The sequence below is a fragment of the Dipodomys spectabilis genome, unplaced genomic scaffold (assembly GCF_019054845.1).
Source record: "Dipodomys spectabilis isolate Male_0828 unplaced genomic scaffold, ASM1905484v1 ptg000119l, whole genome shotgun sequence".
NCBI classification, from domain to species: Eukaryota; Metazoa; Chordata; class Mammalia; order Rodentia; family Heteromyidae; genus Dipodomys; species Dipodomys spectabilis.
In genome coordinates, this window is record NW_024870796.1 from 703390 (window position 1) to 771502 (window position 68113).

Here is a 68113-nt window from a genome sequence, read left to right on the forward strand (position 1 = left end):
GGCCTGGACAGGGGGTGGGGCCTGAAAGGGATAGGGGCGTGGCCATGGCGGACGTGGCTTGGAAGGGCGGGGCCTGACAAGGCGGGGCGGGGCCTGAGAGGAGGCGGCACTAGCGGAGCCGTGCGTGGTGCCGCTCGCCACCAGGGGGCGCCACTCTTCCCCCCACCCCCGGCCGCGCCGGCCCCGCCTCTCCCGCTGGGCTCCGTCGCAGCGACGGCGGCGGCGGCAGCGGCGGGCGCTTCCGCTTCGCGGGCCTCGGCCCCGGAGCGAGCGGCCCCGCGATGTGGCTAGGCCCGGAGGAGGTGCTGGTGGCCAACGCGCTGTGGGTGACGGAGCGGGCCAACCCCTTCTTTGTGCTGCAGCGGCGCCGTGGCCACGGCAAGGGCGGCGGCCTCACGGGTGAGAGGCGCGCGGGGCCTGGGGCCTGGGGCCGGGCGGGGGGGGGGGGGGGGCCGGGACTGACGCGCGGGCCGGGCCGGGGACACGCACGTCAGCGCGCGCGGCGGCGGGGCGTGAAGGGGGAGGGCCCGCGCGGGGGAGGGGGCGCGGGGGAGGGGGGCGCCGGGGGTCAGAGGTCATGGCGGGGATTGAGGCCGGAAGGCTTCGGCGAGACCGCGAGGTCCGGAGCACCCGGACATCCTGAGGTTCGATGTCCTGCCACCAACTGAAAAGGCTGGGTTGAAGCCCCGGCCTGCCTCAGTTTCCCCCGGGGTCACATGCACCAGTCTTCTTTCTGTCCTCTTTGGTTTTTACACAATCCTCTTCTTTATTCCCAACTCGCTGAAGAACTGCCCACCTAGGAGTATCAGAGATCTCCCCGGCTTCTGACTCCCCCCACCCCCCCCAGGCTTTTCCCAGCTACCAGGATGGGTGTTCCCCATGAGCTGGCCAAGACGCCTGACCCTTTTTTCACTCACGCAGGACATGGCAGTGAGTGTCTGGGGTGTTTTGTAGGATTTGGGTATCCAAAACCCCTCGGTTCCAGGGCCTCTCCGCCCCCCCCCCCCCCCCCCACACACACACACCCCAGCCCTGTGGGACCAGAGTTGGGTTAGTGCATGTGATTCTCTAGGTCCTGATTATTGCCCTGTAAGAATTCAGGCCTAGGTGTTGCTAGCTCTTCCATGTGATCGAGAGAATTTTCTGGGAAATGACCTGGTTTTCCAGTATTGCAGCTCTACAGTCTGGCCAGAGGCAGGTGGAGGCTCCCATGGGCGACCTCTGCCGCTAACCTCTCCTGGACCATTTAACGTGGAAGAGACCGTGCCTTTTCCAAGAAAACACAATGTTCCCTTCAGCCACTTGGTCTCCCTCTCCAAAGGGCTTGGAGAATCACAGGAGCCGGGCCCGACCTGCCTCAGGGCCAATCTGTTCAAGGAGAGTAGACCCAGCTCTCTGTTGTGTCCCCCAAGATGGAGCTTCCAGGCCTCAACCCCCTCCCAGGGAACCATCCCTTAAATTGCCCGGCCCCCCCCCCCCCAAGTAGGCTTATGCTTCTTGGCACTTCCCATAAAAAGCATGGCCAGGAGAGAGCTGTCAGTGATTCGATTTTATTCCAACTATCTTTTAAAAACCTGCCAACCTAAACTTTCTGGTGAGCCTGTTAAAACACTTTCAAGTTCTGCAGCAGGGTCACGCCAGGAGTCTAGCCACTCGGAAACACAATTTCCAAGACCAGAAAAGAAACCTCAGCATGACCAATGAAAAGAGGTTTATTCCGAAACGTGTTTAAGTTCAATTATGTCCCTTTAATTGCAGTTTAGAGACCTTTTTTTTTTTTTTTTTAGAATATTTCACTGAAACAAGTGGGAAATCAGCAAACCCCTAATTTGAATGCTTCTGAACAAGACCTGTTTTGCAGTTGTTCATTTTATTTATTAAAGACAGAATCTGAGGGGAGAGGATCATATTAAAGTGCATAGACTTAGCCTGGAACTGGTGGCTCACACCTGTCATCCTAGCTAGTCGGGAGGCTGAGATCTGAGGATTGCCCAGGCAGGAACGTCCATTATCTCCAATTAAGCACCAGAAAATCAGAAGTGGGGCTGTGGCTCAAGTGGTAGAGTGCTCGCCTTGAGCTGAAGTGTACAGGAACAGGGCTCAAGCCCAGAGTTCAAGCCCCACAACTGACACAAAATAAATAAATAAAGTGAATAGACTTGGCCTGGTGTAGTGGGGCATGCCTGCAGTCCCCTGCTCCAAGTGAGGCAGACAGGATTGCGGTTAAGGGCTCACGGGGCACAAGGTGAAAAGCCAGCTGTGGCTGTTTATGTCTGTCTGCAATCTCAGCTAAAACAGGAGCTATCCTTAGGAAAGTCTGTCTGAGGCTAGACTGGGAAAAAATGCAATATCTGAAGAGTCACTAAAGCATCGTGAGCCAGAGGCGTGGCTCAAGTGGTAGGACACTTGGTCTAGTAAGTTTAAGGCCCTGAATTCAAATCTGATTACCATACCAAAAAATAAAAGGATGTAAGAAACAGAAGTTAAAGTTGAGTAATAGAATCAGTAGGTGGACTGGAAGCCTGGCACAGGTGGTAGAGCCTCAGCCGTGAGTGAAAAGCCAAACAAGATGGAGTTCAAGCTGAGTTCCAGCACCCAAAGGATTAAGAGAAATGCCTCTGCCAGTAACAGGAAGATGGGAATAATACATTTTCAGGCTTTACCAAAATTTCTATATTGAAAAATTCCAAGCCATAGACAGGACTTTAGATTGCTTCATCATTTCATTACTAAAGAGGCGTGACTCAGACAAGCGATAGCAGAAGACACATTTCCTGCTGATTTGTTGGGAAATAATGACATCCACCAAGAATGCTATCACAGCTCATCGGGTAGGATGAGAAGAAATCTTGAAATGCCTTAAAATGTTTCCGTTTAGAGAAGAGAGAGACAGACAGACAGACAGAGAGGCAGATGGACCTGGATCAGCGTTTTACCAAACTCAACAATCCTAAAAGTGTCCCTGTCCTTTTAGGCTGACATTTTAGGCTGAAAGAAACTTCCTTCAATGTTTAAAAACAAAAGTTTGTGATCCTATGGGAGAAGAAAGACCATAGTTGTCTTCCTGTTCTTGATACAGAAGATGATGTTACAGAACCATTGTACTGTGAAAAAGCAGCCAGCATTCTCAGCCAAAAAAAATGTCAGAAGGAAGGGAGACGTGTCTCTGGGCTGAGGGGTAGCTCAGTGGCAGAGCACCTGCCTTACAAGCACAACGTCCTGGGTTTGATCCTCAGTTTCAAAAAAGAAAAAACAAAACAAAAAGTATAGTGGGGAAAAAAAAAGAGACATCTGGTGGTTACTAAAAGAGGTTAATAAGTGTAAGCTAGGTATGTTGGTCACATCTGTAATTACAGAGGCTGAGGCAGGAGGATTGAGGGTCTGAGGCCCATCTGAGCTATACAGTGAGACTACATCTTGAAATACAAAAGATTGTATTATTTTTCTGAATATGTGTGGCACTGGGTGTCATTAATTTGTATCTTCCACTTTCTCATTTGAAAGAAATACTTAGCCAGGCACCAGTGGCTCACACCTGTAATCCTAGCTACTGGTGTGGAGGTGGGGGTGGAGGAGGGAAGGGAGAGGGTCCTAAGACTTGGAAGATTTCAATTTGAAACCAGACTGAACTGAAAAGTCAGACTTACAGACTTATCCAATTAACTGGCAAAAACTGGAGGCATAGCTCCTGTAGTAAAGCACCCATTGTGAGCAAATAGAGGGCTGAGGCCCTGAATTCAAGCCCCAGTACTAGGAGGAGAAAGGAAAAAAGAAAGAGATAAAGAAGGAATTGACAGCCGGTGCAGGTGGCTCACACCTGTCATCCTAGCTACTCAGGAGGCTGAGATCTGAGGATCTCGGTTCAAAGCCAGCCCAGGCAGGAAAGTCTGTGAGACTCTTATCTCTAATAAAACACTAGAAAACCAGAAGCGGTGCTGTGGCTTAAGCGGTAGAAGCTTGCCTTGAGCTAAAAAGTGCAGGGACAGCGCCCAGGCCCAGAGTTCAAGTCCCACAACTGAAAAAAAAAAAGGAATTGACTAGGGGCATAAACTCAAGTGGTAGGGTGATTGAGTAAGGCCCGAGGTTTAATCCCTGGCGCACCCCTCCCCCCAAAAAAAGGAAAAGGAAGAGGGGAGGAGGAGGAAGAAGAAGGAACACAGGAACACATAGCTTGTTCTGGCCCGGTTGCAGTAGCTTTCCCTTGTGGTAGCTACTTGGGAAGTTAGGAAGGACTGACATTGGAATGTCAAATGAAGCCTGCTTAGGCAGGAAAGTTCTAGAGAACCCTTCTCACCCCATGGCTGGGCATATTGATGTACACCTGTCATGCCAGTGGTCCGGAAATGCTCTCAGGCAGGACTAGAGTCTGTGTCAGTGCAGAAAGGGAGAGGAGGGGGGCTGGGAAGGTGGCTCAGTGGCAGAGCGCTTGCCTTGCATGCTCGAGGCCCTAGGTTCGATTCCTCAGCGCCACATAAGCAAAAAGAAAAAAGCCGGAAGTGGCGGTGTGGCTCAAGTGGTAGAGCGCTAGCCTTGAGCTGAAGAGCTGAGGGACAGCGCCCAGGCCCAGAGTTCAGGCCCCACGACTGGACCCCAAAAAAAAAAAAAAAAGGAGGGGTGGCTTAGCGGAAAAGTGCTTGTTTTTTCTAGGGAGCATAATACTCAGTTCAAACCCCAGCACCTTTAAAAAAAAAAAAAAAGGAAAAGAAATACATGTTCAAACCTAGTTTTGTAATTTGCTAAAAGAAGGCCTCTTAGAATTGTTTAAACAAGTCCTGTCAAATCTCCCCACACCCCTGCCCAAAAGTATTTCTTTTTTATTTTTTTGTCTGCCATAGGGCCTGAACTCTGGGCCTGGGCGCTGTCCCTCAGCTCTTCAGCTCAAGAAGAATGCTCTACCGTTTGAGCTACAGCACCACTTCCAGGTTTCTAGTGGTTTATTGGAGATAAGAGTCTCACAGGCTTTCCTGCCTGGGCTGGTTTTGAACCGTGAGCCTCAGATCTCAGCCTCCTGAATAGCTAGGATTACAGGCGTGAGCCACGAATGCCTGACTCCCAAAAGTATTTCTGAGCCAGAAAAATAAATGATTGCTTTCTGGAAGGAGCTGGAAAGAGCTCTTGAGAGATCAGATTTCCAGCTGGAGGCCGCAGAGAAAGAAGAAGCAGTATGAGCTTGGGGTGCTTCAGGATGAGCGTTCTTCGGGGGCAGACTCAGCCTCTGGCGCCTCTCACCCTCCACATCTGTCTGCTTTGCCCCTAGGTCTCCTCGTGGGCACCCTGGACGTGGTGCTGGACTCCAGTGCCCGTGTGGCCCCTTACCGCATCCTGCACCAGACCCAGGACTCGCAGGTCTACTGGACGGTGGCGTGCGGTAGGTACCGGGCTCATAAGGTCGCGCTGGGAGGGGAGGGCCATGCAGCTGCATGCCCATGGGCTGGTGCTTATGGAGACCCCCTGCCCCCACCCCGTCAGACAGCACAGCCACGCCAGCTAGAGACACAGGCCAGGCAGGGCATGGCCGCATGGAGCCCCTCCTGCCTCTGAGGGCTCAGCTGGGGGCTCACAGGCGGCCGTTTTCTCCGAGTCGGGCCTCATTGTAACCTGGCACAGCTCAGTGCTGGTGGCTCACGCCTGTCATCCTAGCTACTCAGGAGGCTGAGATCTGAGGATCATGATTCAAAGCCAGGCTGGGCAGGTAAGTCCCAGTGAGACTCTTATGACCAACAAACCAGCAGAAAACCAAAGTGGCGCTGTGGCTCAAGTGGTAGAGCACTCGCCTTGAGCTGAGGAGCTGAGGGACAGCGCCCAGGCCCAGAGTTCATGCCCCATGACTGACAAAAAAACAAAAACCAAACCCTGGCACTTTCATGGTCTCAACCTTGCAAAATGGTGAAAACTTGAGTCGCCTGGAGGGTGTCCCCAGCTGAAGTGGGTCGCAGTGATGTGTCCCCTTCTTGTTACACAGTAAGCAAGTGGCCGTGGCTCCGTCTGTTTAGTGACATTGTTAGTGTTGTGCTTTTGCTTGACACAACACGGCTTAAAATGGGCCCAGGCAAAATGCATCGCTCGTCCTGAGTGCAGGCCTGTGACACGAGCCAGCCCTGCTGAGAGCGCGCTCCCGAGAGCAGGCCTGTGATGACCAGCCCTGCTGAGAGCGCGCTCCCGAGAGCAGGCCTGTGACACGAGCCAGCCCTGCTGAGAGCGCGCTCCCGAGAGCAGGCCTGTGACACGAGCCAGCCCTGCTGAGAGCGCGCTCCCGAGAGCAGGCCTGTGATGATGAGCCCTGCTGAGAGCGCGCTCCCGAGAGCAGGCCTGTGATGACCAGCCCTGCTGAGAGCGCGCTCCCGAGAGCAGGCCTGTGATGATGAGCCTGCTGAGAGCGCGCTCCCGAGAGCAGGCCTGTGACACGAGCCAGCCCTGCTGAGAGCGCGCTCCCGAGAGCAGGCCTGTGACACGAGCCAGCCCTGCTGAGAGCGCGCTCCCGAGAGCAGGCCTGTGATGACCAGCCCTGCTGAGAGCGCGCTCCCGAGAGCAGGCCTGTGATGATGAGCCTGCTGAGAGCGCGCTCCCAAGAGCAGGCCTGTGATGATGAGCCTGCTGAGAGCGCGCTCCTGAGAGCAGGCCTGTGACATGAGCCAGCCCTGCTGAGAGCGCGCTCCCGAGAGCAGGCCTGTGACATGAGCTAGCTGAGAGCGCGCTCCCGAGAGCAGGCCTGTGATGACCAGCCCTGCTGAGAGCGCGCTCCCGAGAGCAGGCCTGTGATGATGAGCCTGCTGAGAGCGCGCTCCCGAGAGCAGGCCTGTGATGACCAGCCCTGCTGAGAGCGCGCTCCCGAGAGCAGGCCTGTGATGATGAGCCTGCTGAGAGCGCGCTCCCGAGAGCAGGCCTGTGATGATGAGCCCTGCTGAGAGCGCGCTCCCGAGAGCAGGCCTGTGATGACCAGCCCTGCTGAGAGCGCGCTCCCGAGAGCAGGCCTGTGATGATGAGCCTGCTGAGAGCGCGCTCCCGAGAGCAGGCCTGTGACACGAGCCAGCCCTGCTGAGAGCGCGCTCCCGAGAGCAGGCCTGTGACACGAGCCAGCCCTGCTGAGAGCGCGCTCCCGAGAGCAGGCCTGTGATGACCAGCCCTGCTGAGAGCGCGCTCCCGAGAGCAGGCCTGTGATGATGAGCCTGCTGAGAGCGCGCTCCCAAGAGCAGGCCTGTGATGATGAGCCTGCTGAGAGCGCGCTCCTGAGAGCAGGCCTGTGACATGAGCCAGCCCTGCTGAGAGCGCGCTCCCGAGAGCAGGCCTGTGACATGAGCTAGCTGAGAGCGCGCTCCCGAGAGCAGGCCTGTGATGACCAGCCCTGCTGAGAGCGCGCTCCCGAGAGCAGGCCTGTGATGATGAGCCTGCTGAGAGCGCGCTCCCGAGAGCAGGCCTGTGATGACCAGCCCTGCTGAGAGCGCGCTCCCGAGAGCAGGCCTGTGATGATGAGCCTGCTGAGAGCGCGCTCCCGAGAGCAGGCCTGTGATGACCAGCCCTGCTGAGAGCGCGCTCCCGAGAGCAGGCCTGTGATGATGAGCCCTGCTGAGAGCGTGCTCCCGAGAGCAGGCCTATGATGATGAGCCTGCTGAGAGCGCGCTCCCGAGAGCAGGCCTGTGATGACCAGCCCTGCTGAGAGCGCGCTCCCGAGAGCAGGCCTGTGATGATGAGCCCTGCTGAGAGCGCGCTCCCGAGAGCAGGCCTGTGATGATGAGCCCTGCTGAGAGCGCGCTCCCGAGAGCAGGCCTGTGATGATGAGCCTGCTGAGAGCGCGCTCCCAAGAGCAGGCCTGTGATGACCAGCCCTGCTGAGAGCGCGCTCCCGAGAGCAGGCCTGTGACACGAGCCAGCCCTGCTGAGAACGCGCTCCCGAGAGCAGGCCTGTGACATGAGCCTGCTGAGAGCGCGCTCCCGAGAGCAGGCCTGTGATGATGAGCCCTGCTGAGAGCGCGCTCCCGAGAGCAGGCCTGTGATGACCAGCCCTGCTGAGAGCGCGCTCCCGAGAGCAGGCCTGTGATGATGAGCCAGCCCTGCTGAGAGCGCGCTCCCGAGAGCAGGCCTGTGATGATGAGCCTGCTGAGAGTGCGCTCCCGAGAGCAGGCCTGTGATGATGAGCCAGCCCTGCTGAGAGCGCGCTCCCGAGAGCAGGCCTGTGATGATGAGCCTGCTGAGAGCGCGCTCCCGAGAGCAGGCCTGTGATGATGAGCCTGCTGAGAGCGCGCTCCCGAGAGCAGGCCTGTGATGACCAGCCCTGCTGAGAGCGCGCTCCCGAGAGCAGGCCTGTGATGATGAGCCTGCTGAGAACGCGCTCCCGAGAGCAGGCCTGTGATGATGAGCCTGCTGAGAGCGCGCTCCCGAGAGCAGGCCTGTGATGACCAGCCCTGCTGAGAGCGTGCTCCTGAGAGCAGGCCTGTGACATGAGCCAGCCCTGCTGAGAGCGCGCTCCCGAGAGCAGGCCTGTGACATGAGCTAGCTGAGAGCGCGCTCCCGAGAGCAGGCCTGTGATGATGAGCCAGCCCTGCTGAGAGCGCGCTCCCGAGAGCAGGCCTGTGATGACCAGCCCTGCTGAGAGCGCGCTCCCGAGAGCAGGCCTGTGATGATGAGCCTGCTGAGAGCGTGCTCCCGAGAGCAGGCCTGTGACACGAGCCAGCCCTGCTGAGAACGCGCTCCCGAGAGCAGGCCTGTGATGATGAGCCAGCCCTGCTGAGAGTGCGCTCCCGAGAGCAGGCCTGTGATGATGAGCCAGCCCTGCTGAGAGCGCGCTCCCGAGAGCAGGCCTGTGATGATGAGCCTGCTGAGAGCGCGCTCCCGAGAGCAGGCCTGTGATGAGCAGCCCTGCTGAGAGCGCGCTCCCGAGAGCAGGCCTGTGATGACCAGCCCTGCTGAGAGCGCGCTCCCGAGAGCAGGCCTGTGATGAGCAGCCCTGCTGAGAGCGCGCTCCCGAGAGCAGGCCTGTGATGATGAGCCTGCTGAGAGCGCGCTCCCGAGAGCAGGCCTGTGATGATGAGCCTGCTGAGAACGCGCTCCTGAGAGCAGGCCTGTGATGACCAGCCCTGCTGAGAGCGCGCTCCTGAGAGCAGGCCTGTGACATGAGCCAGCCCTGCTGAGAGCGCGCTCCCGAGAGCAGGCCTGTGACATGAGCTAGCTGAGAGCGCGCTCCCGAGAGCAGGCCTGTGATGATGAGCCAGCCCTGCTGAGAGTGCGCTCCCGAGAGCAGGCCTGTGATGATGAGCCAGCCCTGCTGAGAGCGCGCTCCCGAGAGCAGGCCTGTGATGATGAGCCTGCTGAGAGCACGCTCCCGAGAGCAGGCCTGTGATGAGCAGCCCTGCTGAGAGCGCGCTCCCGAGAGCAGGCCTGTGATGACCAGCCCTGCTGAGAGCGCGCTCCCGAGAGCAGGCCTGTGATGAGCAGCCCTGCTGAGAGCGCGCTCCCGAGAGCAGGCCTGTGATGATGAGCCTGCTGAGAGCGCGCTCCCGAGAGCAGGCCTGTGATGAGCAGCCCGTGCTCCAGACCCGGTTCGCGCTGGCGAATCACCACCGATACTAAATGAAGTGTCTTAACACAGAAGCACACCTAGAAGTTCTGCACCACTGGGCTGATGGCGAATTCTGATCACAGGAACCTGGCCGTGTTTCTCCCCTGGAGTCAGGGCCGGGGGTGCTCTCTCATTCAGGGGCTGTGTGGAACATCCCCACGAGGAGAATGACAATCCACTGTGGTCCCAGGAGGAAGTGAACCCATCCCCCCAGTATGGGAGGAAGCTTCCTGTCGGTTGGCGCTGGCCAGCCCGAGGTGGTTCTGAGAAAACGGTAGTCATAGCAGCCCTGTGTGCCGGGCACTCCCCAGAGCCCCCTGCAGATCCTCCCCGCCTCGGCTGTGGGCTGGAGGCCTCAGCGCCCCGTCCTCCGTGCCTCCGCTTCAGGAGGCAGGAGAAGAACAGCACAGGACAAGTGGCCACCCAGAAACCGCCACTGTTCACCCGCGGGTGCTCTACCCCCGTGCTGACATCCTCCTCTCTGCGCCCTGAAATCGCTGGTCTGCCGCCCTCTTTACGATCACACACCATGGTTAGAAATGGAGGTTGCCCAAGGCCAGTGGAAACCCCCTGGCAGGAACCCCGATTTCCTGGATCCCGAGCCAGGGAGGCTCTGGGAGGCTGAGCGCACTCATTGCGGAAGACAAGGGCTTCCTGTAGGGTCTCCAAAGCAGAGTCCAGGAGCCTCGGCCTGTTTCTAGGCCACAAGGAAACAGGTGACTTTAAAAGGAGCCCTGGAAGCCAGCACGGTGGTTCACGCTTGTGAGCCCAGCCACTCGGGAGGTGGAGATTGGGAAGATCACGGTTCAAGGCAGCCCAAGCAGAAAATCCTTGAGGCCCTCATCTCAACCAGAAGTGGGCATGGTAGTGCACACCTGTCATCCCAACTACATGGGAAACATGGAAAGGACTGCACGTGAGCCCTGGAAATTGCCATCGCGTCTCAGCAGAGATCCTTCTCGGGAGCGGATGGAGAGGGAAGAGGACTTAGAGCAGCCCGGGGAGAGGGAGAGGAGCAGCAGTGTGGATGGGGAATCCTGGGATGGGGGGGGGGGGCGCTGAGGCTAAGGAGAGGCCCAGCCATGCTGCAGATCCCCCCTCCCATTCCCTCCTTCCCCAGGGCCGGGTAAGAGGACCAGCTCACCACAGCCAGATGCCCTGTTGGCACCTGCCAGGTGAATCTTGACCCCTTCACCAGGGTTTGAGGAACTCCCAGAATCCACCCGACCTTCCTTGTTTCTGGCCTCCTCTCCTCTAGGCACACCCTTGTCTTCAGACAGGTGAAATAGCACAGAGCCTGAAGCTCCCCACCTTACCCCTCCTACCCCTCCTGGTCCTGCTGTGATGTCCCTGCTGTGACAGCCCACCCAGACGTTCCTCACAGGAAAAGCTGTGCTGATCCCTCAGAGCCACACCGCCACCCTCCCTCTTATCCTCTCTGCACACTCACACGGAAGTCCCTCCCAGCAGAGGGGAGCTCTGAGGCTAAGGGGAGTCGGCAGCCAGGCAGCCAGGACTAGGATTCTGATTGGTGACTTCCAAGCTGTGGGGTCTCAGCTAACTTACTTAATCTCTCTGTGCCTCGGCTTCCTCCTTTAAAATGAATATAGTAATGTCTATCTCTATGATCTAGGAATGAAATAAAATCCAAAGGAAGTGTGGAAACAGGAGTGCCTTCATACTCAATTAGCTGGCACATTCCTTTTACTGCGTTGCCTACCAGCCGCAGTATAGTTTGCATAATGGCGCTGGTGCTCACTTTTCCCGCATAACTGTCTGCATTTCTTTTTTTTTTTTTTTTTTGGTCGGTCGTGGGGCTTGAACTCTGGGCCTGGGCGCTGTCCCTCAGCTCTTCAGCTCAAGGCGAGCGCACTACCACTTGAGCTACAGCGCCACTTCCGGTTTTCTGGTGGTTTATTGGAGATAGGAGTCTCACGGTCTTTCTTGCCCGGGCTGGCTTTGAACCGCGATCCTCAGATCTCAGCCTCCTGAGTAGCTAGGATTACAGGCGTGAGCCACTGGCACCCGGCCCATTTGTCACTTTGGTTATATACATGTGACATTTCAGCAGAAGATGAATGAGCAGCTGGGAGAAGGTGGTCACAGGAAGGTATCCGAGAAAAGTCGCCCATTTTAATCTCCCTAACTTGAGTTTAAGACCCGGTGATTTAATGATTTTTCTTTACCAAACTTCTAGGTTCTTCCCGCAAAGAGATCACAAAACACTGGGAATGGCTGGAAACCAACTTGCTTCAGACACTGTCCATCTTTGACAGCGAAGAGGATATTACCACGTTCGTTAAGGGCAAGATCCATGTAAGGCTGCGCCCGTTACCAACCCTCCCTCCCCACTGACCGCAGCGTGCACGCCGTGGCCTCCGCATCTGTGGGTGCAAGCAACCGTGAGGGAAAACATTTCGGGGGGAAATGGGTATCTCTCCTGAACCGTATATAGACTTTCCTCTTGTCGCCATTCTCCAAACAATGCATATAATAATGATTGCCACACATGGATACCAGAAGTATCCTAGAGATGACTGAGGTTTGCAGGAAGACAGGCTTAGGTTATCTGCAGAACGTGGTGTAGTAAGGACTCCAGCATGGGAGATTGTGGTATTGGGGGGAGGAGGAGGGCTGCTCCTGGAACCAATGGAATTTGCAGGCAAATTCCAAGTCCTGCCCGTCTTTCCTTATTTCCTCCCCCCACAGCACAGTGAAGATCTTATTCCCATTTCACAGAGATAGAAACTAAAGTGTCTGCTCGCATTCTGCTAAGATGGAGGGGCGGTTGAGCCTACTGCCCACTGCTGGAGGTTGAATTTTGAATGTTTCACCAAGGCCATGGGTTGAAGGCGAATATACCACATTTTCTTTATCCGTTCATCGGTTGAGGGTCACGTGGGCTGACTCCATAGCTTAGCTATTGTCAATAGTGCCGCCATAGACTGTTGTTCTTTGTTTTTGTCAGTCATGGGACTTGAACTCAGAGCCTGGGCGCTGTCCCTGAGCTTTTTGAGTGGTTCATTGGAGATAAGAGTCCCATGGGTACTTTTCTGCCCAGGCTGGATTCAAATAACGATCCTCAGATCTCAGCCTCGTAAGTGGCTAGGATTATAGGCATGAGCCACTGGCACCCAGCATACCTTAGACTATTGTATCCTGACTGTGTCCCTTTAACTATATGCCCAAGAGTTGGATCATTGTAGTGCTATTCCATAGATACAGTTTTTGAAGTATCTTCATATTGCTTTCCATAGTGACTGCATTAATTTATATCCTCACCAACACACACATACACACACACACACACACACACACACACACACACACACACACACACACACACACACACACACACACACACACACACACACACACACCATTTGCTGTTATTTATGTTCTCGGTGATAGCCATTCTGATTGAAGCGGGATGAAATCTCAGTGTGATTTCCATTTGCAAATCCTTTGTGGCCAGGAATGTTAAACATTTCTTCATTATTTATTGGCCATTTTTACTTTTGGGAATTGTGTGTTTATTTGCCCATTTATCAATTGGGATATTGGTTCTTTAGGAGTTTAGCTTTTTAAGCTGGGTGCTGGTGGCTCAGGCCTTGTAATCCTAGCTACTCAGGAGGCTGAGATCTGAGTTCGAAGCCAGTCAGGATAGAAAAGTCCCTGTGAGACTCTATATCTCAAATTAACCATTCGAAACCAGAAGTGGAGCTATGGTTTAAAGTGGTAGAATGCTAGCCTTGAGCAAAAGAGCTCAGGGACAGTGCCTAGGCCCTGAGTTCAAGTCCCACAGCCAGCAACAACAACAAAAAAGTTTAGTTTTATAGCAGGGAGCTGGTGGTTCGTGCCTATAATCCTAGCTACTGAGGAGGCTGTGATCCTCAGATCACAGTTCAGAGCCAGTCCAGGCACGAAAGTCCATGTGATTATCTACAATAAACTACTCAGAAAAAGCCAGAAGTGGCACTATGCTCAAGTGGGCCCCAAGTTCAAGCCGTAGGACTGACACGAAAACAAAAAAAGTTTAGCTTTTTTTTTTTTTTTTTGGTTGGTCGTGGGATTTGAACTCTCAGTTTGGGTGCTGTCCCTGCGCTCTTCAGCTCAAGGCGATCGCTCTACCACTAGAGCCACAGTGCCACTTCCGGTTTCCTAGTGGTTTATTGGAGATAAGAGTCTCACGGGTTTTCCTGCCCTGGCTTTGAACCGTGATCCTTAGATCTCAGCCTTTTGAGTAGCTAGGATTACAGGCAGGAGCCACTGGCGTGCAGCAAGTTTAGCTTTTTTTTTTTTTGGGTCCGGTCATGGGGCCTGAACTCTGGGCCTGGGCGCTGTCCCTCAGCCCTTCAGCTCAAGGCTAGCGCTCTACCACTTGAGCCACAGTGCCACTTCTGGCTTTTTTCTTTTTGCTTATGTGGTGCTGGGGAATCGAACCCAGGGCCTCATGCATGCAAGGCAAGCGCTCTACCACTGAGCCACCTTCCCAGCCCCAAGTTTAGCTTTTTTATCTCTTGGTATATTCTGGTTATTAGTCCATTGTCAGATGTATAGCAGGTGAGGCTTTCTCTGTAGGCTGTCTCCATTCTGATTCCTTTGCTATACAGAAGCTTTTAGTACACTGCAGTCCTGTCAGTCCTTATGGGCTATGCTATTGGAATCCTGGAATCCTATATCGTCCAGTGTTTTTCCTATGTTTTGTAGTGTTGACTATCGCTTTTATTATGTAGCATTATGTTTGTAGAGCCCCTTCTTGGTGTAGCCAGCCACTCAATCGAGTCCAATTGAAGCTTAGGTTAGAGTTCATTCCTTGCCAAGTGCCTTCAAACAATATGCAGCTGTGTAACTGTGTTTGTAGTGCTTGGCTAACGGAGGAAGACGGTGGAAATAATGAGGTATTCTGAGGTTTGTTTTTATAATAAGACCCATTCTACTTAAAAGGCACATACCTTTTACCCAGTGATTCCACCCTCGTGGTTTTCCTATGGTGCATTTCTGTGTGCAGAATGGCCTGTGTTCATTGCCTGTAGCACTTAGTGCAGAGGCAGTACAAGCAGTGCCTGCTGGTCCTGAGCGGAGAGATGACGCTGCCCTGGTTACTACAGCAGCGCAGCTACGCCCACACCGCCCGTACGCTTACTCTGCTAAGTGCTTACTTCCAGGGGACTTAGTCAGAGGTGGTAAACTTTCCAGAGTGCTTTACAGCCATCAAAATAATGATGATGGACATCGTGACTATCTCTAACCTCGTTTCCTCTCTGGGAGATGACAAATGTTCTCATGAGCATTAATGCGAACATATGTGTGTGTGTTCTTTCTGTTAGGTTATTAAGTTAGATTCCTGTGAAGAGTGTTGCTGGGTTTGGGCAGGGCTTTGTATAACTTTTTAGACCTGGGCAGACAGGACCAATATTCTCAGCTCGTCTGAGAATATTGGGGTTCAAAATGGGATCTGTGTTGTCTTCTGGTTTTGGGAAAAATAGGCAAAATGAGAGGGAAGACTTACTCTTCTAGCTAGCAAACGGTGATGATGATGATGATGATGATGATGATGATGATGATGATGATGATGATGACGATGGCATTATTAAATGCCTCCTCTGTGACAGGCCTCAAACAGACATCAGCAGAACTAAAGTTTTAATGACTTCTGAGCTAGAGAGGAAATGGTGTATCCGTCCGCCTTTCACTGTTGTAACAAATCCCAGAGATAATCAGCTTAGGAAGAGATAGGGTTTATTTTGCTAGCCCGAGAACTGCCGTCCGTGTTGCTGTGGGCCTGTGTCAGCCCCTGGGGGAGAGCACACATCAGAACACGTGCTCACCTCGTGGCCAGGTCAGAGAGGAAGGGGCTGGACTCCCAGGTTCCTCCCTTGGAGGCTTGTCCCTGGTGGCTGGAAGACAGCACCCTCCGGCTCATCCCACAGTGCCGTGCTGAGGACACACGCTGTGCTGGCATGACTTAACACATGGTCCTTTGGGGACACTTGAGGTCCAAACTATAGCCAGTGGGAATTAGGAAATCAAGACCCGAGTGAACACTGGAGTTCTAGTTGTTGTTTTTATTGTTGTTGTTAGTGAGTCTTGAACTCTGGGACTGGGCGCTGTCCCTGAGCTCTTCAGTTCAAGGCGAGTGCTCTACCACTTGAGCTACAGCGCCACTTCTGGTTTTCTGGTGGTAAGTTGAAGAGTCTCAGGGATGTTCCTGCCCAGGCTGGCTTTGAAATGAGATCCTCAGATCTCAGCCTCCTAAGTAGCTCAGATGACAGGCGTGAGCCACCTGCCCACCCGCACCCAGCGCCCTGCAAAGATTGCATGAAAAAGAATGAAATGACCAGCAAAGTGCCCAACTCAGGAAGTTAGAAAAAGAATTCTAGAGAAACCAGGAAATTAGACAGAAGGAAACGCCAAAAGGCCAAGGTTAATTCCTTAGAAAACAAAGGAACAATGGAGAAGAGTGACAGACTAAAAAAGAGAAGCAAACCTGTGGCCAAAGTGACCCCAGACAAAAGACAGAGAGACCTGCAGGGAACCACCTGCCAATGAGACGTGAAGAGCACTTACGTAAACGCAGGACTCCTTCCTCCTGCCTGCCTTCCTTCCTCCTGCCTGCCTTCCTCCCTTCCCTCCCTTCCCTCCCTTCTTTCCTATTTCTCTCTTCCTTCCTTCCTTCCTTCCTTCCTTCTTTTTCTTTCTTCTCTGTTTTTTTTTCTTTCTTTATTGAAGAAGGTTCTGGGATCTGAACTCAGAGCTTCATGCTTTTAATCAGCTTTATTTACCACAGCTGGTGCTTTTCCACTTGAGCCATGCCCCTGTCTAGCATTTTGCTGGTTAACTGGAGATAGAATCTCTCAGACTTTTCTGCCTAGGCTGGCTTCAAACTACAATCCTCATATCTCAGTCTACTAAATAGGATAAAGTGTTGTGGTTTTTTTTGTTGTTTTTAATGTGAGAGAGAATGCCACAGCAGCTTCTAAGCTGTGTAGTTCCGGTGGCAACTTTTTTAGACCGATGTGTGATATACTAGTTCCAGTTACTATTGCCATACACATTGGTGGCTTCAAACAATACAAATGAGGCTGGAGGTTTAGCTTGATGAGAGTGTTTGCCTAGCATGTTCACGGCCCTGGGTTTGATCCCTATTACCTCCTAGAAATTACTCTTACAGTGTCTGAGGTCAGAAGTCTAATTGGACTGAAATCAGGGTGTTGGTTGGGTTGTATTACTTCTAGAAGCTCTAAGGAGAACCTGTTTCCTTTCCCAGCTTCTTTTTTGTTGTTGTTGGTCATGGGGCTGGAACTCAGGGCCTGGGGTGCTCTCCTTGAGTTCTGCTCAAAGCTAGCGCTCTGCCACTTTGAGCCACAGCTCCACTTCCAGTTTTTGAGTGGCTAATTGGAGATGAGTTTCACAGGGATTTTTCTGCCCTGACTGGCTTCAAACCAAGATCCTTAGATCTCAGCCTTCTGAGTAGCTAGGATTACAGATGTTGGCCACGGGCACATGGCTTTTCCTAGCTTCTTAAAGGCCACTTTTCATACTTGGTTCTTAGCTCTCCTTCCTCTTCAGTGCCAACAGCAAACCCTCTTCAAGTCTGCCATTCTCTCCTGCTCCCCTCCTGTCATCTCTTGTGACTCTGTCCTCTTCCCTCCCTGTTTATAAGGACACTTGTGGTCTCATGAGGGTCACCAGATGATCCGGAGTCCTCTAACCTCACAGTCCAATCTTGTAACCACATCCGCAAAGCCCCCTTTGCTGTGTAAGGTTGCCTGTTGCTAGGTTTTGAGCATTGGGGAGGCAGTATCCTTGGCCTTCCACACAACATAACATCTTCAAATTGAGGCTGGGAAAGAAACCAAAACCGTGAATATGCACTCTGCGTATTTAAAATCAGCCATTTCAAATCGCTTTACTATCTTTATAGCTGCCTTCTGTCTTCAACCCTATGGGCTGACTAAGCCCATCCCTGAGACCAGTGCTCCCAAGAAGCAGCTGCGTGGTCTGAAGGCTGAGGCCGGGGAGTCTTGGGAGGATTGTGGGGGGGATGTGCAGCGTGGGCTGTAGTCTGCTCCTCTGCTCCCCACTCACCAGTCTCCCAGGTGCGGTGGAGGGAGTGGGGGAGGAGGAGGCGAGGGCACTGCCGCTACCCCTGGACACCCAGAAAAGTGGCCTGCGGGCAGTACTGCTCGTGACAGCCACCTGCCTTGGGCCTGGTTTTTAGCAAGGGCTGGCTCAGTGCCCGCTGCCTGGGGCCGCCGTGGCTTTCTGCAGGCAGGGCGCTGTGGGCCAGCTTTCCATTGTCTAATGAGGTGTCTATCTTGGCTCACCATTGTGGAGGTCCAGTCTAAGGGTGGATAAAGAATAAGAGATTTATTCAGCCCATAGTTCTGGAGGTCTGAAGTGAGGGCGTCCCTGCTACTCCGTGAAACGATGAGGATCTCACGAGGTGAGATCTCACGTGAGCGCTCGTCTCTCTCATAAAAGCATGGATGCCGTCGTGGGGTTGGGCGTGGCTCTGTGCACGGTGAAGCCTGTGAGTGCCCCATGGAAATACCAGCCACAGAAGGAGTGGGGTCCAGGGTGGCACAGGAGGCGGGACTCCCAGCGGAGGGCAGGGGGGCGGGGTCAGGGCAGAGCATCTTCCAAGATACAGTGAGAAAAAGAGAACAGAACAGGGCCACGGAGAACTCCATTTGGGCAGAGAAAGGAGGAAATAACAGTTTTCCCATAGACATGCACAAGTGTGCGTGCATCTGGAGGGAAATTAGGAAAGAAAACACAGAAGGCAGGAGGGAGAGCCCCTTTCCACCAAATACATAGTCCTGCTACACGTGAATATTCTTCATCCCAGAAAGCTTGAGACCAGTGTTTAGGAGTGGGGATTACCATAGGCTTTTGAATTATTTGCACATTCTTGACTTACCTTTTTTTTTTTTTGTCAGTCCTGGGTCTTGAACTCTGGGCCTGGGCGCTGTCCCTCAGCTCTTCAGCTCAAGGCAAGCACTCTGCCACTTGAGCTACAGTGCCACTTCGGTTTTCTGGTGGTTTATTGGAGATAAGAATTTCACTTATCTGCCCAGGCTGGCTTTGAACCGCGATCCTCAGATCTCAGCCTCCTGCGTAGCTAGGATTACAGGCGTGAGCCACCAGCGCCAGGCTTGAGAATGAGACAAAATCCTATGCACAGAATTCATTCATGTTTTATATATACTGAGGTCACTTTACATTTTGACTGCAGTCCATAGCGCTGGAAAAGTGTCAGATTCAGGAGAAACTGGAATTTGTGCATGTTCAAATTAGGGTGCTTAGTGTGTATTTGCATTTTTTTTTACCATTCTTATGGATTATATGTTAGAACGATTTTACCTGAAATTAAGACGTCTATTTGAAAAAGTAGCTGCCCAGAGCCAGTGGTACCAGTACCCGCAGGCATTTCAGGACCGTGCTCAGTCACAGGCAGCTCTGTCACTCATGTGTCTTGTCCGAAAACCAGCAGAGCCAGAGCGGGGCATTTCCTTTCCCAGAACCACTGCCCGGAGTTCCCCAGGCCTCTGCTCCTCCCTTTGACCCACCCAGGAACAAGCCCTGTTGAGCCTAGATCTCATGGTTCCCTCCACCCCCGCCCCCCAGGGCATCATTGCAGAAGAGAACAAGAACCTGCAACCCCAGGGAGATGAGGACCCTGGAAAGTTCAAAGAGGCAGAGCTGAAGATGAGGAAGCAGTTCGGGATGCCGGAGGGCGAGAAGCTGGTCAACTACTACTCCTGCAGCTACTGGAAGGGCCGCGTGCCCAGGCAGGGCTGGCTCTACCTGACCGTCAACCACCTGTGCTTCTACTCCTTCCTGCTGGGAAAAGAAGGTGAGCCCCCTCCACCCCCAGCTCCTCCCTTGCTCCTTCCCTTGACCCTGCCACTAGAGCAGCATTGCCTCTCCACACTGCCAGCCTTCCTGGTGGGTCCCCAGATACCACGTCCGCACTAGCTCCCAGAGGGGTCTCCCCAAAGCCCATGTGCAACCTGCACAGCCCAGGAACACCCAGGCATCTGTCTGCTCTTGAGGGACTCTTCTCATGCCCACTAGTGAGATTCAAACATAGTAGCCTTCCTTCCTGGCCTCCTGGTTTATGTCAGAGTTGGAGTTTCCCAGAGCACACATCTTTGTCAAGTGCTTCTAGTGATGCAGTGCTCCGAGCATGGGCCACTCCTGACCTCCTGCTCCTGCAGGCTGCCCTAGCACCTGCTCCCCCCACTGCAGTTCCTCCCTCGGAAAGCACTGCGGCCTCTAGCGCTTCCGGTAGTCAGACATCATCCCCCTTCCCCAAGCCGGGCTCCCTCCGCGCTCCTGTGCAGACTCCCCTCACCCTCCTGCTCAGATGTTGTCACTCGGTTCACCTATCAGAGAGCTCCCACTCAGTGGGGCACTTTGGGGCCAGGGCCCCACCTGGTTCAAACCCTGAGCATTTGTTCCCTACACCCCCAGCCATTTTGGGGGCACACAGATCCAGTAGAGTTGGTCAGGGCGGCGGCTGAGACACCAATCGCCTAGCCCCTCCTTATGAAGCACGACCCAGCATAGTCACTCAGTCACCAGGCGGGTCCATAAATGGCGTCCTAGAGGCGGGCACTCCAGGTAGGTCCTGGGTGTGGTGGAAGTCAGGACCCTCGTGCTGCCAGACTGATGGGTGGTGCATCTTTCCCCACCGGCCTCCAGTGAGCCTCGTGGTTCAGTGGGTGGACGTCATTCGGCTAGAGAAGAATGCCACTCTGCTCTTCCCTGAGAGCATCCGTGTGGACACCCGCGACCGGGAGCTCTTCTTCTCCATGTTCCTCAACATCGGCGAGACCTTCAAGCTCATGGAACAACTGGCCAACCTGGCCATGCGGCAGCTGCTAGACAGCGAGGGCTTCCTGGAGGACAAGGCCCTGCCCAGGCCCATCCGGCCACACAGGAACATCTCAGCTCTGAAGCGGTAGGTTGTCCACCTGGCAGGGGACTGGAGCCAGATCCCCTGACCCTGGCTGACACGTGGCAGGACATGTAGGCCTGGAGAATGTCTCATGTCCAGCCTTCGTAGGCCCCCACCTGAGGCAGCGGCCAGAAAACAGAGCATCGCAGTAGTGCATTGGAGGCACTAGTGATCGCTGATGTGGAGGAAGGCCTCCCTCACGGCCCTAGGGTGGAAGATACTCTGACCGTCCCTACCGCACAAGTGGTAGAGGTCCTTCTGGGTGTGAGCTCTCCGTCAGAGTGCTCCGAGGTCTCCAGGTACTGCATCTGGAAGGCTTCAGTGAATCTGGACACGGGGTGCACATCTCCATCGTACTGTGATGGACCTCTGGGGGCCCCCGGCAGCCACAGGCCACGACCTCAGGTCTGAAGCCAGCAGTAAGGAGGAGACAGGCTGTGTGCAAGCTGAGGTCATCGCCCCTCTGCTTGTGGGAGCGGTAGATGGAATTGCATGGTGGTGGCCAGTCCCTCCTGGTCACTGCTGTTTAAGCCCCAAGATGGTAGCCTCATGGGAAACCCACAAGTATAGCCAAGACCTCAGAAGTGCGCTGGGCCCCTCAACCAGGGCAGACAAGACACAGCTGTATTCATACTGTGTTCAGAGACCTTCCAGCCAGGCTGTTTCCTGGATTGCACTCACAGACCTTCCTCTGGGCCCACAGTGCACCTCTGGTCCAGAAGGCTGTCACTCCTGATGCAGTGACAATGGTCTTCAGAACCTTCCAGAAAAAAAAAAATCAGGTCTGGACCGTGGTGGTGCCCAGCACTGCCAGATGGGGGCATGGATTTTAGGCCCTGGTCAGGGCATTGGCAGCCCTAGGAGGCAGGAGTTTCTTTGGGAGAAGGGAAGCTGTTTATATGGTTGAACCATCAAGGACGCAGTGGTCACAGGTCATCTCCCACAGACATGAGACATGCATAAGTATTTTGGTTAAGCAGTGGCTACCACACGGTTCAGATTTAGCCCCGCTCATGCCTGCTGGATGTCAGGGTGGGGTTGGCAGCGTGGGAGCTGTGCACACTGGCTGCCATTCAGTACCTGAGGGCAGATCACTGCTGGTCCTCGTTTTGAATCGGTCAAGTTATCGACACGTTACATGCATCCACTTCACTGCCGGCCTTAGGAATAGCCCTCATTTTTCTTAGTCATTTAAAATTGCATCTTTTCTTGAACTGTAAAATCCCCAGATGCAGCTTGCTTGCTGGAAGTCTAAAACATGGGCTCCTAGAAGTGTGTGGACCCCTGACTCCTGTCCACCTGGTTCCCACTGTTTCCTCAGAGACCTGGATGCCCGCGCCAAGAATGAGTGCTACAGAGCCACATTCCGGCTACCCCAAGATGAGCGGTTGGACGGCCACACGGGCTGCACCCTGTGGACGCCATTCAACAAGCTGCACATCCCTGGGCAGATGTTCATCTCCAACAACTACATCTGCTTTGCCAGCAAGGAGGAGGACGCGTGCCACCTCATCATACCCCTGAGGGAGGTAAGCATCCCACTCCAGCCGCGGGGGCTCAGACAGCTCAGTGAGCAGGCCCGTGCTCTGTGGTCCAGCTCTGCAGTTGGTCAACTTGGAGGCTGATCTAGGGGCACCTGCCCCTCCTGTCCCGCCCAGGCATCCGTTCACTCAGCAGCTGAGTGAGCCTAGTGGGCCTTGGCTATCCCTTCCAGTCACATGTTCTGTGCTCCCCATGGAATTTGGGCCCTGCCATCTGCCCAGGTGGAGGCGGAGTCATCCTTGATTCCGCATCCTGACCATAGACATCCTGTCAGCCCTCTCTCCAGAGCTCGGCCTCCCTCCCCGGGCCTACCACCTAAGACAAAGCAGGCCACCTCAGGAATCCAAATCCCACCTGACCCCTTTACGACCCATCTCCACAATAGTAAGCAAGATTCTGAATGTCAGCCAGAAGCCGGACGCAGGGGGCGTATGCTTATAATTGTAGATACTCAGGAGTCTGAGGTCTGGAGGATTGCAGTTCACAGCCAACCCAGGCAGAAATGTCCACAAGACTCCTCTCCAATTAACCAGCAAGAAGGTGGCCTAGAGACATGGCTCAAGTGGTAGTGTGCCAGATAAGCAAGTGTGAGGCCCTACCACCAAAAAAAATAAAATAGAGCATAGTGTCACCCTGCGTAGTTCCTCCAGCGTCTTCTTGTGGTCAAAAGAATCCCCAAGTGCCTCCCTGTAACCTGTGAGGCTGTGGAGAGCCATGCTCACACTCACACATGCATCCTGCCGGGCACACACAGTCACACGGAGTACACACTCCATACCTACACCGTACACACACCTCCCCACACATGCACACACACATACACACGGGCTACACATAGACCTCCTTTCACACATACACACCACACAAACCTGCGTCCATCCACATGCAAATACACACATTACACACACCATACACATAGACTTCTACATGCATATGTACACACATTCACATGTGCATACCACATCACACAGTGTCATATGGAGTTGCACACGTGTATTCATGAATTCACATGTACACACCACAGTAAGTGCTGTACCTGCTCACATTACCCACACATACACACATCCCGCCCTGTGGAGGACGCTCCATCTGTCCCAGCTTCTAGAAACTTCCTCTCTCCAGCCATTCTCACTCCCAGTGGTTCGTGCCTCTGTCGCCAGCTCTCCCCCAGCTCCTCAGCAGTTTCCTCAGCTGAACCAGGTGCGGCTCAATCACTGCCTCTCCACAGGCACAGTCTAGTGGCGTGTGTATCCATTGCCTCCACTCCGCTAGGCCAGGCTCCGCAGAGCTGCCCACTTCAAACCTGTGCTGTGTCCCTCAACCTCTCCTACTCACTGACCGAGCTTCGGGACCAGCTATGAGGGAATGCCCCTGAAATGAGCTCCTTACATGAGGGACTCGGGACAGGAGTCGCTGGTGGGCCTTGGATGAGCCAGCAGGTGGCCTGCTGCACATTGTACAGCCTTAGCCTCGGCAAGGCCCTGCAAGGACCATCCAAGCTCATCCCTAGCAACAGGTGAAAAGAGACTGAGATGCACCAGCGCCTCACCCTAGGCTGCACAGAAGAGGTAGCCCCAGGATGTGGATCTAGTGGGGCCACTCTGCACTGTCAGAGGACAGCCCTAGTCCCCTCACGGTCACAAGCACCCCCAGACTTACATCCCAAGATGCAAAGGCACAGGAGACTGCTTTAACCTTCTCAGGTGACCATTGTTGAGAAAGCGGACAGCTCCAGCGTCCTGCCCAGCCCTCTGTCCATCAGCACCAAGAGCAAAATGACCTTCCTGTTTGCCAACCTGAAAGACCGTGACTTCTTAGTTCAGAGGATCTCCGACTTCCTCCAGAAAACACCATCCAAGCAGCCGGGCAGCAGCATCGGAGGGAGGAAATCCAGTGTTGTGGATCCTCCCCCAGAGGTGAGGGAGGGGAGGGAGGGCCCTGGGGAACAACTGGGGAGGGATGTGGGCCGAGCTGCTGCAGTCATTTTCCTCCCTGCCACTGTTGGTGTGCTGAATCCAAAGTGGAAGCTGGAAAGAGCTCGAGGGCGGGGTGAACTCTGAGCCCAGCCCCATGCTCCCACGCACACCACCTCCTACTCACTCCTCCCCCACTCCCGTCCCACCCACCCCTTCCCACATCCTTCTCTTTTATTTAGTTATTTTGGTGCTGGTCCCGGGGCTTGAACATAGGACCTGGGCATTGTTTCAGAGCTTTTTTGCTCCGCTTCTGACTTTCTTTGGTGGTTAATGGGAGATAAGAGTTTCATGGATTTTCCTGCCCAGATGGGCTTCAAACTGCGATCCTTAGATCTCGGCCTCCTCAATGGCCAAGATTACAGGCATGAGCCACCAGCACCAGGCCCTTCTCACTCTTTTCCAGCCCACTGCAAGGCCCATTCTCCATGAGAAACCATGGCTACACCATCCATAAAGTTCCTTGATCAACTTCTACACTGAGCAAGGGCCACAGTGTTGAGGCCTACCATTATTATAGAACAGACTTACCACTTAATATCTCCAAGTAATTGTATCGCTGTGCCTGGGTAACCTTGGGAATGACTTCTAGGAACCCCCTTTGATCCCCAAGTCCAGGACACTCAAGTCCCTCATATAAAGTGTCATAGTAGTATTTGTATATAACCTCTGCACATTCTCACACCCTCTGGTACGCGCGCGCGTGCGTGTGTGTGTGTGTGTGTGTGTGTGTGTGTGTGTGTGTGTGTAGTGCGCTTTGAATTTAGGTCCTCACATTCTTGCTTACTTTTTTAACTCAAGGCTGGCACTCTACCGCTTGAGCCATACCTCCACTTTTGTTTTATTTTTTGATGGTTAATTAGAGATAAGAGTCTCATGGAACTTTCCTGCCCAGGCTGGCTTCTGACCTCACTCCTCAGATCTCAGCCTCCTGCGTAGCAGGGATTATAGGTGTGAGTCACCAGCGCATCCCCTTACACAGCACAAGTTGTTGGGTGCATTCCCTCCCGTTTTATTTTCTAGTCTCTCCCAGCTCCTCAGGAAGTGTCAGAACTGCCCACCAGCCCGTCCTCTCCCCTCGGCAGCCAGCCAAGCGTCAGTGCTCAGGAAGTGCCAACTGCTTCCCAGGGCCTGCTGAAAGTCTTCCAGAAGAACTCACCCATGGAGGACCTTGGAGCCAAGGGGGTAAGCCAGGGGCAGAGGCTTTCAGCTGCAAGAGCACAGAGCTGAGTCCTGGAAGGAAGGCTGGAGCCGCCTCTGGGTTTGTGCCCTCCTGGGTCGCACTGGCAGCATGAGGTGGACCTGGCACTCTTGCGGGGACAGCCACTCTGCCTGACCCGGGCAGCCCCTCAGGAGGGGCTGTGGACCTCTGAAGAGAAGAGCCTGCTGCTGGTGCCAAGCTCATCTTCCGACTGTAGTAGGGTGGGCAGGTGCAGCCTGGGCTTTGCCTGTGTCTTTTTGTTGGTGGTAGTGTTTGACGTTGTTGTTGTTGTTGTTTGGTCAGTCATGGGGCTTGAACTCTGGGCCTGGGCACTATTTCTCAGCTCTTCAGCTCAAGGCTAGCACTCTACCATTTGAGCCACAGCACCACTTCCAATTTTTTTTGAGTGGTTTATTGGAGCTAAGAGTCTCACAGGGCTGGCTTTGAACTTCGATCCTCAGATCGCAGCCTGCTGAGTAGCTAGGATTACCGGCGTGAGCCACTGGAGCCCGGCTTGCCCGTGTCTCGTAATTGCTTTGACATGCAAGCTTGCTGGCAGCGCTCCAGATGATTTGCACAGGAGCCTCTCGCCTTGCACAGAGCCGGAGAGAGTTTTGTCAGTTGGCCTCAGCACTCAGGCAGTCTTCAGCCTCCCTATGTCCATGCTTTCCTTTTCCCCCAGGCCAAGGAGAAGATGAAAGAGGAATCATGGAACATCCACTTCTTCGAGTACGGGCGTGGCATGTGCATGTACCGCACGGCCAAAACGCGGGAGCTGGTCCTGAAGGGCATCCCTGAGAGTCTCCGAGGAGAGCTTTGGCTCCTCTTCTCTGGTGAGCATGGCCCATGATCCCAGCCTCGACTTTCACCCCAAGGCTGTCTGCTGAGCAGGGTGTGCAGCTGCATAGTGCACTGTGTGGTTGGCATGCCCAAGGCCTGGATCTGATCCTTGACCAGACCTAAGAAATGTTCTCATGGGCTCTTGCATCAGCTCCGAGCTACCTCCTGAAGTCACCAGAAAGGGCAGGGTGTCAGCCCCTCGCCAGAGCAGGGCACGGGGACCTCAGCTGTGTAGGGGACCCCAGTCCAAACGAGCAGGTATCAGGGAGGGCACTGTGGGTAGGAGGCACTCATCTGCCTGCAGTGGGAGGACAGAAGCTCCGCGTGATGCCTTCTTTCCTCAAGACAGGCTCTCAGTGTCAACACCGTAGCGCGTCTCTCCGCGTGTGACGGGGGCAAGTCTGCCACTGAGCTCGGATGGAATGGCCGCTCCTAGGGAGCTTCTGCCTCACCCCCATCACAGAGCCAAGTGCACCTCTCCTCTGGGGGGCGTTCCTGTCTCCCGTCTCCCCTGTTCCTGCCTCCCCTGTGGTGGGAGGAAGAAGAGAGAGAACGGCACTGTGTCTCCCTAGGGGCCTGGAACGAGATGGTGACCCATCCCGGCTACTACGCTGAGCTGGTGGAGAAGTCCACTGGGAAGTACAGCCTGGCCACGGAGGAGATCGAGCGCGACCTCCATCGCTCCATGCCCGAGCACCCTGCCTTCCAGAACGAGCTGGGCATCGCCGCCCTCCGGCGGGTTCTCACCGCCTATGCTTTCCGAAACCCCACCATCGGCTATTGCCAGGTAAAGTGGCCCAGCAGAAACCCAGGAACTCCCAGGAGCAGGGCCTGCAGCCTGGGCCTGTGTGGTGACCTCGCACAGCTGACCGCAGAAGACATCGTTTACAAACTGCATTCATTCCTCCCGTCAGCCCTGGGCTATGTATTAAGTTAGCTTCTGTGTGCATCCAGCCTGAGTCTTAGCAGCAGTTGATTTTTACCAAGTTCAGTGGCATTCACACTGTTGGACAGCCATCACACACTGTCAGCCACGGAACTTCCAGCATCTTCCCTAAGCGAGATGCTCCCATTAAACAGTAACTCTCCATTCCCGCCCACCAGCCCCTGGCAACCTCTGCCTAGGTACTTCTTAAAAGTGGAGTTGTGAGCCGGGCGCTGGTGGCTCACGCCTGTAATCCTAGCTACTCAGGAGGCTGAGATCTGAGGATCGCGGTTCAAAGCTAGTCCGGGCAGGAGAGACCGTGAGACTCCTATCTCCAATAAAACCACCAGAAAACTGGAAGTGGCGCTGTAGCTCAAGTGGTAGAGTGCTTGCCTTGAGCTGAAGAGCTGAGGGACAGCTCCCAGGCCCAGAGTTCAAGCCCCACGACCGACAAAAAAAAAAAGAGTCTCACAGACTTTTCTGCCTGGGCTGGCTTTGAACCACGATCCTCAGATCTCAGCCTCCTGAATAGCTAGGATGACAGGCGTGAGCCACCAGTGCTTGGCTTGAGTTCATTTCTTATCAAGCATTGTTGCGTCCTCTTTGTTTCCCCTTCCCATCCCTTCCCATACTCCCCCCACCATCCTTTCCACCACCACCACCACCACCACCCCGTTATGTTAGTTTTTACAGACATGCAGGTATTTCACGATGGTGCGGATCTGGCGGTAGTTTTGATCTGCAATTCTGGCAGCTTCTTCGGTCATTAAATGTAGTTGACATCTTCCCGGCCAGGTCAAATGGCTTTCTGTTGGCCTTGACTTGTATCTGGTTTTCTAGGAAACCAGGTCCCACTCACGTGTGTTACCAAGTCATGGGGGGGGAGGGGGGACACTGTGCCCACTGGAAATAGATTTTAAAAGTGGCTTGCCAACTTGGAAGCTATGAGCAGCTGAGGCCGCTCGCCGTTCCTCTGCAGCCTTGTGCAGCACCTAGCCCCACACATCCCTTTCCCAGCAGCTCTGTCACCGCTTCATTGTGCTCCACCCCACGGAAGTGTTATTCACTCACGCTAAAGGGGAGCGCTTCCCCAGCCTTCTGACCCAGGGTGAAGAGCTCTCCCACTGTTTCTGTCCAATGGATTACCTGTAATTTGTCTCTTGGTAAATTCCCACATTGGGCAGGAGTAGTTTGTCACTGCGGGATGCTGGGCCCTCCGGAAGGGCGGGCCGGCCTCTGTGTGGGGAGGAAACAGCTTGACTGGGTGGACAGCAGTGTGACCCTTTCTCCTCGCCGTGTCTGCAGGCGATGAACATCGTGACCTCAGTGCTCCTGCTCTACGGCAGTGAGGAGGAAGCCTTCTGGCTGCTGGTGGCCCTCTGCGAGCGCATGCTGCCCGACTACTACAACACCAGAGTGGTGGGTGAGTGTCCAGGCTGCTGGCTCCCTGTGGGCTAGCGCCTCTCTCTAGCCAGCCTCCGTGCCAAGCACTTCCAGCCATCCTGCAGCCTCCCGCCTTACAATTAGAAAGCTGAGAAATGATCACAGCCAGACAGTGGTGAGCCAGCCCAGGCCCCGCCCCACCCAGCCAGCGTCTGCCTCAGCCCACACTGGTGTTGGGTTTTTGTTTTTCTTTGCCAGTCCTGGGGCTTGCACTCAGGGCCTGGGCCTGAGCTGCTTTTGCTCAAGGCTAGCACTCTACCACTTGAGCCACAGCGCCACTTCTGGCCTCTTCTGTGTATGTGGTACTGAAGAATGGAACCCAGGGCTTCATGCATGCTAGGCAAGCACTCTACCACTAGGCCACCTTCCCAGCCCACTGTGATTTTACTTTTTGAGTAAATTCACAAAAGGGTTTCACTGCAGCAAGTCAGATTATGAGTGCAGTGCATCTTGATCTTTCCCCTCCCCCCTACACACCCCTTCCTTCAGCCCTCTATAAGTAGAACTGGCAAGTTGGGGCTCCCTGACCCCAGACTGTAGGGCTCCACATAGAGAGGCCTGGCTGAGGCCTCAGGGAGGGCTACATTTGGCCTCCTGTCTCCACCACAGGAGCCCTGGTGGACCAAGGCATCTTTGAAGAGCTCACCAGAGACCTCCTGCCCCGGCTGTCCGAGAAGATGCAGGATCTGGGGGTGATCTCCAGCATCTCGCTCTCCTGGTTCCTGACCCTCTTCCTCAGCGTCATGCCCTTCGAGAGCGCCGTGGTCATCGTCGACTGCTTCTTCTACGAGGGCATCAAGGTGATCCTGCAGGTGGCCTTGGCCGTGCTGGACGCCAACATGGAGCAGCTGCTGGGCTGCAGTGACGAGGGCGAGGCCATGACTGTGCTGGGCAGGTGACTGCTGGCCTTCTCACGCCGCAGGGGCTGGCGGCAGAGCCCACCCCTCGCCCGCCCTCCAGTGACCATGCCCACCCAGCACCAGCCTGGAGCTGGGCCCAGAGACACACCACGGGCGGGAGAGGGCACCTGTGGTGGGAACCCTTTGGCGGGCAAGGGCACCTGCCTCACCGGGCAGGAGCCATTGCTTAGATGTGCGATCAGATCCAGTCAGTCTGGGCAGTGCTGGCCCTCTCTTACTCCGCCAAGCTGCCCTGCTTGTCCCCTGCCAGGCTGAGCACTGCTACTCCCCCCCACACCCCCCGCCAGTGGGTGCTTGCACCAGACTCGCCAGAGCAGCAAAGTGAGCCCATAACCAGCTGCTAGTGAGGAAGGCTTGCGCTCACCCCGATCTCTGCCTCCTCCCTACAGCCCGGCTCTCATAGATTGCCCCTGAGATCCAGCCTTTGCCTTCACCCCAGCTACTTCAACAGAGGCCTGGGGAGGCCCCTCCCTGGGCTCAGGCCTCTAATGGGAGAGGGACGGAGCTCAGCTTGCCAGGGGCCCTGCCCTCCTGGAGCTCTCCCCGCCCCAGCACAGTCTCAGAGCTGCAGGTGAGATTCCTGGGTGAGTGGGTGGGGGTCTCGACTTCTGTCTGTAATCTTCACAGGTACCTGGATAATGTGGTGAATAAGCAGAGCATTTCTCCTCCTATTCCACACCTCCATGCCCTGTTGACCAGCGGAGACGACCCTCCTGCCCAAGTGGACATCTTTGACCTCCTCAAAGTGTCCTATGAGGTTGGCCTCTAGTCGTGTTGTTTTGGCCAGGCCCCTTCCTCTGATGGCCACAAGAGGGCCCCGGTGGAGGGTCTCTGACCTGGGCCCTGGGCCTCACCCATTCTTCTTTGGCCCACAGAAGTTCAGCAGCCTGAGGGCCGACGACATCGAGCAAATGCGGTTTAAGCAGAGGCTGAAAGTGATCCAGTCCTTGGAGGACACAGCCAAGAGGAGTGTGGTATGGGCACAGGCGGAGCAAGGCGGGGTCTCAGGGCTGGCTCAGCGGGGCTGCTGTGTCTCCAGCCCCTTTCTGGACGGGCACAGATCCCCATGTGCTCCCTGTCCCTTGTGCTGTCTTGGCACCTGTGTCATGGCTAGGATGCCAGGAGGGACCGGAATCAGGAGTGGGGATTTGACTAGATCGGGCAGAAGCTGGCCACTTCCTTCTGCTCATAGCTGGTTGGTAGGAAGTGTCTTTCCCACCCCATTCCCAGCCCAGCCTTGCCATACATTCCCTACCTTGGGGAGTGTCATCAGTTTTTCTGCCACCACACACCTCTACCAGAACCTCTGCTGGCCAGGCCACCCTCGCCGCCGCGTGCTGCAGGACCTGCTCACGGTCTCTGCCCCTACAAAGATGGGACAACTTGGTTTGCCTGTGTATTCCCACCCCCTCCAAGGGCGCAGCATTCACAGCAATGGGAAGTGATGAGCTAATTGAAGTGAAGAGAGCCCTGACTGGCAGATTCTAGGACTCTTCCAGAAAGCCAGTACTGGGCCTGACAGCTATCCAGATAGCAGAAGCTAAATGATCAGCCATCCCCACCCTCATCCCTGACTGGGCCTTTAAGAGAGAGTCTCCCAAAGCTGCCTCTTCCAACTCCCACCCTCCCAGGAAGGGGCTCAGGGCGTGGGAGCTAATGCAGCCAGTGGTGAGGCTGCACCCACTCTTCTGAATGGGGCCAACCCATCTCCGGGGCAGGGCCACCATGACACCGAGAAGCTCCTTGATGCCTTCCCCTTCCACTTGAGTCCTGCGGAGTCTGCGCCTGTCTCTTCCGTAGCAGGAGCCTGGGGTCTGCCCGTGCAGCTGTGTCTCTCCCTTCCAGGTCCGAGCCATACCCGGGGACATTGGTTTCTCAATTGAAGAGCTGGAGGACCTTTACATGGTGTTTAAGGTACAGCCGGGAGTGAGGGTGGGACCAGCACCCCATCCTAGTCCCCTGAACCCATTCTCACCCCCAATTTCCTTCCAAAGGAAAAATATACTTTAAAGCATGATCAATTGTAGCACATGTGGTACAGTTGAGTCTTAGAGTTTAGATGGAACTCTTTTGAGGTTGGGCTCAGGCCCAACCAGCTACTGCTAGGTGGCTCCTAGCTACTCAGGAAGAAAAGTCTGTGAGACTCTGCCTCCGATTAACCAGCTCATGTGGCAGATCCAACCATGAACAAAAAAGCAAAGTGAACGCCAGGCGCCGGTGGCTCACACCTGTCATCCTAGCTACTCACAAGGCTGAGGTCTGAGGATGACGGTTCAAAGCCAGCCTGGACAGGAAAGTCTGTGAAACTTCGTTGTTGTTGTTCTTGTTATTGTTGGTTGTGGGGCTTGAACTCTGGGCCTGGGCTCAAACTCCAGTATGGGGACCCATGCATGTGTGTGCACACGCACACGTGTGTGCGCGCACACACAGAGTAAAGAGTAGAAAATCCATTCAAAGCCAGTCGCTGGTGACTCATACCTGTATTTTTTTTATTTTTAATTTGTTGTCAGTTGTAGGGCTTGAACTTGGCCTGGGTGCTGTCCCTTGAGAGTGATCAAGGCTAGCGCTCTACCACTTTGAGCCACAGCTCCACTTCTGGTTTTCTTGTGATTAATTGGAGATAAGAATCTGGAATCTCATGGACTTTTCTGCCTGTGCTGGTTTTGAACTATGAGCCCCAGATCTCAGCCTCCTGAGCAGCTAGAATTACAGGTGTGAGCCACCAGTGCCCGGCTCACACCTGTAATCTTAACAATCTTAACTACTGAGGAGGCTGAGATCTGAAGATTGAGGTTCTAAGCCAGCCTAAGCAAGAAAATTAAAGATTATTATCTCCAATGAACCACTAAAAAGCTGGCAGTAAGGCTGGCCACCAGTGGCTAGAGTGCTAGCCTTGAGCACAAGAGCTTAGGGACAGCACCGAGGCCCTGAGTTTAAGCCCCAGTACTGATACCACCAAAAAGAAAAGAAAGTCCATTCAAGTCAACTTACACAGAAATGCATCCAGCGCTGAACTGAAAGGTGTAGGAATGCACCGCTTCCGGCCCAGCCCAAGAGGCCGTCTCACGGGCCTCTGTCCCCTGCAGGCCAAGCACCTGGCGAGCCAGTACTGGGGCAGTGGCCGCCCTGCCGCAGTCCGCCGGGACCCCAGCCTGCCCTACCTGGAGCAGTACAGGATCGACGCCAGCCAGTTCCGAGACCTCTTCGCCAGCCTGACGCCCTGGGCGTGCGGCTCCCACCTGCCCGTGCTGGCGGGCCGCATGTTCCGGCTCCTGGACCAAAACAAGGACTCGCTGATCAACTTCAAGGAGTTCGTGACAGGGATGAGTGAGTGCCTCTCCAGCCTGCCAGGAGGCTTGGCAGGCGCTAGCCAGACGCCTGTCCTGCGGCAGCCAGCACAGGGGCCGCGAGCCCTTGGCCCGTGGCGAGGAGAGAGCGGTTGACCCACGAGGGGCTGCCCTCCATCCCTCAGTCCAGGGCTGCTGCCCCCAGAGCAGGGTCCTGGGAAAGCAAGAGGCCTAAGGCTCATCAGGCAACCCAGCCGGGAAGCCTCCCACTGGAACTGGGGGGGAGGGAGTGCTGGGTTTTGGAGCCCTCTTGCCAGCGCCCCTCCGCCCTGCCCTGCCCCACAGGCGGGATGTACCACGGGGACCTCACCGAGAAGCTCAAGGTGCTCTACAAGCTGCACCTGCCCCCAGGTGAGCCTTGGCCTCCACTCCAGGGTTGGAGGTTAGCATCTAGGGGTGCGGAGGCTCAGGCCTCTGTAGGATGGTTGGGCCCTGAAGCAGCCACATGGAAGCCCCCTAGTCCGGTATGGAGGCGCAGGGAGCAAAGTTCCGGAGCCCAGGTCGAGCACTGGGCCGTGGCAGGGAAGGGATGCGGAGAGTCGCATCTGTGCAGCAGAGCCGGCCACACCCCAGACGCTGGGGCCAGGAAGGAGAACACGAGTGGAGAGGCCTGTGGGAAACGGAGTCACTGCATTCATGAGTTTCTCAAGGGCTCCTGTTTGTCCCCAGAGTGTCAGCCTGGGGCAAACCAAAGCCACCCGAGCATCCTGTCACGCGGCCTCAAGGCACCAGTCCCTCAGAGGTGCTGCAGCCTACTGGCCACTGTGGACAGAAGATTTCCTGTTGAGCCGGTGGCTCACGCCTGTAACCCTAGCTACTCAGGAGGCTGAGCTCTGAGGATCGAGGTTCAAAGCCAGCCCGGGCAGGAAAGTCCATGAGACTTTTAGCTCCAGTAAACCACTCAGAAAAAAATTGGAGGTGGTGCTGTGGCTCAAGTGGTAGAGCGCTCGCCTTGAGCTGAAGAGCTGAGGGATAGTGCCCAGGCCCAGAGTTCAAGCCCAGGCCTAGGGAGGGGTAAGGCCCGGGGAGGGGGGGGGGGAACTTCACAGACCAGAGAGACGCCCCTGCAGCCAGCTCCCGCTGGGGGTGGCCAGTGCTCAGCCTTCTAGGTGAGGATGGCCACTTGCAGAATCCACTAAGGAAGGTTCTGCCATTTCCTCGGGAGGAAACAGACGCAGGCAGGCACAGAGCGTGTAACAGCCCTGAGGAGGCCGAGGCCAGAGGCTCTCTCTGAGCAGTCCAGCCCGGCCTGTTACCAGGCATCATCATCTGTGGCGCTGGGCCTGGTGGAGACCTCTGTCGGGACTCCGGGTCTGCTCCGAGCAAGGGTCACACTGCCTTCTGTGGCGCTCACCTTTCTGCCTCTTCAAACAGCTCTCAGCCCAGAGGAGGCCGAGTCAGCGCTGGAGGCCACACATTACTTCACGGAGGACAGCTCCTCAGAGGGTGAGCCACCCTGCCACCGCACCCCCCAGCTCCCCAGGGGGCCCCGTAGGTGGCCAGCCAGGTGCTTGGGCTCAGGGAGCATGCCTCAAAGGGGTGCTCCCCAGAAGGCCCCGCCCGCGGTTCCTGGGCCGACTTGGTCCCTGCGCGTGTTCTCAATTCCTGTTTCTCTGCATCTCTGTCTCCTCGGACCTCGGCTTCTCTTCTCTCTGCCCTCTGCACCTCCTCTGCCGCCCCAGCATCTCCTCTGGCCTCAGATCTGGATCTTTTCCTGCCCTGGGAGGTTCAAGGTCAGTCCCCGCTGGGTGGGTGCTTTCCTGACCCCGGCTTCATCCTCCCAACCCTTGGAGGCCCAGAAACTATGTAGAAGGACCCTGCCACACAACTGACAAAAAAAAATCATAAAAAGGCTGGCTGGGTCCCAGTGACTCATGCCCTTCATCCTGACTACTCAGAAGACTGAGATCTGGAGGATCGTGACTCAAAACCAGACCGGGCAAAGTCTTCTCGACTCCATTTCCAATTAATTAGCCAAAAAAAAAAAAAAGCCAGGTTCAAGTGGTACAGTGCCAGCCAAGTAAGAAAGCTGGGTGATAGCAACAAGGCCCTGAATTCAATCCCTAGAACAGACAAAAGGAAAAACACAGCTCCTTGGGAACCTCTGAGCCGGGGAGGGACGCTGTAGGCCCTGGGATCCGCCAGGCTAGGTCATCACTGTGATAAACCTACAAATGTGGGGCCGGGAAGTTGGCTCAGTGGTAGAGCGCTTGCATTGCATGCCTGAAGCCCTGGGTTCGATTCCTCAGCACCACATAAGCAAAAAGAAAAAAAACAGAAGTGGCGCTGTGGCTCAAGTGGTAGAGCGCTAGCCTTGAGCTGAAGAGCTGAGGGACAGCGCCCAGGCCCAGAGTTCAGGACCCATGACCGGACCCAAAAATATATTAAAAAAAAAAAAAGAAAAAAGCAACCTACAAATGTGGCCGTGACCGTGGGGCTGGGGTGGGGTGGGGGGGGGTTAGGGTTCAGTGGTTGAATGCTTCCCTAGAGTCTACCTTAGCGTTGTTTAAAAAATAAAAAAAAGCCAGGCGCCATTGGCTCACGACTGTAATCCTGGCTACTCAGGAGGCTGAGATCTGAGGATCACAGTTCAAAGCCAGCCCGGGCAGGAAAGTCTGTGAAACTCTTTATCTTCAATAAACCACCAGAAAACAGGAAGTGGTGCTGTAGCTCAAGTGGTAGAGTGCTAGCCTTGAACTGAAGAGCTGAGGGACAGCGCTCAGGCCTAGAGTTCAAAGCCCACCACCGACCAAAAAATAAAGGTACAAATAAAATAGCCAAGCGTGTGGTGGTGCACACCTGTGTAATCCTAGCCCTCAGAAGGCTGAGGCAGGCAGGACAAGCGTTTGAGGCCACTTGGGCTGTGTAACAAAACCCTGTTTCAAAAAAAAGACAGAGTAAAAGCATTATATTTTCTCATGCACGATATACACCAAAGAACTCACCCGAAAAACAAACGAAAGACCCAGGGTGCACCAGGGTGCCCAGGACAGTCAGAAGATGTACTTGGGGTCCAGCTAGCAGCACAGGTGGGACTGATCTGCGTGACTTCTCAGCAGAAGTGACACCGTTCATTTACCCTCAGGCTATTGCCCATAATGTGCATCCTCATTCACTTAAACACTGCATGACCTAGGAGGATGGCTCACCCTGTAATCCTAGTTACTTGGAAGGTAGAAATGGAGAGGATGGTGGTTTGAGGCCAACCAGGGCAAAAAGGTCATGTGAGCCCAGCTAATGGGAGACATAAATAAGATCACAGTTTGGTGTTTGGCCTAGGGGGAAAAGCAAGAGCCTATCTTTTTTAAAAAATAATTGTTTTTATTGAGATTGACTACATAAATTTCAGAAATTTCACAGTATTGTGAGATAGTGATACTTAAAGTCACAAACACATTTTAATCTTCACAAGGCAAATTGTCATTACCATGGTCTATAATATTTGTGAGTTCTATGAGCTTTGACAGTACAACCATTTCTTCCACATTGAGTGATATGTATGTTTCTTTCCTTTTGCTTAGTGTTAGCTGTTCCCTCTCTCCCTCGCATTCCCTCCCTCCCTCCCTCTCTCCCTCTCTCCCTCGCATTCCCTCCCTCCCTCTCTCCCTCCCTCCCTCTCTCCCTCTCTCCCTCTCTCCCTCTCTCCCTCCCTCCCTCTCTCCCTCCCTCCCTCTCTCCCTCCCTCCCTCCCTCCCTCCCTCCCATCACTGCTTGCTTAGTTTTCATCGGTGTGCAGTGCAGCTGATGGCCCCTCTGTTGTATGTTTTCCCGTTTCCCTCCAATTCTGTGCCCTCCTGGCTTCCCTTAGGTGTGCACGTATATATACCACATATGTGGCCAAGAACATGGAGTCAGAGATGATAGGCAAGGGCTGGGAAGGTGGCTCAGTGGTAGAGCGCTTGCCTTGCATGCTTGAGGCCCTGGGTTCAATTCCTCAGCACCACATAAGCATTAAAAAAAAAAAAAAAGCCGGAAGTGGCGCTGTGGCTCAAGTGGTAGAGCGCTAGCCTTGAGCTGAAGAGCTGAGGGACAGCACCCAGGCCCAGAGTTCAGGCCCCACAACCGGACCCCCAAAAAAAAAATGATAGGCAAACTGAGTGGAGATCCTTTGTTTCTTGAGTCGTTTACTTTGTCCTATTGTAAGAGCCTGTCTTAAAACGTTTGTTTGTTTGTTTTTTTAATAAAAAGTGCTGGCGGTGTGTCTCAGGTGGTAGAACCCCTGGCGGTGGTCTCAGCAAGCAGGAAGTCCTGAGTCCAGCCCCTAGTCCAGTTGGTTTGAAGCAGTGTATTTTTTGTAGTGGGAAGTGATTCAGGGCATCTTGTTGCTCTGTTTCTGTGTGTGAGCTTGTCCCCTGGCAGTGAGCTTTGCTTTGAAGAAATGACTAGCTCTCCCTTACCAGGGGCAGCGGCGCAGGGGGCCGGGCGGGGTTTGTGGTGGGGGGATTTCCGCACTGGTTCTCTTGGCTTCTCTCATTGCCCAGAAGCACTATCACAGGAAGAGCAAGAAGGCTGTGCAAATGAGGACATCCAAGAAAAAAGAGGAGGTACAGGAGGGATCCCAGGGTCACCGCTGGTTCACTGCACCCCCTCCCAGACGGTGGGGGAGCCCTCGGCCACCAGCACCTGCTCTTCCCTGTCAGAGAAGGGGACCAGCCCGCCCGACTACCGCCACTACCTGCGGGTGTGGGCCAAGGAGAAGGAGGCTCAGAAGGAGACGATTAAGGATCTGCCTAAAATGAACCAGGTAGGCCGGGCCGGAGCCCGCGGGTCACCCCGGGGCCTCGGGGGCCGGGAGGGGACGGACCCGCGAGCCTCCGCCCGCCCTCCCTCCGCCCAGGAGCAGTTCATCGAGCTGTGCAAGACGCTGTACAACATGTTCAGCGAGGACCCCGCCGAGCAGGAGCTGTACCACGCCATCGCCACGGTGGCCAGCCTCCTCCTCCGCATCGGCGAGGTGGGCAAGAGGTTCTCGGGCCCGGCCAGCCGGAAGCCCCCCCGGGAGGGGCCCCGCGGCCAGGGCCTGGCGGGGGCCGGGGCCGGGGCCGGCGCGGAGGACGACGAGGAGCCGCCGCCGCCGCCGCCCGGGCCCCAGCCGGACTCCACGCCCGAGCGGCAGCCGCCCGCCGCGGGGGACCCCCAGGCCAAGGCCGGCGGGGACACCCACGGGGGCAAAGTGGCCCAGGAGAGCCAGCCGGTGGCCGAGCGGGGCCGGGGCGAGGGCCAGGGCTCGCCGTCCCAGCTCCCGTCCGACGACGAAGCCAAAGACGACCTGTCCATGTCTTCCTACTCGGTGGTCAGCGCGGGCTCCCTGCAGTGCGAGGACCTGGCGGAGGAGGACGCGGGGCCGCCGGGCGGGGAGGCCCGCAGCCCCGCCGCCGCCGCCGCCGCCGCGCCCCGGCCGCGCCCCGGGGGCGCCGTGGACGCCGACTGGTGCATCTCCTTCGAGCAGATCCTGGCGTCCGTGCTGACCGAGGCGGCGCTGGTCACCTTCTTTGAGAAGCGGGTGGACCTGGGGCTCAAGATCAAGGAGCAGAAGACGGTGGAGAGGCAGTTCAGCGCCTCCAGCGACCAGGAGCAGCCCGGGGTCTCCGTGTGAGCTCCGAGCGGTGGGGGCCTCCGGGGCCTGCGGGCCGGAGGCTGCGAGCCCGCCCGGAGCCGAGCCCAGGGCCCCGCGGGGCTGAGATCCGCCCCGCGCCCCGCGCCCCGCGCCTCCCGGGCGCCGGCCCCAGCCTGAGCCCCGACCCCGGGCACCAGGCGGCAAGATAACGTGCTTTTCGGGCCTCAGAGTGACAGAACCTTCCAGATGCTCGGGGGAGCCCGGCGCCTGGGCCTCCTGAGCAAGGAGGGCGGGAAATGTCGGCTGCAGGCAGGGCCCGCGCACCTGACCCCCAGCCACCCCCCCCCCCCCGTGACGTGGCGTGGCGTGGACGACGCGTCCCTCAGGCCCTCGTCCCCCCCCACACCCGTGTATTCCCGTCAGTTGGCTAAAAATCACACCGTGCTCGATGCCTTAATAAATCCCTGAACGAAAGAGCCAGCGCCGCCTGCTGCGCCTTCCTGCGGCCCCGCCAAGGCCTGGGGCTGTGACAGCCCCGAGCCCGGCCTGCGTTCAAGTCCAAGTCTGACTCTAGTAGATGTGAACTTGTACAACCAATCCACCGGGAAGTTTTAGACATTTCCATTTCTGTGACCCCAGAAAGACCCTGAGGCCTACTGGGAGACCTCCCCCTGCCCCCCCCTCCCAGCCCCCCACACCGCCGGCCCACCTGCCATAGGTTTAAAAAATAGAATGGGCTGAAAGTGTGGCTCAGTGGTAGAGCGCTTGCATAGCATACATGAAGCCCTGGGTTCGATTCCTCAGTGCCACATACACAGAAAAAGCCGGAAGTGGCGCTGTGGCTCAAGTGGTAGAGTGCTAGCCTTGAGCTGAAGAGTCTTAAGGCCAGTGCCCAGGCCCTGAGTTCAAGCCCCAGGACTGGCCAAAAAAAATAGCAGAGGAAGCTGGGTGCTGGTGGTTCTCACCTGTAATCCTAGCTACTCAGAAGCCTGAGATCTGAGGATTTCAGTTGAGTTCAAAATCAGCCCAAGCAGGACAGTCCCTGAAACTTATTTCCAGCCAAGCACCACAGAGCCAGAAATGGAGCTGTAGCTCAAGTGGTAGAGCACTAGCTTTGAGCACAAAAGGTCAGGGACAGCGCACAGACCCTGATTTCAAGCCTAGGACTGGTACCAACAATAAAAAAAAAAGCGGAGGACTGAGGTATGGTTCAGTGGTGGGGGGCGTTGGACAAATGTGAGGCCCTGGTTTCCTGCACCAACAGTGCAAAAAAAAAAAAAACAGTGCACCTCATGACTTTACCTTGTTCATGATGGCTCTGCCTACTATGTCACGTTCTTCATTTGCTTTTTTAAAAATAGAGTCTCACTATGTAGCTGAGGCTGACCTTGAATTTGCAGTCTTTCTGCCTCCCAGGTGCTGGGATTACAGTCATGTACCACCACTCCCAGCTTCTTATAGCACAATTTTAATAAATGCAGCCAAACAACATCAAGAAAACTAAACAAGGTTTGTCTTCTTTTTTCTCTGGCAGAACTAGGGTTTGAAATCAGAGCCTTGCACTTGCTAGGCAGGTGCACTACAATTCCAGCCACAACTCTAGCTCTTTTTTGCTTATGTTTCAGGTAGTGCCTGGTGTTTTTTGCTTGGGGTCAACCTCAGACCTTGGTCCTACTATTGACTTCCTACTATTGACATACCTGAGCTCAGGTATGTACCATCATACCTGCTTACTGATCGAGATGTGGTCTTGCTTTTTGCCCAAACTGGCCTTAAGCCACTATCCTTCCTATTTCTGCCTCATCGGTAGCCAAGATTACAGATGTGAGTCACTGAGCTTGACCTGTTTTTTATTTTCCTTCTAGTACCAGGGTTTGAACTCAGGGCCTTACATTTGCTCAGCACTTGTTTAGCTAGTACTTCGGGCCTTACATTGGCTCAGCACTTGTTTAGCTAGCACTCAATCAGTTGAACCATGCCTCCAGCTCAACTTTTTGCTGGTTACTTTGGAGGTGGAATCTCAAGGACTTTTCTCACCAGGCTGGCTTTGAACCATGATTAGGATAACAAGTGTGAGCCATGGTTGCTTGGCTATTTTTTCTTTTAAAAGCCACTTAAAAAAAGTAGGGGCTGGGAAGGTGGCTCAGTGGTAGAACGCTTGCCTTGCATGCCTGAGGCCCTGGGTTCGATTCCTCAGCACCACATAAGCAGAAAAAAACAGAAGTAACACTGTGGCTCAATTTGTAGAGCGCTAGCTGAAGAGCTGAGGGACAGTGCCCAGGCCCAGAATTCAGGCCCCATGACCGACAATAAATAAATAAAATAAAATTTTTTAAAAAAAAATAAAATAAAATCTGAGTATCTCAGTTTGAAACTAGTCTGGGCAGGAAAGTCCATGTTATTCTTATCTCCAGTTAAGCAGCAAAAAGCCAAAAGTGGAGTTGTGACTCAAGTAGTAAAGCACCAGCTTTGAGCAAAAAAGGAAGGAACAGCACTTAGCCCCTGAGTTCAAGCCCCATTACCAACATACACACACACGCACACACAAAGCCATGATAGTACTTCTTTCCATCTATTAATCATTCAATCTGGAATGATGTTTATCAGCCAGAAGAGTAACATTGAATAAAACAAAACACAATTTCAATGCATTTTTACTCTGTAATTCAACATGAATAATTGTATTTGAGGGGCTTATGTACTTCTGGAAGTGGAAGCCAGGGTCTCATACATGTGAGCCAAAGTGCTCTACCCAATAACTTGAACTCTGGGCCTGGGCGCTGTCCCTCAGCTCTTCAAGGCAAGTGCTCTACCATTGGAGCTACAGCGCCATTTCCGGTTTTCTGGTGGTTTATTGGAGATAGGAGTCTCACGGTCTCTCCTGCCCAGGCTGGCTTTGAACCGTGATCCTCAGATCTCAGCCTCCTGAGTAGCTAGGATTACAGGCGTGAGCCACCAGCACCCGGCTTTGAATTTTAAAACTTCTTATCAATACAGTTAATACGGTATTATTTTCAAGAAATTAATATATGAATTTTTAAAGGAGTACGTTTTGCAGGGATGCAGAGAGGAGGAAAAATAGAACAAGATAGAAGACTCAAACTGAAAATTACAGTAAAAAAAAAACAAAAAACTAGGCTTGAACTAAGGACCCTGCATTCCATTAGGGCGCCCCATTTGTCCCTCTGGCAGGATTAGGATTTGAACTCAGAGACTCTTGCTTCCATGGGCAGGTGCTCTACCAGTTGAGCCATGCCTCCAGATCAAAACCAGCCGTTGTTTCTTTGCCAGTGGCATAGCTTGGTCATTCCCAGTCACCACCAAGATTTTCGGGAGGTAGAGGCCAAGAGCCCTGTGGGGGTGAGGCCGGTTGGCTGGGTTGAGCCGTCCAGGGAGCAGAGCCAGGACTGGCCACAGCGTGGGGCGCTAGGGCCTAGAGAGGCAGCCGCGTGGAGCGTGGGTGCGTGTATCTGAGTGGGCGCAGGGGCCTCGAGAGCCCAACAGCGTGGAGCGCGCACGCACCTCAGTGGATGCTGGGACCGAAAGGCCGCTGCACGCGCATCCAAGTGGGCGCCGGGGCCTAGAGGGGCCGCTGCGTGGGGCCAGTGAGCATCCGAGTGGATGCTGGAGCCTAGAGAGGCCACAGCGTGGAGGGTGCATGTATACAAGTGGATGTCGGGGCCTAGAGAGGCCATAGAGTGGGGGGGGGGGGGTGCGTGCATTCGAGTGGGCACCGTCGCCTAGAGAGGCTGAAGCGCGCGAGCATGCGAGTGGGCTCCTTGGCCTAGAGAGGACGTAGCGTAGAGCGCGTGCATTCGAGTGGGCGCCGGGGCCTAGAGGGGCCGAAGCTGGTACCTAAGGCGGAGCTGGGTCGTGGAGCGCACGCGCACGCGCACGCGCACGGCGGGCGTCCGTATGGCGTCGGCCCAGCGGTCTCGGGTCCTCCGGTGCTGCAGTTGCCGTCTCTTCCAGGCTCACCAGGTGAGGCGGGCTCCGGCCTCGCTCTCCTCTCGCACGCGATGGTGGACAAGCTGCGGAGGGTTCGGGTGCCGTCTTGGGTGACTGCGCTTCCCCGACACGCCGCCCGTTTCGGGCCTTTGGTTTGAATTTGGCGCCGGGGTTGAGCGCGGGCGCGCGCGGCCTCGGAGCTCCGCCCGCCCCGCACACCGGGTTCGGCGGGTCGGCGTCGGCGTCTCTGGTTGATTTCGGCCGGCGGGTGGGGCGCCCGGGGGGAGGACGGAGCCCTCTGCGCAGAGCCTCGCCCCCGGGCACGTCCGAGGGCCCGGCGGGCTCCGGAGCCCGGCCGGCCGCGCCGCGGCGTCCCGGCCACGCGCCAGCGCGCCCCGCCCCCTGCCGCCGCGCCCCGCCCCCTGCCGCCGCGCCCCGCCCCCTGCCGCCGCGCCACGCCCCTGCCGCCGCGCCCCGCCCCCTGCCGCCGCGCCGCGCCCCGCTGGCTGGGTAGGAGCCCCGCGGGGGGGACGCCTTGCGCGTGCCAAACACGGCAGTCGATTGCCTTGTTGTTTGAAGGTGGGATCTTTTCCCGGAGCCCAGGGTCTCTCCTGCTTCGGCCTCACGAGTTCTGGGATGCCGGAGTGTACCCCACCACGTCTCTGTCGATGCTGTCGCGCCTTAGAATCTCTTTAGGCCCAAGGGTGGCGATGCAGCCCTTGAGCCACGGCTCCGCTATTTTAGAGAGTCCCATGGACTTTCCCTGCACGGGCTGGCTTCAAACCACGATCCTAAGATCCCTGCACGGGCTGGCTTCAAACCACGATCCTAAGATCCCTGCACGGGCTGGCTTCAAACCACGATCCTAAGAGCTAAGCCTTCTGAGTAGGTAGGATTCCCGGCCGGAGCCACGGACCCCCGCCAGTATTTCATAAAATCCACCATGTAGCAAAATTGTTAGTTTTATATAATTGTCTGAGTTGTAAATCTAGAGTGTGTGTGTGTGTGTGCGCGCGCGCGCGCGCACGGATACTGGGCTTGGATTTCAGGGCCTCCTCCCCCTCTTGCTTGATTTTTTATTTATTTTTTCTCTAAGGCTGGCACTTGAGTCACACTCCCTAGTTAGCTTCCAAACAGTCCTCAGCCTCCTGATTAGCCAGGACTACAGGGACGAGCCACCGGCTCCCAGCTTTATTTCTGCAATTTCATTTCAGGTGAAAAAGAGTCTGAAATGGACGTGCAAGGCTTGTGGAGAGAAACAGTCCCTCCTGCGGGTGAGTTCCCAGCAGCGCCCAGCCACAGCTCCTGCTCCCTCCGTTCCCATCCTCCCCCTTCACCAGTGGAAATGCATGGAGCAGAGCCTGCAAAGAACACTGATAGTGTTGGACACACGTGTGTTTGCACACACACACACACACACACACACACGAATATAATTTAAAAGTAGCCTCGGTACAATGAAAGGAAAATTACATCAGGTAGAAAGGTAACAGAAGCCAGGCATAGTGGGCTCAGCAGAAGGCTGTTGGATGGCAGCTGAGGGGATGGGGAGAGCAGGTGCAGAAGTGGAGCAAATGTGTAGATTGCCTGGCACACATTGGCATCTTTCTGACCCATCTCTCCTGATTCACGTGGCCCGCATCCCTTCTGCTGGGTTCTTCATTTTCCTGACCCCCGCCTTTCTCATCTGTTCCCCCATCATTCTCTTTGAAACTACTCAAGCCCACTTTCTTTTCGGGCCTCTGTAATCCCGGGGGGGGGCTCCCCCTCTTCTTGTGCTGATTAGAAGTTGCATGTGGATGTGTTGGTGTGAGCAGTCTCCATGGCAGCAGAGGCTCCGCCTAGTTTCTTTGGGGATGTTCGTTCAGCTCTTAGCACCACCTGCTTCCTAAGTGCTTGATCTTAAGTGTTAAGTGCCCAGGCCCACATCACTGGGTAGATTTGGGTCTTCACTGTGATGAACAACTGCAGCAAAGCCTTTTATGGTGGTGGTGATTGAAGCCAGGGCGTTGGGTGTGCCAGGCAGCTGCAGCACTGAAACTTTTTCAACTGCCCTTTTGTTCGCTCGACCAGCTATTTGTGTCCTTAGGACAAAGTCCTAGAAGTGGAATGGCTTTAGAGGTATTTTCCCATTAAGGTTCTGGTTGGTTGGTTGGTGGTAACTGTGCTTTGGCCTTGGGTCCTCTGCACCTGGTCTGGAGGTGTCCTCCCAATGCACCCCCACCCAGGTTCTTTTAGTTACTGTTAATAGCCAAAAACATGTCAGAACGGCTTCTGGCAAATAAAAACCAAAAGGCTGTCAACATTATAGGGTATCGGGGTCCCAGGGCAGAACTCCCCCAGCCTTGTAGTCCTAGCTACTTGGGAGATGGAGATCAGGAAATTGAGGCCAGGGCAAGGCCTCCAGTGGCTGGGCAGTGTTGCACCTGTCACTCAGCGACACAGGGAAGCACAAGTAGGAGGACTTACAACTCAGGCTGCTCTGGGCATAAAGTGAGACCTACCTGGAAAATAACCAGCTCAGAGTCGGGCTGGAGTGATAGAGTGCCTGCCTAGAAAATGTGAGGCTCAGGCTGGGAAGGTGGCTCAGTGGTAGAGCACTTGCCTTGCATGCTCGAGGCCCTGGGTTCGATTCCTCAGCACCACATAAGAAAAAAGCCAGAAGTGGCGCTGTGGCTCAAGTGGTAGAGCGCTAGCCTTGAGCTGAAGAGCTGAGGGACAGCGCCCAGGCCCAGAGTTCAGGCCCCACGACCGGACCCCAAAAAAAAAAAAAAGAAAAGAAAATGTGAGGCTCAATCCTCAGTAACACACACACCATAAAAAAAACTGAGGAGGCTGAGACAGGAGTTTGGGGCCAGCTTGGACCACATAGGGTTCCAGGATAACCTAGGCTAAAAAGTGAGATTCTGACCAATCAGACCAAAAGTCCTGATGGTAAGGAGAATGAAGGAGTTTGAATACTCTCCAAACAGGTTATTTGCAAGTATGAAAATGGAACAGTGACACCTATTTGGGGAGGTTGCTTTCATTTTTTTTTTGGGGGGGGGGAGGAGGCAGCGATACTGGTCGAAGGAGTGAGATTGATTGGAAATCAGTGTTGTATGTGAAATAATGGTAATGAAATCTCCCATATAACTAATATGTAAGCTAATTTAAAGAAAAAATAGAACACCTGAAAAACTAGCCAAGTGTGGAAAGGCATCTCTATAATACTACCTACTAGGAGGCTGAGGCAAAAGGATTATGAGTTCAAGAAAAGCCTGGGCTACCTAGCAGCCCTGTCTCAAAGAAAGAAAAAAAACAAAACAAAAAACGGCACTTGTGACTCAAACCTAGTTCGTTATTCAAGAGGCTCAGACCTGGAGGATCACAGTTCAAAGCCAGACCAGGCAGAAAAACCGTGGAAATCCATCTCTAGGTAACCAGCAGAGTACCAGACTGGAGCATGGCTCAGGTGGTAGATCACCAGCCATAAGCAAGCAAATGAAGCGAGAAAGTGCAGCCCTGAGTTCAGACCCTGGTCTCAGTCCCCCCTCCCCAAGAAAAGATGCAGACAAGCTTCATCCTTCCCCTAACCCCGTCTCTCGCTCACTTTCTCCCTGTGTCTCTCCTGCCTTTTCTTCTTCTCTGTTTCTCCTGGAGAGTTTACAGCACCATACCCTGCTCAGGACCCACAGAAACTCCTCTAAGCCTGCTGAAATGGCTGATATCCAATTGTGAACGTGGAGGAGCCACCTGGTTGGCCCCCACAGCTGCCTATCAAAACACGTTCGTGTTCGGTCCAGTCAGCTGGGACTGCCACTCAGCTGGGCAGGCACAGCACAGCCTGCTGCTTTTTTGACATGTCTCCATGAGGAAGGGAAACCAAGCTGCAGGGTCTCTTCCCAGCATAAGCGATATGGGGGAGGGGGTGGCAGTGCATATTGAAGGTGGGGGTACTGCATTCGTTTTCTCTTTGTAGTGGCAAAGTACCTGACAAACATAAAGGGGCAAAGATTGATTTTAGCCCAGTTCAGGGGTGGCCGGTCCTGGAGGCAGGAGCAGCGGAGGGAACCAGGGCAGGAAGTAACCCCACACGCGTGCCCCAGGGACCTTCCACTGCCGCCCATCACTGCCTCCCAGTAGTCCTCAGGTTTTGAATCCATCTTGGATTAAACCATGCATTAGGTCACTTTCAATTCCTGACTTGAGCAAGCCACACCCCATTAGTGAGAGCCTGTGGGGGGGGGGGGGGTAGGTCCTATCTTTAACAAGCAGGCTGCTCAAGGTTAAACATACTAGAAATGGACGGCAGTAGCTCTGCAGTAAAGCGTGTGTTTAGCATATGCAAGGCCCTGGATTTAATCCCCAGCACTGCACCCCAAAAAGCACAAAAATATAACGCTTTTCCCTGCCTTTAATGCTCTTTTGATTTTGCATCATTTTAGTGGGGAGGAGATTTAACTCAGTGCCTTACACCCCCCCCCCCCCAACCCCTTGATACTTTCTTTTTGTTGTTTGGCCAAAACGGGCAACAACTCACCAAGGGCTGGGATTACAGGCATTTACTGCCCCACAGGCTCCCTGACATCTTAAATGCCCTGTTTAATGTCTTCCTAAGAAAAGGCCAACATGGGGCTGGGAAGGTGGCTCAGTGGTAGAGCGCTTGCCTTGCATGCCTGAGGCCCTGGGTTCGATTCCTCAGTACCACATAAGCAAAAAGAAAAATGCCGGAAGTGGCGCTGTGGCTCAAGTGGTAGAGCGCTAGCCTTGAGCTGAAGAGCTGAGGGACAGCGCCCAGGCCCAGAGTTCAGGCCTCACGACCGGACCCTCCCCCCCCCCCCCCCCCCCCCAAAAAAAGGCCAACATGGGCTGGGAATGTGGCTTAGTAGTAAGAGTGTTTGCCTAGGATGTATGAAGCCCTAGGTTTGATTCCTCAGTACCACATACACATAAACAGAAAAAGCTGGAAGTGGCGCTGCAGCTCAAGGAGTGTGCTAGCCTAGAGCAAAAGAAGCTCAAGGACAGTGCCCAGGCCCTGAGTTCAAGTCCCAGGATCGGCCAAAAAAACAAAAATCTCTGGGAAAGAGGGAACCCAGCTGATGCTATGTAAAACAAAAGAAATGTACATACCACCCAATGTGGAAGAAATAACTGTGTTGCAAAGCTCACAGAACTCATAAATGTTATAGACCATGATAGACAATTTGCCCCATGAAAGTTAGAATGTGTTTGTGACTTTAACTAAGCATCACTATCCCACAATACTGTGAAACTTGGGAAATTATGTAACCACTTAATCACAATAAAGAATTTGAGCTGGGCGCTGGTGGCTCACGCCTGTAATCCTAGCTACTGAGGAGGCTGAGATCTGAGGATCATGGTTCAAAGCCAGCCCGGGCAGAAAAGTCCATGAGACTCTTTTCTCCAATAAATCATTCAAAAACTGGAAGTGGCGCTGTGGCTCAAGTGGTAGAGCGCTCGCCTTGAGCTGAAGAGCTGAGGGACAGCGCCCAAGCCCAGAGTTCAAGCCCCACAACCGACCAAAAAAAAAGAATTTGAAAAGAAAAACTGGGTTGGGAAGGTGGCTCAGTGGTAAAATGCTTGCCTTGCATGCATGAGGCCCTGGGTTCGATTCCTCAGTACCACATACACAGGGGGGGAAAAAGCCGGAAGTGGCGCTGTGGCTCAAGTGGTAGAGCGCTAGCCTTGAGCTGAAGAGCTGAGGGACAGCGCCCAGACCCAGAGTTCAGGCCCCACCACCGACAAAAAAAAGAAAAAGAAAAACCAAAAAACAAAAGACCAACATCCAATTAAGATGAATTCTGCTTTGCATGTTTATATTGTGCAGTGGCAGTTTTAAATAGAAGCACAGGAGTGTTTGGTGCAGAATCACACAGTGCACATTTCACAGCTCGTCTGCCTGCAAACCGCACTGGGAAGGCAGAACAAATTGAACGCAGCTGTTTTTAGTCCTCCCTTCCTCTCCATCCCCTCCCACCACCCCCTCTTGGTGCATACCACCCTCCCTGTCATCTTGGTCACAGCCAGTGGCTCAGGGCTGGAAGGCCCTCTGTGTTGGAGTTAACCCCCCAGCGGGCCTTCCAGGGCTTCCGGGTTGATGGTGAGGAGGGAGGGGAGGCATGGCTTCGGGCTGGTTTTCCCGTGCGCCCCTGCTGTCCACGTGGAAAGCACACACCTGACTGGCCTGGGCGCTCAGCTGCGTGCAAATGACCTGTGCAAATGACCTGGCAGGCAGAGGGGCAGGTGCAGCGTCTCCTCGGCTCACAGAGGTAGTTTGCTAGCAAAACACAAAAATGCTCAAATGATGGTACTCGTGCAGCCTTAGTTCCTGGATGCCCAGTAGACACCAAAATCATCTATGCAATGGTGTGATCCATCCGTGTCCTCCAGCGTGCTGCTCTGGGGGTGAGCGTGGAGTACAGAATGACAGAGGGCCCCCCTAGGGGCCCAGGTTGGTCTTGAACCCCCGAGTTCACACAGTCCTTCTGCCTCAGTCTCCCCTACCACCTCCAATGAGCATTACATCATCTAAACTATGAATAGATGAAGATGCATTATACTCATAGCCTAATTTGTTAGTCCCCCCCCCCCCCTTTTTTTTTTGGCCATTGTGGGCCCTGAACTCTGGGTCTGGGCGCTGTCCCTCAGCTCAAGGCTAGCACTCTACCAGTTAAGTCACAGCACCACTTCCAGCTTTTTCTGCTTATGTGGTGCTGAGGAATCGAACCCAGGGCTTCATGAATGAAAGGCAAGCACTCTACCACTGAGCTACCTTCCCAGCCCTGTTAAAGCCCCTTTTAAGGCGGGTCTTTTGTCAAGTATTTCCATTTGCAATTGGTAAGATCCCTGATGCTGAGCTGGTGAATGCAAAGAACCAGGTGCAGTGTCTCAGTTCTATACTCTACCTCCTGGGGAGGCAGAGATCAGAATCACAGCTGGAGACCAGCTCAGGTTAAATGGTTAGGAGCTAGTTGTAGGGTGGTGGTGTTCTCCCGTTAGCCCAGCTACAGAGCTATGACTGGCACAGTGGCTCACACTTGTCACTCCAAGCGATACGGGAAGCACAAGTAGAGTTGGAGTCTTGACTTGCTTCAGGCATAAAGCAAGACCTGACCTCAAAATTAACCAATGCAAAAAGGGACTGGGGGTGTGGCTTAAGTGGTAGAGAGCCTGCATAGCAAGTGTGTGGCCTTGAGTTCAATCCCCAGCACTGCCCAGAAGGGGGATTGCAATGCCAATGTGTTTGCACATAAGCCTGTCACCCTGTACTCAAGCGGCCAGGCTGGGGAGCCTGGTGATGCTCACCTCAAAAACAGAGTTGAAGGGCTGGGAAGGCGGCTGAGTGGTGGATTGCTTACTAGCATGCATGAAGCCTGGGTTCCATTCCTCAGTACCACATGAACAGAAAGCTGGAAGTGGCGCTTTAGCTCAAGTGGTAGAATGTTAGCCTTGAGCAAACAAAGCTCAGGGACAGTGCACAGGCCCTGAGTTCAAGCCTCAAGACCAGCAACACACAAAAAAAAATGAAAAAATCCATTCCCTTATAGGGAAGACTCAGCCACCAGACCAGCGGCAGCCAGCCATCTCCTGTCAGCGGCAGCCCAGGGCCAGGCCCTGTGCCTGCTGGAATGGTCTTCCTAGAGAGTGTGTGTAGGTGCACGCACAGCACACTGGTACTGCAGCTTAAACTTGGTCTGACCACTGTCAAACCAAGCTTTAGCTTTTTCACTCAAAGATAGTGCCTACCCCTTGAGCCACTACTCCATCCACGTCTGGCTTTTTGATGGTTAGTTGGAGACGGGTCTTATGGATTTTATTGCCTGGACTGACTTCAAACCGTGATCCTCAGATCTCAGCCTCCTGAGTAGCCAGGATTACAGGTGGGAGTCAAGCAGTGTCTTCCTGTTTGTGGCTGAAGTGTCACCTTGGGGGGACACAAAGTGTGTCCACCCCCCCCTTCATGTCAAGCCCTTTCACGGGCTTATGGTGTCTGGGCGTGAGCTCCATGGCGGGGGACTTCTGTCCGTTGCTGTGTGGCATCCACATGTAGAGCAGCGCGTGGCACCCGTGCCAGTAGGTGCTCAGTAAACATAGATGGAACAAAATGAGCAGCTGCCCCAAGCCATGTCATTTTGCATTCTTTCCATTGTATTCTGTGTGTGCGTTGACATCATTGGTGCTTCTCTTGTGACCTTTCTATTCATTCATGTCCACTAACCATTTTGTGTGGGGCTGTGGGTTGATATGGATTTGATAGGCAGAGTTCAAGGGCAGCCAGGTAAAGCTAAACCACAGTTTCAGAGCCCATTCATTGATAAACAGTCTAGAAATCACAGTCATACTGCTTGGGACGTGCCGGGCCTGGCAGGACTTACTCATCCTCTCTGAGGCTCAGGCATGTCGGTGATCTGTTTCATGGGTGTTTTTTCCTTCTCAGACCTACGGTGAGGGCTCTGGTGCTGACTGCAGACGCCATGTCCAAAAATTAAATCTGCTGCAGGGACAGGCTTCCGAGCTGCCATTCAGGTACAGTTTGAAAGGCATGTGTGACCGTGTGCTGTGGCCGCCACCACTGGGAGGCAGTGCTGTGGAAAGTCCCTCAGACTCCTGAGTTTGACACTGGAGTCTGCTGAAAATTACTAAAAATGCAGGCTACAGCCAGGTGCTGGTGCTTCTGCCTGTAATCCTAGCTACTTTAAGGAGGCTGAGATCCAGAGGGTAGAGGTTCTAAGCAGGCCCAGGCAGAAAAGTCCATGTGATTCCATCTCTAAAACGACCAGCAAATAGCAGGACTGGAGACATGGCTCAAGTGGACAAGTGCCAGCTGAGCCAGGAAGTCAAGCTGTTTTTAGATAGGACCAAGGGTGTAGCTCAGGGGTGGACACATATTTAACATGTTCTAGGGATGAAAACCCTGTTGGACAGGGCCAGTAGGAAAAGGGCCCACCACAGCCAGCAGAAGGCAGGAAGGAGCAGGCAGCAGCTGCTGGGTGTCCTCCAATCCCAGTCAGTTTTGACACTGTCTACCCCGCCCTCGGGGCTCAGCCCCCTAGACTGCCCTCTCCAGACCTGTTACAGCTCCAGCTACAGGTGGAAGTTCTGGGGCCAGCTGCTTGAGTGGCTACAGAACTCAGGACACACGAACGGTTTATGTTTACTGCTTTATTCTGAAGATACAAAAGAGCTAGGTGAAGAGGTACGTCGAGGTCTGGAAGGGTCGCTTGAAGTTAGGGTGTGCCACCTTCCAGCATGGAGGGAGCTGTCTGGGGCTTTTATGGAGATGGGCGCTGGGTGGGGAACCACAGAGGTCTGCTTCAGTACCTGAGGCCTCCTGAGCAGCACAGCTCCCTCCAGGGTGTGTGCAGGCCCCTCGGTGAGTTCTAGTCTGTGACCTAGTTTTCTATGGCTGCCTTAGACAAGAGAATTTGATTTTCTTCCCTGCCTGTAGATGGAGTTAGGAGCCAAGAACCATGGACAAAAACCAATGCAACTGGGCTGGGAAGGTGGCTCAGTGGTAGAGCGCGCCTGAGGCCCTGGGTTTGATTCCTCAGCACCACATAAAGCAAAATGAAAAAAGCTGGAAGTGGCGCTGTGGCTCAAGTGGTAGAGCGCTCGCCTTGAGCTGAAGAGCTGAGGGACAGCGCCCAGGCCCAGAGTTCAGGCCCCACGACCGGACAAAAAAAAAAAAAAAAACCAATGCAACTACAGAGAACTCTAGTGGGCCCGTGCAGCGGCAGAGTGCTTGCCTAGCACGTGTGAAGCCTGAGTTTGGTGCCCAGTGACACCGAAGGGAAAAAAAAAACAAAAAGACTAAAGAAAATGGAGAGGGCTGGCAGAGTGGCCCAGGAGTAGTAGAGGCCTGCCTAGCAAGTAGAAGGCCCTGAGCTCAAACCCCAGTACTGCCAAGAATAAAAAGAGGCAGTGAGGTAAAGGCAATATTTGAAAAGTAAGAGCAGAACATCTTCCCAAGTCAAAGCGGTATCATTCCTAAAATTTTTAGATCCACAAAATGTTTCATAGGAAATCAGTTTTGCAATCAGCATTATTTGCGAACATGATTATGGATGGAGGAAATTTTCTTGTTGGTCATGGGGCGTGAACTTTGGACCTGGGTGTTGCCCTTGAGCTCTTTTGTTCAAGGCTAGCAGCTCTACCACTTTGAGCCACAGTACCACTTGTTTTTTCTGGTGGTTAGTTAGAGATAAGTGTCTCACGGGCTTTCCTGCCCAAGGCTGCCTTTGAACCATAATCTTCAGGTGTGAGCCACCAGCATCCAGATTTTTTTTTTTAATATATGATCAGAGAGAGGCACCAGGGGATTGTGCCTTTGTGTTTGGAGGAAGTTTTGTTTTTTTTTTTTTTGGTCGGTCGTGGGGCTTGAACTCTGGGCCTGGGCGCCATCCCTCAGCTCAAGGTAAGTGCTCTACCACTTGAGCCACAGTGTCACTTCTGGTTTTCTGGTGATTAATTGGAGATAAGAGTTTCATAGACTTTCCTGCCCAGGCTGGCTTTGAACCACAATCCTCAGATCTTAGCCCCCTGAGTAGCTAGGATTACAGGTGTGAGCTACCGGCGCCTAGCTTGGGAAATCTTAATTCAAAACTAAAGTTAATGATTACCAAGGCCAACTTGCGAAACTCAGTTTTATCTTTACATAACTGCAGCAAACAACTGGATTGTTTTTAAATCAAATACCACAGAAGCTGGTGGCTCAAATCTACAATCCTCACTACTCAAAAGCCTGAGGTTTGAAGATTGAGGTTCAAAGCCAGCTAAGGGCAGAGTCAAGAAACTCTTTGATCAAATGAACCAAGAGAAAGCTGGGATTGAGGATGTGGTTTAAGTGGTAGAAGTAGATTGCCAACCACCAACCATGAGCAAGAATGCCTGAGTTTTTAAGCCCCAGACTTTACTGCCCAGGCTGGCTTTGAACTGTGATCTTCAGATCTTGGCCTCAGCTAGGATTACAGGCATGAGCCACCGGCGCCTGGCTCAAATTTTTATCTTCTTTTCAGGGTAGTAATGACAAAGGTATTTGTCTGCCTGGATGAGTTGCGTGGCTCAGTGCTGCAGTTGCAGATGGGAGAGGAGAGCTAAGCTGAGGACGTCTCCCGGCTGACCAGTGTCCTTGTCCTCACAGTGCCAGGAGAACCTTGGGTTGATGAAGTCTGCCTTTTACTTCTCCCTGTGGTGCTGGAGATCCAGCTTCGAGCCTATGCATATTAGACAAGCGCTGTACCCGAGACCCCCAGCCCTGGAGAAGGAAGGGGAGCAGTTCAGCTGTCCTGCACTCGTGGCTGGGCAGCTGTTTTCCTATGCCACATACCATTTTGTCTTCATAATAGCCCTGACGTTTTGGGCTGCTCTTGATAGGTAAATTTTACCTGAGGGTGGAGTACCACTGATGGCAGTCCCCCAGCCCTGTGTGAGCTGGGTGGCCATAGACCGCGTCCCCAGGATCCTCAAAATAGTATTGCTGTGAGGTCCTTGTAGCCTGTTCTTGCATCTTTGTCCCTCATCTTCCTGGTCTCTTCCCCTCAGGTGTGTGAACCCTGCCAGTGAAGTGCGTGCCACTGAAGATGATGCAGGCCAGCCACAGGATGAGAATCGCAGTCTGCAGGTAGGTGAACCTGTGTGCGTCTGTCACCGGGCCCGGCTGGGGGTTGTGACACCACGTTCTATCTATATGTTGCTTAAAGGTCCTAACTGGCTGTTTGCTAGTCTAGAATCAGACAACTTTGTTGCATAAAATATTCCAACAAGCTAAGCAGAGAGGAGGGGGGGGGAAGGGGGAGAGGAGGGGGGGGGAAGGGGGAGAGGAGGGGGGGAAGGGGGAGAGGAGGGGGGAGAGGAGGGGAGAGGGGGAAGGGGGGGAGAGGGGGAAGGGGGGGAGAGGGGGAAGGGGAAGGGGGAGAGGGGGAAGGGGGAGAGGGGGAAGGGGAAGGGGGAGAGGGGGAAGGGGAAGGGGGAGAGGGGGAGAGGGGGAAGGGGGAGAGGAGGGGGAAGGGGAAGGGGGAGAGGAGGGGGAAGGGGAAGGGGGAGAGGAGGGGGAAGGGGAAGGGGGAGAGGGGAGGAGCAGAGAGGGTGATAGGGGAGAGAAATGAAAAGAGCTAGGAGAGGAGGGGGAGGGGAGGAAAGGAGAATGGGGGGAAGGAGGGAGGATGGGAAGGGAGGGGGAAGGAAGGAGGAGAAAGGGGGGGGGAGGGAAATGGAGAGGAATGTGGCTTAGTGGTAGAGTGCTTGCCTAGCATGCATGAAGCCCTGGGTTTGATTCCTCAGTACTACATACACAGAAATGGCGCTGTGGCTCAAGTGGTTGAGTGCTAGCCTTGAGCAAAAAGCAGCTTGGACAGTGCCTAGGCCCCAGGACTGGCAAAAAAAAAAAAGTGAAAGAGGGGAGTAGGGTGAGAGACTGGAGGGAGGGGAGGGGGGAGGAGAGAACATGGCTAGGGCTGGAGGTGGCTGTGGTGGAGCACTTGCTGTGCAAGGTTTTCTGTCATTTTCGAGAAGTACAGCTATGAAAATCCAAGTTACCTGTACCGAGGTTCCTAGTGTGGACGTGTAGGCTTGCCGCTGGCTGCTGTAACTGCTGTAAACGAATGTGTGTACCACTGTGACAAGCAGTGCTCAGTGAAGTTTCTTACCAAATTGTCCCTGCTGTTTTACCAAGGCCCAAGTCTGCACCATCCCACTGGTATCTCAGGCTGCTCTGTTCCTGGTGAGCAAAGAAGCTGAGCTTTCCCTGAAGAGTTGGGCTGGAATGTATAAGTGACCGCTCCACAGTGGAGTCAGTTCTGTGCCAGCACTGTTGTGCCTAAGGGATGGGCTGGTGTCTGGACAGGGGTTGCAGGAGCACAAGTGGAGGGGAGCTCGTCTCCACACAGCCAGCTTGGAACAGCTGGGCCTGGCCCTAACTGAACCCTGGGGTGCAGCTGCCTACACAAGGAAAGGCGGAGGGCTCGGCCCGACACAGCAAGGGTGTCCTATACCCTGCGTTCTGAATGTTTCAGGTATGGTGGTACACACTTGAGACACCACAGTAGGAAGGTCTCAAGTTCCAGGCCAGCCTAGTCAATACAGTGGGACCTGAGCACTTATTTAAAAAGTGCAGGGCCCTGAATTCAAATCCCAATACTGCCAGAAAATTTAAGTAACAATCTTAAACTAGAAGCCGGGGTGCAGGCGACTCACACCTGTCATCGTAGCTACTCAGGAGGCTGAGATCTGAGGATTGCAGTTCAAAGCCAGCCCTGGCAGGAAAGTCTTTTGAAACTCTTCTCTCCAATAAACCACCAGAAAACCGTAAGTGGCACAGTAGCTCAAGTGGTAGAGCACTAGCCTTGAGCTGAAGAGCTGAGGGACAGCGCCCAGGCCCAGAGTTCAAGCCCCACGACTAACAACAATAACAAAACTAGCAACTACAAACCAGGAGCAGAGACTGGATTGGTGGCTGGCCTGGGAGTCAGACACTGCGCCACTGGGTGATGAGCTGGCTGGGGAAATAAAGTGCACACAGACCAGCCTCCATGGAGCCATGATGTCAGGACCTGGAACCCCAGGAGATGGATGAGCGGAGGGTCTTCTGGTCCTGTGAGCACTGAGCAAACAGCATTGTGCAAACATGCTCTCAGCTGGACCTCTTAGGTTTTGAGGGGTTTTGTTTTTATGTTTTAGGCCCAAGCTGGTCTCAAACTCCTGGGCTTAAGCAGTCACCCTACCTCAGCCTCCCAAGTAGTTGAGCCTAGGCCACAGGGCTGTTAATCATGCACCTCACCTCACAAGCTCAGCTTAGGAGGCAGGATGTCTTCATCCTGCAGACTGGGGAACTCTACTCTGGGCTCTCCCCTAAAGACACCCAGCACTCTAGGACACAGGTCTGACTGAGAATGAGGCTGAGAATCCCCACTTGGACACTGCCTCGTGGCAAAGATCTGGTCAGCTTCAGGCTGCTCCAAGACAAGACAGCAGTCAAACTCTACTGTTGCCAATACCTACCCAGTGACTCACTGCAGTAGGTGTACAGGCCTGAATTTAGACTACAGAAATGATTGAGTTATTGTGTGCTCAGCCCAACACTCTGTGTCCTGTTTAATCTCACAGCCTGCTCAGCGGCAAAGCTGTCAGGCTACAGACTCTTCCTGGGCAGGAGTATAGGGGTGCTGTGTGTTTCAAGGGGTTTCGGAACCCAACACTTTGTGTTGGTCCTGGGGCTTGAACTTGAGGCCTGGAATGGACAGTGTTCAAATTTAGTTTTTCAAGGATGGTCATCTACTTATACTACTTGAGCCACAGCTCCACTTCTGGCTTCTTGGTGGTTATTTAGAGATTAAGAGTCTCCCTCTTGTCCTGCCCAGGCTGGCTTCCATCTGCAATTCTCAGCCTACTCAGTAGCTAGGATTACAAGCATGTGGTGGTGCCTAGCTTTCTTTTTGGTTCTTAAGAGAAGCCAGCTCCCAGACTAGTTGCCATGCCCCAGAGAACACAGTGCCGCCACCTCCTTCACACCATAACCCCATCCTGGTCCTAGAAGTAATCCTCCTACCTGGCCAGGAATAAGCAAACAGGGCAGCGATGCCAGGGTGATGTAGAGTGCACATCTTCACTCTGAGCCTGTCCCCATCGTTCCAGGACTAGCAGGCAGGACTCATCAAGTGGAGGGGTCAGTGCTAAGGCTGAGGCTCCAGGCCTAATGGAGTGCTCTTCTCTGGCTTCTTTCAGGACCATGCTGGCCTGCTGGGAATGGAGCTACAAGTCAGCCTCTGGAACTCTTCGCACAGCCACACCAGGGAGCTTGGTGGTCCTCAATGGAAACCAGGTCCTGCGTCCTACAGTAAAGCTTCATCTTCTAAGTGGGCACGATTTCTCTCATCACCTGGAAACAGCTCACATGTGGACACAGAGCCAGCAAGACCACTCCTGAGGGGCCCCAGTCCAACATATGCTGAGCAAGAGACTCCTGAGACTGAAACCTCAGGAAAAGTTTGCTCAAGTTGGCCGCTTGCCACCATCCAGCTTCCTCAGGCCACATGCAGCCCAGAGAGTCCCATCAGGAAGAACCTCGAGGGATCATGGGACACAGCAACTCCTTGGGTGCAGGCAAAGCCTTTGGACCAAGAAACACAGAAGGCCCCATCAGTGAGCCCATGCAACCTCTTTACAACTGGGGAAGACTTTGATGATGACCTGTGAACTGAGGTCATCACTAGCTCTCTCATTTTTAGACTACATTCTGACACAAGAGCTTGAGTCCACAATTATTAAAACATTTTTCACTGCAACCAGTAAAGGACCGCAACCTTGATTAAAGTGTTTAACCTAAGTTTTAATTGGTTAAAAATTGGGTAACAAGACAACTACAGAGGAATTTCTTACTTTAAAAGCAGCTGACAGGTCTGGACAGGAAAAGTAGGGTGATGGCAGCACTCAAGAAAGAACCTAAGCTAGGTGCTGGTGGCTCACGCCTATAATCCAAGCTACTCAGGAGGCTGAGATCTGGGGATTGTGGTTCAAAGCCAGTCAGGGCAGGAAAGCCCATGAGATTATTTCCAATTAACCAGCAAAAAGCTAGAAGTGGAGCTGTAGGGCTCAATGAGAGAGCACTAGCCTTGACTGACAAAGCTAGGGACAGTGCTCAGGCCGAGTTTAAGCCTCATGATGCGCGGCGCACGCACGCACACACACACACACACACAAACCACCACTGTTAAGGCTCAACTGTGAGCCTAGCTTCAGGAGAAACCCAATGACCACAGGGCTTGCTCCCTAGAGCATTATCATTTGTGAAAAATCAACTGTTACTTTTAAAAACAGAAAAGGTGGCCATTAGGCAGGACACTGGGTACTGCTGGTGTGATGCTAGCGGGGAAGATGTAGCCAGGCCTCAGAAGGGAAGCTCTGGAGCTAGTTCTATTCTCAGACATCGGCATGACTTGTACACATGCATTATGTGCAACTTGCCCCTCCTGCCCCCTCCTACTGCTCTAAATGGCTTCATGCATCCCCACCCCACAGATTCTGGAAGAATGCTGAGAAACTAGCCATTATCGGAAAGGCCCTGCTGCTCAATGCTAACTCAAGACAACTATAAGACAGAGAAAGAGATACACAGGATGGTAGGGTCTTGACACAAACTGTCACAACGGCAGTGGGTGCTTCGAATATTGGATGGTGTCCAGAGCAGCTCCAATATCAAAATTCTTGGTCTGTAGAAGCCTGGTGAGCCAGCCACCTTCATCTGAGAACCCCATGGACAGCATCTGAGAGAGCGACTCAATCAGCCGGGGGTCAGCCTCTGCCAAAAACAGTACAAGAAGCCATGAGGGGGGAGTGTCACAGCCATATGTTACTCAGGGCAGAGCTTCCTGTCCAGAGCCCATTAGCCTTAACAGGGATGCACAGAGGCAGACGTGGCAAGCTTATCCTCTGAACTGCTACCTAAACATTTGAGGCTTGCTGTGCAAGCTGCCAAAGGCTGTCACACCACCCATCTCTGCTATTATAGCATGAAGACAGCCAATAACACTTCTGAGCAATTGGGTTCCAATAAAACTTTGCCAGACATGATAGCACACACCTATGACTACAGCCACTTGGGAGGAGTGAGGCAGAGATCACTTGATCCCAGGAGTTCAAGACCAACCTAGGCAACATTGCCACCAAAAAACAAACCAACAAATGAAAATGATGGGCATGGTTTTGCAGGCCTATGATCCAAACATGCAGGTGAAAGCAGCAGAGCTGCCTAGCCTGGGCTACATCATAGCAAGACTGGAATTGACTATCATCTAATTGTCACATGTATTCTGACTTCTTTAAACCTTTTTTTTTAATTTTTTTTAAAGGAGAGGTATTTAAGATCAAACTCAGGGGCAAATGCTCTATCCACTAAGCTCCATCTCCAGCCCTTAAGTTTATTTTAAAACTCCGTTTCACTTCCCAACCATGCAAAATGTAAGAAACAAGCCAATGTGCAGGTTCAGGCCTATAATCCCAGCAAGAAGACTGCTAAGCACAAAGATTAAGAGTCTGAAAGCAGCCTGGGCGATGTAGTTCAAGACTAGCCTGGCAAGTAATAGGGCTGGGTAAATGATAGAGCTCCTGCCTAGCAAGTTTAAGAACCTTAAGAACCTGAGGACATTTATAGAGACTGACTTGTCCCCTGGTACTCCAAGGCAAATATATATTGACCCAAAGATAGGTTATCCACTTAGACATTAAACATTGCTTGAGAGTAAACTACAGCTATGCTGGGTGTCAGGGGCTCACACTAGTAATTCTAGCTACTCAAGAGGCTGAGATCTGAGGATCGAGGTTCAGAAACTGCCTTATCTCCAATTAACTATAAAAAATGCAGAAATTGCTGGGCATCGGTGGCTCATGCCTATAATCCTAGCTACTCAGGAGGCTGAGATATGAAGATCATGCGCAGTTCAAAGCCAGCCCAGGGGGTTGGGGGGGGGGGGAGGATGAGAAGGGATGGGAAGGGGAAACAAAGGAGGAGGCTACAATGCTTGATAAGAAATGTACTCATTATCTTGCGAATGTAATTGTACAGTATTTTCACAATAAAAAAAAAGCCAGCCCAGGCAAGAAAGTCTGTAAGATTCATCTCCAATTAATCACCTGAAAACAGGAAGTAGCACTGTGGCTTGAAGTGGCAGAGTGCTTGCCTTGAGCTGAAGAGCTCAGGGACAGCACCTAGGCCCTGAGTTCGACACACAGACACACAGACACACCATTACAGCTAGGTACCAGCTACCTCTTCATGTACTCAAGGCTGCCCTGTCCTACTGCCTTCTCCACTAAGAACTTTGCATGTGCTGGATCTAGATTGTGACACCAGCTATCAATAAAGTGAACAGTAGGAGGACGTGCTCATGGTCTGAGACCACTCTTTAGTAGTAGAAAGGAGGCCACACTCACTACTGCCTTCTTAGTCTGGGTGTTGAGCTTTAGCAAACACTGAAATAGTTGTTTCTGTCGTGGTACTAGCTACGCAGGAGCTCTACCACCAAGCCATACTACCAGTTTTCTCTCGTCAATAGACAAGCCCCTTGATGTTAGGGAAATGAACCCTAAGCTATGTATTCAAATGTTTTTTTTTTTTCTTTCATGCGATTGTTTCTAACACATTTATAAGATGATTTCTTTGTTGTTTTGTATGCCCCTCCCCCACGGTATAACCCCTGCTTTCACTGTATTTGATGTCGGTATAATTTGTGGAGAGAAAGGGGAAAAACATCGTTTAAATAGGGATACAGGTGGACCCATTGCAACAATGAGATGTACAAGTCATTATGTTGAAAACAAACTTTACAACTTTGCAGGGGTGGGGGTGGGGGGAGAAGATGGGAAGGGGAAACAAAGGAGGAGGCTACAATGCTTGATAAGAAATGTACTCATGGGCTGGGAAGGTGGCTCAGTGGTAGAGTGCTTGCCTTGCATGCATGAGGCCCTGGGTTCAATTCCTCAGCACCACATAAGCAGGGGGGAAAAAAGCCAGAAGTGGCGCTGTGGCTCAAGTGGTAAAGCGCTAGCCTTGAGCTGACAGCGCCCAGGCCCAGAGTTCAGGGCCCACGGGACCGGACCCAAAAAAAAAAAAAAAAAGAAATGTACTCATTATCTTGCCCATGTAATTGTAACCCCTGTACAGTATTTCCACAAAAAAAAAAAAAAGGAAAGAAAAAAAAATAGACAAGCCCCGTCAGGTGCTGCTGAACTATGCCTACAATCCTAGCTACTCTGAAAGCTGAGATCTAATGATCAAGGTTGAAAGAGTGGACAGGAAAATCCATGCTAATCTCCACTGAATATCAAAAAGCTGCCAAGTAGAGGTGTGGTTGAAGTGGTAAGGTGCCAACCCTGGGTGAAAAGCTTAGCAAGACTGAGTCCCTTGAGTTCAAGCCCCAGTGCCTGATTGACTAAATGACAAGTCCTACAGAAGAGACCACTTCATCCTTTGGTTTGGTTGCTAATATTGAGAAGGGGACAGAATCCTCCCACCACTTGCCTGGCGGAAGGTGTGGGTATACAGCGGCTTCCTTCAGTCCTGTAGGTCCCTCCTGGGAAGGATCAAGAGAGCTGGGCCCTTCTGATTCTGGCATCTGTAGAGACTGGAGTTCTCCTGTAGATGGATCTACTTCTTTAGAAGACAAATGAGTCCAGTCATCATCTCCTCCTGAGCAGTTATCAGACTCCATCTGTTCCTAGAGGAAACAAGACTTTGAATACACATGGACCATGGGCAACGGACAAGGCGGACCACACTGCCAGTTCAAAAAGAAACGGGCAACTGCGGGGAGGGGGAAAGGGAGGGAAAGAATCCTGAAGACCAGCAAAAGTTATAGGCAGCAACGCAGTGAGAGTCTTGCAAAGTACAAAAAAATTCAAGCAGGTCCAGAGTTAAATGGAGAACTTAAGTGTCACAGGCACACACTGTAAGTAGACAGAATGCCTAGGGCTGCCTAGGTGCCAGGTGAGCTAGTTTCAGCTGGCAGGAAGAACCAGGCCTACCTCGGGCTGCCCCACAGACTCCAGGGCAATCTTTTTCATTTGTTCTGTCAGAGACTGGGCAGTGCCTTCACCATTTCCAGCCTGTTTTCCGACTTCAGAAGAGCAGCTGCTTGGCTGAGAACTACATTTGTCTTCTGTGCTGGAACTTTCCGGGGAGACAGGAGTCAGGCGGCTTCTCTTCCCACCATGCTCCACATCAATATCAACTTCGATGCCTAGAACCAAGGAATAAACAAAAGCCCTTTAGCCCAGAGAACTTACCTGCAGTTTAGATCAAAAAAAAAAAAAAAGTTTGGCTGGGGACCAGTGGCTCATGCCTGTAATCCCAGCTACTCAAGAGGCTGAGATCTGAGGATTGCAGTTCAAAGCCAGCCTGAGCAGGAAAGGCTATGAAACTCTTATCTCCAATAAACCACTCAGGAAACCAGAAGTGGCACAGTGGCTCAAGTGGTAGAGTGTTAGCCTTGAGCTGAAGAGTTCAGGGACAGTATTCAGGCCCAGAGTTCAAGCCCCATGACTGGGGGCGGGGGGAGACAGTGAGTCTGGGGTCTGGTGTTAGTGACTGATGCCTGTAATCTCAAGAGACTGAGATCTGAGGATCCCGCCCAGGTGGGAAAGTATGTAAGACTCATCTCCAATTAAATCACAGAAGTCAGAAGTAGCTCTGTGGCTCAAATTGTAGAGCACTGCTTTAAGCACAAAAGCTCAGGGACAGTACCCAGGCCCTGAGTTGGAGCCTCATGACTGACAAAAAACAAATCTGAGGACTGTGGTGTAGGGAGCGCTTACACTTAGTCCCATCAGCATGAAGGGCAGGACACTGGCACTTAGCATGCTCAGAACCACACAGAGATGCAACCCCATGAGCCAGAAACAAAAGTCTGTTTCCATTTTCAAGATCCCCAGGGACAAACTGCCCTTCACCACCCTTGCCCCAAAATCCTCTTGACTTCTAAAAATTCTGATGTGTGCATCACACTGGACCTTTCCTCATCCAATTTGATAAAACATTAAACATTAACTTCAGATAATACCCAATGTCAGCTTTAAGCCAAAAATCCAGAGAGCTTGTTTCTCCTGTTCAGGCCTTGGGACAGGGTGAGGGCCAATACAAGTGGCTGAACACTCCAGCCTGTGCTGAAGCCCACGTGATGCCTTGCTTGCTCATACAGGGCCTCATGATACAACAAACACCCACATTACGAACTAGGCTCAGGCAGGCAAGCAAAATGGAAGCTAGATGTACAGTACACAGGACAGCCCAGGACAGCACATGCCCATTGGAGATAGCGGGGCAGATTGAATACAAAGATTACTGCCCACAATTTAGAGTCAAACTGCTCCTTTGCTAAAGTTAGTGAAAATGTCTCCTTCGGCCACACACCATCCCCTGCTGCTCTGGCTCAAGTTCATTCTTTTCTCTGTCCCCCCACCTTCTTCTCTCCTTTTCCCTGTCCCAGTCTTCACCCCTCATTTTCCATTATCTCCTCCACTTCCACAGTCTTTTCCCTGTCCCTCCTCCTCCAGCCTCTTCTATCAGTTTTCTTTCAGACACTAAACCTCTACCCATGCTGACGAGATCCCCCCTGACATTGCAGGAATGTGTGGTGCCATCCAGATCCCAACAGTCCCCTCTAACACCATGCCTAGCCCTGCAGCATCCACTTCCCTGCTCAGGATGCGCAGGCACTTCCTAAAACCTGTGCCTGGAGTCAGGTCACTGCAGTCTGGGAAGGACACATTTGCTCAATCACCAACAGATCTACGCTGTGCCCTGTAGCACAGAACCAGTGTTATCTAGAGTATAGGGTCACCTGCTTCCATCACTCCTTTCCCCCCTGCCGGCAGCACTCAGGAAGCAGCCAGACAAGGTCTGGAGGATAACAAAAAGGAAGAAAAAACAAAATGGCTTTTCAAGTGCTCAAGTGCAAATACCAAGGCTGGCTTAGGTGGAAAGGCAGACTGTTGTTTTTTGTCAGTCGTGGGGCTTAAACTCTGGGCCTGGGCATTGTCCCTGCGCTCTTCAGTTCAAGGCAAGCGCTCTACCGCTTGAGCCACAGCGCCACTTCCAGTTTTTAGTGGTTTATTGGAGATAAGAGTTTCACGGAGTTTCCTGCCTGGGCTGGCTTTGAACCATGATCCTCAGATCTCAGCCTCCTCAGTAGCTAGGATTACAGGTGTGAACCACCAGCACCCGGCTGTTGTTCCTTTAAGGTGGTGACAAGCCAGCCCTTCAGCCAGTCTAATGGCCCTTTCTACTGAGAAGCTCGCTCCTTGATGCCACTTCTTTTACATAGAAAGCTCAGGAGTTTACCAGGAAACCTGACCTCAGATACCCATGGCCCAGCACTTGGTAAACATAGGTTTTATACAAAACCTTGCAGTGTCAAGAGCACATTAGTTGCCTATTTTCCCTGCAACACCCCGGGTGAAGGTGACAAAAGGCCACATGCAGTCACCAAACTAAGACCTCAAAGACAGACAAAACAGCTCACTTACCCAGAGGGCTGAGGGCAGCTGCCACACTCTCCCCTATGTTCTTCAGGAAATCCACACTGGGATCCTCTGATGGACCAGAAGCTTTTGATTTTTTACAAACAAAAGATATCTTTAATTTAGCAGTTTTTTGTTTTTTTTTGCAACAGGATCTTATTATGTAGCCTAATTTGACCTGAAACTCAATTTTCCTGCCCTGGACTTGCAACAGAATGCTGGTATTGTATAAACATGCCCAGTTTAATTCAGTGCCTCTGTCCTAGCATTTTTCCTGCTGGAGATCTCAATCATCCAGGTAATCACCACCCTGGGACACTCTGTCTCATAGGCTCATACCCACCCATTCTTCTCTCTGCCTCCCAACACGTGCCCTCATCCTCCAACGGACCACATTCTGGGCTAGTTTATTTTTGTGCCAGTACTGAGACTTGGGCTTGAACTCAAGGCCTAGGCACTATCCCTGACCTTTTTTGTTCAAGGCTATTACATTTCCATGTGTGGTTAGTTGGAGATAAGAGTCTTACAGACTTTCCTGCCAGGGCCGGTTTCAAATTGCAATCTTTATCTTAGCCTCCTAAGTAGCTAGAATGGCAAGCATGAGCTACGGGCTTCTGGGCTACTCTTGTCTTCTGTAACCTAGAGAGACTCAATGCACACTGAACATAAATACTGATAACAGCTATCCTAGAGATGCTATTTACCCAAAATCAAACAAATCCATGCAGGTATGGGCATTGGCAGGCATTCAGGACAGACAGCTTTTGGCTCAGGGCCCGGCAGCTCTGCCTGTCTTTGCATAGCCCACTGTCTATCTTAAGCCAGTTCAGAAGCAATCCTCACCTGATTCCACCGTGGGGTTGGGGCGGGCATCTCCAGCTCGAGGAGGACGTGGGCTCCAGTTCCCTGGTGGGCCCATCTCCCAGCCTGGCCACCCAAAATGCCCATGCTTCAGCTTCCGGAGCCAGCGACTGTGGGAGAATCCCTGGCGAGGGGTAAGCAGAGGGGTAAGGGCAGTGAGGGCCAGAGTCACAGGTTCCTGCCACCCTGTGCCCACCCTGAGACCACAGCAGGTCTGCTCACCTCAGAGTGGTGCCCAAAGGGGCTGGGGAACACGAGCTTGCTGTGCTCCCTGTGCAAGCCCTTCCCCTCACAGACACTACACAGGTCATAGTCTGGGCATACAGTACACTTGTAGCGAGTTCCCAACACAGGCCCATTGCAACCATCACAGATCACGTTAGGGTGCACTGTGCTTCGGGGAGCCTCTTGAACACAGGGGGGTCGGTGGTCCCGTCGGCACTCCTTTTTCTCTGCAGAGAGTAAAGAGAATCACCAGGGTGAGGCTTCGAGGTCATCCCTCCACTCTGTCACCGCAAGACTGTCATAATCAGCAAAGGCTCCCAGGCTCTCTCTCCAGACAGAATCCACTTGGAATTCAGCTGTCTAGCAACTGGAGAAACCGCTACAAGACACCAGGCATGTGTGTCACAGGCAGCAGAACAACAAAGGAACCCTTGTCTACCTTTGACCTTGGTGCTCACCAAAATCCTCACCTGCCCCAGCTCCAGGTACCAGACCCCACTCCCTCAAAGAAGATACAGTATTCCTCAGGCCAGATACAGCATTTATGATGTCCCTGGTCAGATAACCCTCTGGTTCCGGGCACCATTTTGGAGAGAAGTTAAACCTTGGTTTTACTCAGTAACACTGCAGAGCAAGCCCTTACCTTTAATGTAGATGCGGAAGATGTCATCCTTCACATAGGACATGGCCATTGTCAGTTCCTCATCACTGGAAAAGGCAACCAAGTCCCCGTCCTCATCTAGATTTAAAATAGAGCACATCAAGGCTGGAAATGTGGTTCAGTGGTAGAATGCTTTTCCAACATATCAAAAGCTCTGGGCTCCCTCCACAGTGCCAAGGGAAAACAAAAACAACAACAACAGCAAAGCATTTAGGCTTTTCAGCTGGACAAAAGCAGCTGCAATGTGCTGAGACCAATGCGGAAGGAACACTTTAAGGGCTCTATAAAGTTTGAGCTCAGGGAGAAGAAACAGCTGGCAAGACAGTCCACTAACTGTCTGACCTAACCTAGATGAGAAATGCTCCAGAGCCTGGGCCAGAACTGCATGCAGAAGGTGCAACACAAGTGTCGGGGGGAGGCCCTTAGCCTCTGGGCCAGCTGCCTCTTCAGAAAGATGCCATCAGGGTCCATATCTAATTGGGCCCATGACAGTGTTCAACTGTGCATGATCCCCACCTGTGCCCAGTTCTTAAAAAGCCTAGCCAGGACTGGGAAGGTGTCTCAGTGGTAGAGTGCTTGCCTTGAGTACATGAGGCCCTGGGTTCGATTCCTCAGCACCACATAAGCAAAAAGAAAAAAGCTGGAAGTGGCGCTGTGGCTCAAGTGGTAGAGTGCTAGCCTTGAGCCGAAGAGCTGAGGGACAGCGCCCAGGCCCAGAGTTCAGGCCCCACAACCAGACCAAAAAAAAAAAAAAAAAAAGCCTAGCCATTCAGAGGGTCTGCGTTTCAGGGTCCAGAGAGATAAAGCCATCTATCTGCCTGCGTCCTGCCCCAACAAGTTTTTGGGGCATCTGGTAACTCAATGCCTGTAATCCTAGCTACTCAAGCAGCTGAGACCTGAGACTGGAGGTTCAAAGCCAGCTCTCCAAGAAATCATGAGACTCTAGCAAAAAGCTAGAAGTGGAAGTATAACTTAAGTGGTAGAGAATGTGCCAACCTTGAGTGAAAAAGTCAAGAGCACAAGGCCCAGAGTTAAAGTTCCAATACTAGTGTATGCATGTGCATGCACATACACAAGATATATTTGGCAGGTAATCACCAGTTTTTATGATAGTCCAAATGGTCTTGAAGCACCGTCTCACAGGCCAAATTAACAGACTGGACCAAGCCTGTGAGCTACTAGACTGCAAAATTTACTGTAGAATAGAAAGAACCCAGTTGGAACCTTGTGGCTTACATTTGTAATCCTACTCAGGAGACTGAGCTACGTGGATCATGGTTCAAAGTTAGCTTGGGCAAGGAAAGCCCCGTGAGAGTTATCTCCTTCAATTAACCACCAAAAAGTTAGAAGCAGAGCTGTAGCTCAAGTGGTAGAATGGTAGTCTTTTTTTTTTTTTTTTTTTTTGTTGGTCGTGGGGCTTGAACTCTGGGCCTGGGCGCTGTCCCTCAGCTCTTCAGCTCAAGGCAAGCGCTCTACCACTTGAGCTACAGCGCCACTTCCGGTTTTCTGGTGGTTTATTGGAGATAGGAGTCTCACGGTCTCTTCTGCCCGGGCTGGCTTTGAACCGCGATCCTCAGATCTCAGCCTCCTGAGTAGCTAGGATTACAGGCGTGAGCCACCAGCGCCCGGCTAGAATGGTAGTCTTGAGAGAAAAACACACTCAGGGACTGCATCCAAGCTATTCAAGTCCAAGAACCAGCACATGTGCACACACATGCGCGAACACACACACCAGATACCCATTAAATAAACACCAAAAAGACCAAACTAAGTATCAGTAAAACAGTACTGTTCATCCACAAAAAAGTAAGGTACTTATGCATGTCACAACATATATTATGATTTTTTTAAAAAAACTACACGACTCTTATTTGTAATGTATACAGAGCAGAAAAACAGAGCCAGGCACTGATGGCTTATTCCTGTAATTCTTGCCATTCAGGAGGCTAAGATCTTAAGATCGAGGTTTGACTGGAAGCCAGCTCAAGCAAAAAGTCTCTGAGGCTATTATCCCCAGTCAATTGGAGAAAAGTAGAGGTGTGGCTCAACTGGTAGAGTGCTAGCTGGCTATGAGTAAAGAAATCAAGAGTTGTTCAAGGCCCTGAGTCCAAGCCTCAGTAACTGACACAGTCATACATACA

At 53.3% G+C, this 68113-nt stretch overlaps 3 protein-coding genes across 7 annotated transcripts in view; 2 read left to right on the plus strand and 1 right to left on the minus strand.

The window, feature by feature from the left end:
• The first annotated feature begins 220 nt into the window (after window positions 1–220).
• On the plus strand, window positions 221–38906 carry Tbc1d9b (TBC1 domain family member 9B). Of its 5 annotated transcripts, none has more exons than XM_042688790.1 (22): window positions 221–399; window positions 5258–5368; window positions 11750–11868; window positions 19186–19414; window positions 20266–20524; window positions 21843–22050; window positions 23767–23979; window positions 25060–25221; window positions 25920–26070; window positions 26650–26864; window positions 28308–28425; window positions 29055–29340; window positions 29993–30122; window positions 30241–30339; window positions 31211–31279; window positions 32452–32696; window positions 33002–33063; window positions 34087–34158; window positions 34395–34445; window positions 37194–37256; window positions 37353–37456; window positions 37550–38743. In XM_042688790.1, the coding sequence occupies exons 1-22, from the start codon at window positions 282–284 to the stop codon at window positions 38306–38308; spliced, it is 3843 nt and encodes a 1280-aa protein (XP_042544724.1). In that variant the 5' UTR covers window positions 221–281; the 3' UTR covers window positions 38309–38743. The 5 variants fall into 5 exon arrangements, with proteins under 5 accessions (XP_042544724.1, XP_042544723.1, XP_042544725.1 ...); XM_042688789.1 differs by having other exon boundaries at window positions 32452–32692; window positions 32998–33063; XM_042688791.1 differs by lacking the exon at window positions 34395–34445 and having other exon boundaries at window positions 32452–32692; window positions 32998–33063.
• A 3184-nt stretch (window positions 38907–42090) lies between these two features.
• On the plus strand, window positions 42091–57539 carry LOC122115371 (MRN complex interacting protein). The gene is made up of 5 exons (XM_042688795.1): window positions 42091–42250; window positions 43432–43491; window positions 50658–50746; window positions 53762–53840; window positions 56939–57539. Exons 1-5 carry the CDS (start codon window positions 42185–42187, stop codon window positions 57407–57409), a joined length of 765 nt encoding a protein of 254 aa, XP_042544729.1. The 5' UTR covers window positions 42091–42184; the 3' UTR covers window positions 57410–57539.
• A 246-nt stretch (window positions 57540–57785) lies between these two features.
• The window catches only part of Sqstm1 (sequestosome 1), a 12007-nt gene continuing 1679 nt past the window's right edge, over window positions 57786–68113 (minus strand). The window contains exons 2-8 of the mRNA XM_042688853.1: window positions 65955–66050; window positions 65309–65538; window positions 65069–65210; window positions 64232–64312; window positions 61733–61947; window positions 61230–61425; window positions 57786–58511 (exon numbers count right to left, since the gene is read on the minus strand). Coding sequence (XP_042544787.1) covers window positions 58354–58511; window positions 61230–61425; window positions 61733–61947; window positions 64232–64312; window positions 65069–65210; window positions 65309–65538; window positions 65955–66050 — 1118 coding nt within the window. The 3' untranslated portion in view covers window positions 57786–58353. The remainder of the gene's footprint in view (window positions 58512–61229; window positions 61426–61732; window positions 61948–64231; window positions 64313–65068; window positions 65211–65308; window positions 65539–65954; window positions 66051–68113) is intronic.

What these genes read in the sequence shown, in the direction of transcription:
- Tbc1d9b (XM_042688790.1), top strand. Translation starts at nt 282, where the DNA reads ATGTGGCTAGGCCCGGAGGAGGTGCTGGTGGCCAACGCGCTGTGGGTG. An exon ending in GCTTTGGCTCCTCTTCTCTG is followed by an intron (nt 26,071 to 26,649) that starts GTGAGCATGGCC and finishes GTGTCTCCCTAG; the next exon opens with GGGCCTGGAACGAGATGGTG. An exon ending in ACACAGCCAAGAGGAGTGTG is followed by an intron (nt 30,340 to 31,210) that starts GTATGGGCACAG and finishes TCTCCCTTCCAG; the next exon opens with GTCCGAGCCATACCCGGGGA.
- LOC122115371 (XM_042688795.1), top strand. Translation starts at nt 42,185, where the DNA reads ATGGCGTCGGCCCAGCGGTCTCGGGTCCTCCGGTGCTGCAGTTGCCGT. An exon ending in GTCTCTTCCAGGCTCACCAG is followed by an intron (nt 42,251 to 43,431) that starts GTGAGGCGGGCT and finishes ATTTCATTTCAG; the next exon opens with GTGAAAAAGAGTCTGAAATG. An exon ending in GCTTCCGAGCTGCCATTCAG is followed by an intron (nt 50,747 to 53,761) that starts GTACAGTTTGAA and finishes TCTTCCCCTCAG; the next exon opens with GTGTGTGAACCCTGCCAGTG.